The sequence below is a fragment of the Dermacentor silvarum genome, chromosome 3, assembly GCF_013339745.2.
Source record: "Dermacentor silvarum isolate Dsil-2018 chromosome 3, BIME_Dsil_1.4, whole genome shotgun sequence".
In the NCBI taxonomy this organism is placed as follows: Eukaryota; Metazoa; Arthropoda; class Arachnida; order Ixodida; family Ixodidae; genus Dermacentor; species Dermacentor silvarum.
The window spans coordinates 104,549,070-104,610,017 of record NC_051156.1 but is presented as its reverse complement, the minus strand read 5'-3'; the positions used below and the strand labels follow the sequence as shown (position 1 = coordinate 104,610,017).

The window sequence follows — 60,948 nt, the reverse complement described above, 5'->3', positions numbered from 1 at the left end:
ACAATTTGTTTCTCTCTCTCTCTCCCGAGCATAGCGCGCGACGTGCGCACTCTCTCTCGCTCTCATTTTCTCTTCCTCTCTCCCGAGCATAGCGCGCAACGCTCCGCGAGGTGGTAGCTAGGCAACGCAGTGGCCGGCTTAAACAGCTCCGCTGTTAAAGATTTTGTGCAAATGCTGGTCACAAGATTCAATTACACAGTTTGCGCAAAGGTGCTCCGAGCCTGTATTTTTATTACATAAGAAAGCATATCATGTACACTAATAGAAACATTGAACCACCAAACATTTAGGTTTCAGCGCGAGTTTTAGCATACTATATATAGGTTTGTACATTTACGACTAACAAAAATTAATTACGAGAAGCAGAGTACCATAACTGGTAATGTTAAACAACCAGCAGGGCAGACAATAATAATAGCAATGATCGTTATCTATAACCAGCATTCTGTCTTGCCAAAAAATGCTGTCAATGTAATTGTTTTGCAACAATACCGTAAGCATACCGATTGGTGTTTTGAGTGCGAATGTGTGTAGGCAAAGTAAAATTGTGGTCAAACATAGTTTGTTGAGAACAAATACATCAGAGAACAGCTCACTCGCAATATGCATCGGACAACACCAAGAAGTGTACCTAGGTGTGCTGCAACTGTTACCGTGAAATACCAACCACAATTAAACTCGCATCGCCTGTTTGCTGCCTACCTTAAATATTTGTGAGAACAGTATGCTAAAACATGAAATCTAGAAAAAAGGAGTTCACAAGTGATTTGCTATGCAATTCTACGTAATATTTCAGAAAGTCACACAGACATAACATAGCTTCTATATGTAGTAGTTCATTTATTGCCACAAGAAGCAGCCTTCAATAAAAAATTCTTATAGTAGCACTTCTGTTGACCTGAAAACGCCAGCGCCCAGAACACCACTGAAACTTATCGACCGCACCAAAGGCACACATATATTGAAATCATCTCTGTCACTCTCAGACAAGAACAGCTTGCAACTGCTTCGTACATTTTTTTCAATGTCCAGCAATACATCCAAGCTGATCCAAGATGTACTCCACATAACAGCAGCTAGGAAAACAGGTCTTTGGTTCATGGTTCAGCAATGTATAAACAATAAGAAAAGAAAACAAAGTTGAAATAGGAATTTCAGCACCATCCTGATATCATTATCAATCTCACCAGATTTCATTAGTAATTTCAATCAACCGACACAACTCTGTTATGAATCCTCCCTTGTACCTTTCAATAACTTCAAGGTGTAAAATGAAAGCTCCAATATCGAAAGTACCAGCATCGACCCTTGCTCCCTTCAGTGGCTTTCTTCTCGAAGTCCTGGCAGTGATGCTAAGAGCCATGGCATCTACTTTGTAGAATAATGAATAGAAACCAACAAACCAATTGCCTCATTACCTCTTGGTTTTCTTAGCTATCAGACACAGTAACTGGAGTTTTCTAAAGAGTTTCTTCAGGAATGAAGTTTTTGCTGCATGCAAAGAGATTCACACGAGCTGGAGAAGTCGGCTAATGCAAGAACAGCCGATATAGATGAAACAATGAGCCATGGTGAAACAACATGCTTGGCTTATGGCACAATCACAGTCTTTTTCAGAGTTTTAGCCCAACATTGCCATGCAACTATTAACACGTTGTTACCCCAACACCAGAGATATAGACGAGAATTATGCAAGAGCACTTCAACAAAAGCACAAGGAATTATTACTTCAAACAACCAGCTCATCAGCTGGCCTTGAGGTTTTGCAGCTGACATCATTTTCATGAAAGTAGTTTTATTTTCTCCACGAGACGGAATGCGCGACAGGGCATCGTGGTTAAACACAGTGTCACAAGATGTACTAGCACCACTAGCACTGTTGTTTTCCTCTGCATCTCTGCTGTCATTCGATATCTGGAAGGTACTTGTAAGGCCTTTTTTTAGCTGAAATTGTGCGTAAAAAGGTCATACAATTTGTATTGTATGACTCGCAACACAACAAATATATGTCCAAAACCAAGACAGTTGAACGGACCATGGTATAACACTTGGCACACAAGCTACAACAAACAGTTTGAAGCACCTGGTCTGGTGTTTGAATGTATAAAAGCGTTCCATAAAAATAACAAGCACCCGGATGAAGGTGCCCGTAGATGACCTTTGTCTAGGCGTGATGATGCACTGAATCAAAGGGATAAACGTTACGAGCTGGTCATGTACGGATACTTGATGTCAGTCAGTGGAACCTTGGTCTCTTTAATGGTCTGCGCCGAGCTGAACCTGAGCAAGTAGTGAGGACCACCGGCCTTGTCGTTGGTGCCTGCAGAAGGTGTGAATATGACAATAGTAGTTGTTACTTGTTGTATGACGTGACCCTGTTAACACCACTGACACACATTCTCGGGCTACAACAAAGTGGCAGCACTTGTGTTGCATATTTTAATTAGGATTAATTTAATTAGGAACAGTTCCATATTTTAATTAGGATTCATTTGAGAGATCTATGCTAACCATCTAAAACATTCATGTTTACATAATTGAGCAAGACTCGAGTCAGGTACAAATCCAACAAGCTGTCAACAAGCAATATGGCCAACATGCCGGGCAAGATTTATGTGTTGAGGCACTCCCTGGCACTGGTCAGGTAAAGCGCATGGTAACTCAGCGATTTTTAAATATAAATGTCAGATTAAAAATTCCAATTTTTTTTCATTCATGCACATCATTGTATTGGCTGTTCCTGTATATTTTCTGGGTGCCCTTAGTCGAGAGAGAGTATGCATATGCTCTGAAACACACTCAAATGAGTTGCTCTAGCTCATTCAACTGCAAATGTCATTTGATGCAAATGACATCAAATCTTCCCTTTATGACATGGGTATAAGATAACCACAGAAGTGATTTCAAGACAACTGGCTGCTAGTCTACCGATTAGCTTGGTTGGCAGTGCTATTGGCTTGATAAGGCAGTGGTCTTGGGTTCAGCCTCGGGACTAGAGAGAGTCTTCATCTACTGCAAAGCTTTCTTTCCAAGGAACCCACATGCATTTAATTTGTAGCTGCATCTAGGTGGAAACACATACCCCTGATTGCATGAATCTACCTTGGCTTTCCAACAAGCCACAATTTGAACAAAGCAATGACCTGCAAAATAGCGAAAGAGCCATTTGCAAATGAACCTGCTAGTTGGCCACAGTGCTAAGGCTTTACTAGTGTTTGAACTAGATGCTGAAGATCAATATAAAAGCTCCATAGAAAACAATGCCACACATGATCACGTGTGGCATCGTTTGCTGGCCTAGTGCGGCACTTTAGCTTTTAGCATTAGATTTTGCTGTGATGCAGTTCGGGTTAAAAGAAGGGCTTCTTCAAGTTAATCTGTAGCACTTCTGTATGGGTTTGCATCATCCGCGAATGGAAATTACATTCCATTACTGGGATTCCGCTGTATTTTGATATTCGAAAAACCAGACTTTGCACAAAATTTGATGGAACTAAGCATATGTGCTTAAAAAATTCAGATAAATAAGTTGTATGCTCTTTTTGACCTACTGAACACCACAAAAACGCACCTGAGATACGTGCTCCACCAAATGGCTGCTGCCCAACAACAGCCCCAGTTGACTTGTCATTGACATAAAAGTTGCCCCCGGTCATCTTCAGGTACTCGCAAGCTGACTTCAGGAAATTTCTGCATGCAGTCAAACAAAATACAAAGCAGCAGCACTCAGCACACAAATTAAATTAAGAAGCACTACAAGAACACTGACACAAAGTGAAGAACAAACTATAAGAACTGCTGATTAGGCTGGTTGCGTAATGCAAACAAAAACAGCAAGTAAACATATGAGCATCTGTCCAATGTACTGTGGCAACAAAAAAATTAGCACGTGCAATTGGTGATCGGAGCAGCGAAATTGTGTTACACATAGCTTCAGCCGACGATATGCTGACAGCAAGAATGCAAGGCCACTCTCGTTTCTTACATTCCAAGGTTGTTTGGTAGACAGTTGCTGCTTAGGAACGATAGTTGACCAGCATACGACAAAAGAAAAAAAAAAAGATTACAGGGTTTTTAGTTCCTAAAGCCACAATCTGGCTATGCGACACGCTGCAGTGGAAAGCCTTGTGCTGGCTAATTTGGACTACTTGGGTTCAATAACTAGGGGTGCGCAAATACTCCAATATTCGATTTTTTGCATATAGACTGGTAAGGTGCCATGATGCGTGCAGTGTTCCCATGGCGCGCTATCTCTTTCAGTACAAGGTTCGACCAGGTCAACAGGACTGATCGAAATAATTAATCTGACCTGGACAGGGGGAACAAAAGCAGCGTGTATGGAAAGCATGAAAGCATGAACAATGATCAGGACACTTAGCCACCAGAAGCAGCAGCATAGCCAGAAATTTTTTTCTGCGTGCGCACTCACTTGACCGGGGACAGGGAGTGGGGAGGAAGGCTGGGCAGGCCGCATACTAATACAAAAATTTCGGTGGGGAAGAAAGGGGGGGGCACGTACGTGCCCAATGTGCCACTCCCAGGCTACACTATTGACCAGAAGGCACTGAGATCGTATTGGTTACGCACGTTCAGTGTTCATGGGTGCAGATTCGCACAGTTCAGAGCTTTCTGCCTAGTATGCTTAAGCACACAGACGAACTTGGCATGCATACTCACGGTATAGTTTATAGTTGCCGACTGGTCACTCACGAACTCAAACGTAACCTCAACGGCCGTCAATCTAACCCGTACACATGATCTCGTGACCGATCACTGAGGAGCCACCTTTAGGAACATATTATTGACAAGCTTTCATGATGGCTGGCGGCCTGTCATTATATCGTCAGCTGGCGAATTTTTGTCACGGCCACGTCGTCCAGCTTGTCAGGCCTAATCGGGTGTCCGCAATTAATGTTGCGGTTTCATACTGAATCAACACATCTCTATTCACAGCTGTTGCACGACACTCAGAAAGCTGACAAACCGTCTCGCCAACTAAAGCGAGCGTAGGGGCTCAATGTGTCTCTAAAGGGGGCGGGGGAGGGGTGAACCGCCCCTGGTGCAGTGGGATGCAGGTGCAGGGGGATGCAGCTGGGCAGTGAAAAGGGGGGAGGGGTTGAAATGGAAAAGTATTATTCGTCAAAGAAGCGAAAAGGCACTTGGCGCCTTTCACTGAGTGTAACAGAGGCACTATGCACTGACTATAGAGAACAAGAAAGAATGGAAATTTGTGAGAGGGCCCTTAGCAAAGCTTCACGACTTAGGCTGCCTTTGAACGTCACATTAAATATACATTAGAGATGTCGCCTCTGAGCGGCACATAAAATGTTTCGCAGATACACCGGTGCAGCGCTCTTAACTGGCGTAGTAATACTTCCCCACCGGGGCCAACTGCGCTTATGGATAGTTCCAGAGTAGCATAAATTTGGCCTTTAAGAGGAAGCTTTAGCTTGGGCCCAACTCCGACACCGCCTATTCAAATACATGTAAAAAGCAGGAACACGTTTCTGAGATAATCAGTGCCCCGCGCTCCGCACTGGCCTGCCGCATCCAGTCCACGAAAATGATGGCAAATTCGGCAAATTGCATCAGGGCGCCCTGATGAGCCATTTCATCGAATCATGGTCGTATCCGGGCGCCCCAGTGGGCACACGAGTGCATCGGGGCGAACTGCGGCTGGCGGTCTGTAGTTCACGGACCGCCGGCCGACGGCGAGATCTGCCTCTCGCACGGCACAGAGGAGTTCCCTGCGGCACAGCGGCGTGACCACTCGGTGACAGAGGAGTGGTCGCGGCTACGCTCTGGCATCGCCGGCAGCTTCACCGCTGCTAATCACTCGCCACCGATATCGTCGCTAGGCCTTTTTCAGTTCACTTCGAATCTGTAGCAGACGGGGCTTCAGTACGAACCGCCGACGCTCCCAAGCAGCAATGTTTTGTTACCGTCGTTGCCGCTTTACCCTCTCCTCGCAATAATTTCACACGATGAAGAAAACATGCTGATATTTGCGGCGCCACCAGCTGCGATGCGAGCATGGCCGAGCCGCGGTTCGCTGTCCGCCGTCGGTAGCCACGCACTGCAGCTGAGCTTCACTTGTATCGGAACTCTCATTGGTGCTCAACGTTTCACTGTGGACATGGTTTTTAATAAAGTGAACATTACGCATCACTTTACTCTCGCGGACATAATTTTGCCTGGAATAGAAGCTGCATAACCAATGTTCGTGTCGCCGGTTGCGGCGACGCGCCGGTGCAGCGTCGATGCGCCGGTGCAGCGTCGATGAGCTGTTTCTGCAGTACTTTCGGTAGTTTTGAGTAACGGTGGTGTTGAGAGTGATAAACACCACTAACAAATGTTTGGCTTAATAAAGTTCATGTTCAATAAAATTTTAATGCTATTCCCACTGGGCTTCTTTTTTTAATTTTTTGCGGGAAAATTTTGTCGTGGCCATCTTGAATTTTGGTGCCGTTCCGGGATAGCGCCCCCCCTAACTTTGCCGGTAATTTCGACTTGCTCGAAGGGGGGAGCGCTTGCTCGGAATTTTACGGTATTTTACTGAAACTCTATTCTTCTTCACCTAGTCACCTACTATTTCTGGCAACACTTTATTTTCCTTTCAAGTTTCCTTCTCTTGAGGTGCTTCATCCAACTTCACTTTAAAAATTCGGATAGTCTATTCTTGTATATACCGTAAAATCCCAAGTCAGCGTTTGAGAGAAAGGTGACTTCGCGCTGCGCTTGTGAGCTCCACACACCATCAACGACAGCAAAACTTGGCTGAGATGTTCACAGCAGTGTATGCTACATACGGACTATGTTATTTCACTAAGCCCAAGGGGTGGTTCAGGGCCCCTTTAATTATTAATAGTGGTCCATACTATACATGTTGATTCTTGGGTACCTAAGTTACTGATAGCTAGCAACATTCTTGCTAATTAACGTCTGAGCATGCGCAGCACTCCATTCTTTTGAACAAAATTTGCAACCATAAAGCTTCGTGTGAAATTTTCTGATATTCGACACGACATTTGTTTTTTTTTTTTTGGCTTGGCTTGATTCAAAATTCTACTTGAAGTCTATTCGTTATTCGCACACCCCTATCAATAATGCCTCATAACATGACCATGCGAAGGAGCAGGGTTCTCAGTGGTGGCAAGAATGACTTCTGTTATGCCAAGAGCAAGAAATCCGCATCGTATGGCAGGGAAAGGTGTCTGCTGCGTAATGCAGACAGAAGTCCAAAGTGCTTCGTAGGGTCTGTGCTATACTTTTAACACATAGAACATTCTTTCTGTTACACAAATAAAACCAATTTCTCGCAGAAGAAACAAACGTGTATAGAAAGCGTGCGAAAAAAAATGTGCAAGTCACTTAAAAACATTTTTTATCTTTTCATAGAAGGAGGCATCGCTGGCCAGCTCCGACACTGAAAACCAGGCGAGCCTGGTGGACAGGGCGCGGCAGATGGCCAGAGGCCATAATGTCCTGGACTGAAGACACTGCCCCTCTAGGGTAAAGACGTCGCCTGCACGTTTGATAAATAAAGTTTATTGCTACTATTTTCTCCTGTCATGAGGAAGTAAACTTTAGCCCATGATGCCTCCAGTGTGAGTCATCTTCGTTTGTGTAGGTGGCACACCTCGGTGGTAGAGAAGCAGAGACAATACTTTCTCTTTTTATCTTTCCTATCAAGTCATTTGCTTCTTGCCACTGGCTTCGTTTATATTTTTTCACCTCAGCACTTGTTTATGGATAAGCTGCAGGGCATGGCATCAGCTAATCATTTTAATGCGAGTTCAAGGGGACAGGCACAGTGTTCTCTAAGAGCAGTATTGTTTGCTGCAGCATCAGCGGAATAACTGAGAGGTTGGATCTTCAACTGCCAGTCTAGCTCCAGAGTTCGATTACTTGTTGGGTGCTGCGACTTTTTATTGCAATTAGCATTGTTAGGAAATTACGTAACTGCATTTTCTTGCGACTGTCTAACCATTTTTGTGGGCTGATCCCTTACAGCACAGTCTAACAACGATAAAATCCGCAAAGTAGTGTGGCATCACCGTGCGGTGGTATCGATGGTACCATGTGGTACTGCACGGCACCGTGGTAACAGAAGTGTTCTCACATTCTTCTCTCATGGCAGCTTACTATTCAGCACCAACTAGTTGCTGCGCCTCTAGTCGCAAACGCTGCACATGGTCCTTAATAAAGAAATGACGCTCGAAGTACTCGTTGGCTTCCACGTACAGGTAAGGCACAATGGTAAGGGAAGTGCCACCCACAACGCATAGTGAAACATAGTACTATTAACAACCTCCTCCCAAAGCATGCTAAAAGCATTCTTGGATAGAAACGAGGTTGGTTCTTCATAAATCTTTTCTTTATAAAAGTCTGCAAAAGCACTCTGGGGCTCCAGTGATGGGCAGTGGCGACACCAACAGACATCAAAACGACAAGGGGAGTGAGCCCATAAAGAGCTATCACCGTAAAGCGCAAAACAAACGATAGCAGCATCACTCACTCGTCCCTGGCAAAGACAGATGCTGTGAGGCCAAAGGGGGCAGTGTCCCGCGCCATGGTGAGACACCTGTCGACCTCGTTGTCTGGGTAGACGTAGGCTGTGTAGACTGGCCCAAAGATCTCCTCCTTCATGATCCTGTCCTCGGGGTCGGAGGTCTCCAGGATAGTCGGTTGCACAAAGAAGCCCTGGCTGTAAAAAGCAGGAGAAACATGTAGCACACTTCATATGCTGTGCACAGCACCATCTGGTACCAGCTCTACCGAAAGATTTCTTTAAAACTACCTTCGATGCCGTCGGAAATACCCCACACGATGTAACACATCCTTTGTTCTGGCCCTATATTTGACCCTACACTAAATTTAAGCTCTTGAGCCTAATTTTATAAACGCACTAAGCCTTCCAAAATACTTTCTAGGCAGAACTATCTCTGGACAGTGCTTTGCAACTTCCAGAGTAAAACAACATTTCAAAACAGTCTGGTGAGAGACACTTTAAACGGGGCACAGGCAAACAGCATGGTTGTAACATCTAGAGTACATCGGCAAGTATTGCGAGATCTCAGTAAGGGCTGACCTTTCTTGAGCCCAAGAGGCACGGCGAAGGGCTGATGAATAATCATTTTTTTCAGTGAATAATATCAATTTCAATCACTAATCAATGATGAATAAATTGTTGTTTTGCCACTGAAAAACAAGCCTAAAGGAGTTGAAAAACACCAAAATTGTTCTGTCCACGAAAAGAACAGATTTTCCTGTTAAGCACCACTAGAAATTATTGTTGGCATCCCTGCTTGCACGTGCTGTGGTGTCTCAGTGCCTATGACATTCTGCTGCCGAGTTCAAGGTTGTGGTGGCCGGAAATTGAACCCACAACTCTGTTTTGACAGGGGGCAACATGCAAAAATGCTTGTGTGTTTAGATTTAGGTACATGTTAAACAACCCCGGATGGCCAGAATTATTTGGGAGGCCTCCACTACAATGTCTCTCATAGCTTCAGTGTTGCCGTGGGCTGTTAAACCCCATCCACATATCAATCGATCATTTCTGACCATGATGCAATGGCACACTTTCGCACCGAAGAATCGAGGGCCGCAATGCGGGAGGTGGAGGAGATGAATTATGCGTGAATCATGCAGATCAATTGATGGGGCCCATACATCCTGAGGCCACATATGCATCACAGATAAAATTTTAGCTTAAATAACGCAAACTGGAATCTCAGAACTAGAACACAGTTGCATTACACTCCCACTGAAGTGTGGCTGCAGGAGCTGGGATATGAACCTTTGAACTCGCGCAGTCGCAGGGTGCCATAGCTGCTACAGAGGTACTGCGCTGCAAAGCTTTGCAGCAAGAAGGTTTCAATATTATATAGTCGAACTTCGATATAATGAAATTTGTGATATAATGAAGTTTTTCGCTGCAAGTACATCACAAATTTAATTAATTCATTGGAACTAAGATTGGGAAATAAAAATAGTTTGTTACATCGCAAATTTCATTAAATCGAGGTTCGTTATATCGAGGTTTGACTGAATTATAGTAAGTACAGTCAGACGCCGGAGCTTCCAAATTGTTTGTTATACAGGCCACTTGATAAAGATTGTGCACCATTAGAGCAGGCTAAGCACGTTCAACAAGAGAAAACGTTCATTTATCATGAATTCAAGGAGGACTTGGTAAAATAAGTCCAACATTTTTTGTGCACACTTTGTGTAATGGAATATGTGACTGCAGCTGAACTTATTGGCACACAGGTTCACGGCATGCTTTGCGACGAAACAGAGAAGGGAACAAAGGTAAGGATGGAGATCATTGAATGATGCTATCAAATCCCTCGTGGTCAGAATTTCTGGGTCGTTTCACAGCTCTTCAATGGTGCCTTCGTTGACATTGCCCTAGATGGCTTTGATGACGCCGTCAGTGATCAGTTACGCTTACATTATCAAGTCGTCATCAACTGTGACTTATTCATCTGATGTCACACCCGCTGGTCTGGTACAACAAACAATATGAGTTGAGCGATTGCTAGAGCAGAGCAACAGGGCTATAACACTTGCTATATGACAACTGCAAAATCGTCAAGTGTGGCTTTAACGCTGCCTCGTATGCTGTATGACATGGCGTTGATTGCAAAGTAACAAATCAGCCACCGGGGAACGCCTAAAGTCCTTCGTTGTAGTTGTCTATAGAGGCGTTCACAATAGATATACGATATATGAATTCGGTCTAGACGTAATTAATCCTTCATTATACAGGTCATTTTGTTGTAGAGAAATTCGACTGTATAGTGATATTTCATTATTATAGTAAATACAGTAAAGAAAAAAAATTACATTGTCGCTGCCGTTGACAACTAGTGGTGTGCGAATATTTGAAACATCGACTATTCTATTCAAATCGGTTAGTATTCGATTCAAAAGACACACACTATTCGAACCCTCGAAAGTGCTGTTGTCAGTTCTTTCATATTCCACTTCACTGCAGTACAGATGTGTTATGCAGCGAAGCATACAAAATGCATTGCAATGAAGCATAGTTGGCGTGCAGTGAAGCATATCAAAAGTAAGAAGGGGCACTGTCACGGGGTCCCTGCTGGTGCTTATGGCTACCCAACACTACCTGCTTAAGTACCCACACTGTGCTGCCTCTTAATGAATCTGGATCATACCAGCCGTCAGGTGGTAACCTTTGGGTTTGCTACTAATCTGGCTAAGGGCCTAAAAACAATGTTTCCAGACAACAAATTTGACCAAGTAGCAAGCTTAGCAATGTTTATTAGACCCTCATTCTAAGTAGTTGAGTACCACGAGGATGCTTCAATGGCAAACTGCATTAAAAACCTGGCCTTAGAAGAAGCAAGGAAAAGTTCAGCACCAAGGAACCCAGATATGCCCTCAACAACAAAAGCTTCAGAAGACGCTCCTTCTAAGTCAGCACTGTGGGAAGACTGAGAAGCTCATCAACCAGCAGCAACTTCCACTAGCTTGTGGCAGCGATTTTCACTGCCACAAGCACAGGTTGAAAGATATGTGCATGATGAAATTATGGGCAAAAATAAGATCCATTTGAGTGGTGGTGCAAGTATAGCGCCAACTTTTGGCTTAGCTTCCAAAGAGATACTTGCCGTTACCATATGCTAGTGTGTCCAGTGACCAGCGCTTTTTGGTGTCTGAAGGACATGCATGCAGGAGGGTGCCACCGATCCCCAAACATGTCGAGCAGCTATTCTTCTTTTATTACAACATTAAACAACTGCAGTTAGAATACAGCCAAGCAAAGGCATTGTACTGGAGAATTTTGTTCACTACAAAGCATGATTTTTCTGTTAGTTACTTGCTGTGCAATAATTAAAGTTGCTTTCCTTTTTTTTTTTCACACCTCTGGTTCGTGAAAAAAAAAATTCTATTTTTGCAAATCCAATAGTAGTATTTTATATTAAAAAATATTCAATTCGATTTGCACTTGATTTTCATTACTCGAAGTTGCTTTGGAATTTAGAATTTGATATGAGCACACCTCTTTTTTATATCTCAGTAGGTGATAAATAGAGCAGCCATTTAGATAATCACCAGGGTTGTTTGTCACTCGCCGCTGCCTATTTCTTTTTATTATATGCCTGAAAGGAACATATGTGTAAGAAGAATATCAATTACACATGTAGGCAGTGTTCAGACCTTTAATATGCTAAAGATATTTGAACAACACTACCCGTTACAGGCTACCCCTTACAGGCTACCCCTACAGGCTACCCCTACAGGCTACCCCTACAGGCTACCCCTACAGGCTACCCCTGTTAAAAGATGTGTAGGTTTAGCCCTCGAGTTGTTCTACGAGCATGCAGTTACACAAGGACAACAGAAAGAAGGCAAGAAGACCACTGCTGTCCGTGTGTAACGTCATGGTGGCCGAACCAGTCAATATGCACCAACTATATACTGCGTAGCCCTCAAGTGGGAAAGGTGACAAACTGCCAGAAGTGCACCCACTCTCCCTGAAACTATATTTAAAGGCGTCTTTAACTCATGAGTACATATTTCACCGATTAGAACTACGAACAGCTGCGAGCATAAGTTTAAGGACCACAGATGCGAATAAAAAAATCAGAGCCCCTTTCGTAAAGAAAGATGGTCGAACCCGAAGTTTTCTCCCATGCAAACTGAATCAAAGTCAATGTACAAAGCCAACGACCACGCAACAAACCCAAGAAATGCTGAGCGACCCGATGCGATGCATATGTGATTTGATTGCTTGTTTAAGATTGTATTTTCTGAACGTTGAAGTTGAATGAAGACACATTTCGTTAAGTTACATAGCCTTTATGTCTTATGATCACGTAGCCATTGATTACATGCACATACTCACACTTTCACGAACTGCATGCTGTTGCCGACACATGGGATCGGCCTCATGGGCACAACCACGCTCGCGCTTAGTTTCGGGAATGGCAGCCTCTCCTGCTGTGCGCTGCTGCACCCATGGCCTACTCATGGTGACAGCCGCGAATGCATTGCGTGACACGCATATAATGTGATGCAGCTGTATACAGTTCATCTGGGTAGAATGGCATTGCAGTTCCCATTGTTCTGATCGGTACACAACTGCGAATGTAAACTGTAGTGCTCTACGATTGCGTAAGTTGGCTTTCCTGCAGTGCGTTTTCGGCTCTCACGGAAGAATCAGTGAGACATAGAAAGCTTCGCTTCAAAAAATTTGTTTGTCGCATCCTAGCGCTACGGCCTAGTTGCACCTGTTTAAGCAATGCAATCCATTGAGACTATTCCGGGTTGCACATCTATTCGAATAAACATGGTACTTCACCTACCCCTCTCCAGCACAGCAGCCAACCAGAACTACTGTACTTCCGGTTCACCTCTCTGTGTTGCTCTCTCTTTTTCCAGCTAATGTTGGCTTCAAAAATGAAAAGGGTCTCAAATGGAGCCATTCAAGAATATCTCATCAAGAACCTTCAATTAACCGACCTTATGTACGCTTCTAAGTTACCTGCATTTAATTTATTATATCTGCAGAAAGAAGTTTCATTATAGAGTTTAAATTCCCCTAAACTATATTGTGTATTATGAGGGACACTGCAAAGGAAAGCTTCGGATTATTTTCAACCTCCTGGGGTTCTTTACTGTGCAACCAAGGCATGGTACACAAGAGAGAGAAAACATTTATTTAGACCATCGAGGTCGTTGATCTTGAGGACGAGTGGGTGGTGTCCTCATTGCAGGACTCCACTGGCCATGGCTGCTCGACGTACTCGCTGGACGAGAGCTTCTTGTCCCGCCAGGGTATCGCCGGTCAGCTGTACCTCCCACCGCTCAAATGACGTGTTAGGCGTCTTTAAATGTTCATGTTTGCCCCCGCACCCCCACGACACCAGCACAAGCATTTTCGCATTCTGTCCCCATCGGAATGTGGCAGCGGCGGCCGAGAATCAAAACCACGACCTTGTGCTCAACAGCACAATGTCATTGCCACCATGGAGATTATACATTACAAGGCAAATCTGCAAGTCTGTTACGAGGAAAACCGACTAGACATAACAACTGATGTTCATGTTAAAGAAACCCATGCTCGAATTAATGCATGCCCTAATGCACCCCTAAAATGCGTCTAAGTAAAAAGTAAGAAAGAAGGGAAGGCAGCTACGAACCTATCATCGGCACCACCACCAGCGAGCACCTTGAGGTTGGGGCTGTTCTTGGCATGTTGTAGGTAGCCACTGATCTTGGAAAAGGCTGCCCTGTCGATGACTGCCGACGTGAAGGTGTCAAATTCCAGCGGAGAGCCCAATTTCAGGCTCTTCTGGGCCTCCACCAATTGCTCCTTGAGCTGCGAAGGTACAATCTGCTTACTCCAACAATCCTGGAACTAGTTTAACCATGTAAGTACGCCTTCCAGTCTTAGCAGAACTTTGCGAAAGCATAAAATTTTGCAATTTCGAAAATATAATGCAGCTCTCAAACCCTGCAGAAATCGGTGTAAGCAAAGCTTTCCTTTCCCCTCTGCCATGAAAGCGTGATGACATCACTTGCGCCAACCAATCAGTACCATACTGCACCTTCCACTTACTCTATGTCGTCATAGCTTGCAGCAATAACTACCAAATGGGACGCGTTACTAGCTCTTCTCAAGCCTGCCTCCTCTCGGCACAAACCTCCTACCACTCCTTAGCGCCAAGAGCCTCCTATCCACAGTCCAACTGCCACCACCGCTATGAACCACAGCATTTAAGTCTTTCCGTACTGCGCCCATTGGGCATCATTAGCCCGCTATCGATACTTTGAAACGCCGCTTTCGAGACCTTCCGTGCCACTCACGGACATATTGCGCTATCGCACACTAAGGAGGAGAACTATATTTTAGTTTTCTAAGCAGTTCGCTTTTTCCCGCAAGGCAGTGATTTTTGAACATGCTCCAAAGTTTCGCGATTGTCAAAGTAGAAAGCAAAAATGGCCGCCCACTATCGATGGTTTGAAATGCCGCTTTCGAGACCTTCCGCGCCGCTCACAGACACACGGCACCATAGGACGTGAAGGAGGGGAAACTATTTTTTGTTCTCTAAGCAGTTCGCTTTTTTCCTGTGAGGCGGTGATTTTTGAAAGCGCTCCGAAGTTTTGCAATCGTCAAAGCAGAATGCAAAAATGTTCGGCTCAAAAAGCGGCGCGCATGCTTCGAGAGATCGCAGATATTGCGATTCCGCTGCCTCTGTGGCTGATCTTATCGATCCATCGAATAGCAGCGAGTCGGAGGACGCTGACTTTTCGTCGGACTGAGTCTGAAAGCAACGACGACGCAAACCAGCCTGGAACATCGGCGACCGCAGCCCGGCACACCCAACTGTAGTGCTTGCAGTTAAATTTTTGTAGCGGAATACCTTTTCTAAGAAAAATGGGCACTATCTTTTCGGAGATAGTGCTTATCAGACGGCAATACATTTTGTACATCTCATAATTCTCGTTACATTTTTTTTCTTAGTAGTACAAGCGTGTCTCTACAAACTTTGCTTAATTTTATCCCACATTCTTGATTCTTGCAATTTATACCTTTTTATGACAAACGTTGATAAAACTTTTATGCGTGAAAAGTACATTCATTCTGCTTGCTGTTTATGTATTAAATTAAATATTAAGTACAGTAGTTCCTTCAGAAAAAAAAAATCTGCCATAGCCTACAAAAAACACCTATTTTCCCCATGGTAGGGAAAGAGTTAAATCTATCAGATGCCACAAAGAAATCTTCATTTTAACCATTTAAAAATACAATCGATTGTAAATAACTTTTGTGGGTCAACAGACTTTGAATCAGTGACATTCAAGAGTAAAATGCAAAGCAACAGTACACAAGCACCTATCTGTGTTCCCCAGTTCTTAATAAGTGCCGGTGTCCTGCAAATCAAACTAGTCCACACATGCTGCCAAGCTGCAACTTGCCTTGGGCCACAGGCTGCTGGGGACGTATAACCTCTCCACAGCAGAGCACTTCTGGCCGCTGTACTCGAAGCCAGACCGTGTCGTCTGCGCCACCACGGTGGGGAGGTCGGCCGAAGGGTGCACGAAGTGGAAGTTCTTGCCACCACACTCTGAAACGACACCGTAGGCACAGACTGTGATGCATGCAAGAAAAAGAGTGCACAGTCTCGACAACTCCTAGGCAAGAACCACTGTCGTTGAAACAAGGCAAGAGTCAAATGCACGGGGGAATTGAGCGAAAGCAGGGGACTATAAGTTAAGCTGAAAGAAGCCAGTCGTCAATGACACTAAAGGCATATGCACAAGAAAATCAGAAAGTGGCAATGGAAGTGGCCGTCAAACTAGGGTACTTTCCCGTTTGGCGCCCAGATAGCTTGAAAGTAAACAATTAAGATTAAATTCTGGGATCTTACGTGCCAAAACCACAATCCGATTATCAGGCACTCCGTAGTGGGGAACTCGGAACTTATTTTGACCACCTGGGGTTTTGTAACTTGTACCCAAAGCGCAGTACACAAGCATACTTGCATTGCGCCCACATTGAAATGCGGGAACTGCTGCCGGGACCGAACCGGTGACCTCTAGCTTAGCAGCAAAACGCCATAGCCGATAAGCTACCACAGTGGGTGAAAGAAGACATTGCGAGCCTGCATGGTTTAGTTGAGACTAGAGGTTTTAGGCTTTGGCACATCAAAAGTTGGGGGCACAAAAAGCTGGGCATACAAGAGAATGCGATAAGGTACACAAAAGAATGCAAGCAAGGTCGGGGCTCTGGGTACTCAAAGACGCAATTTCTAAAGCTCCCCCTATTGACGGTGCCTCATCACACTTGGCGCATTTAGTCAACGCATCGAGGCTCCTGCTTCATTTAACAAAGATGGTGCAGCCTTTGCCTCTCAACATGTTCCACTGCGTAGCAAAAGGAAGTAATACCGTATTTACTCGCATACTGAATGCACTCGTGTATTCAATGCACCACCCCATTTTTTGAATCAAAGTTAGTTTTTTTTTTTTCTTGCATAATGATCGCACTTTGAACTTGCCACCATAAAAGTCATCTGCTCAGTTGAACAGCGAGTGCCATCTATCAAGCACCACAAAAGCTTTGCTGTGAGTGGCATGGCCTTCGAGATATCACACGCTGCCAATCTCGAAGGCCACTTTCAAATGTTTCCTAGTGCTACCTAGCGTTGCCTGCAGAAAACCAGTATTCCTCCATGTATAGGTTTACTTACTTGATGCCTCCGTGTTTTGTTTGGATGCCTCCACGTGATGTTCGCATGTGTGTATAGTGATTGGACTGCCTGCATTTATCGCGTGCCGCAATGGAGCGATATGCAAGCTATACCATCGGACTTAAGCTCGAAGCTGTCGAATATGCTTTGGAAAATGGCAACCGCGCATCAAGAATGCACTTCGGTGCCAAAGTACGCATCCGCTACTACAGACAGCAACACTAAAAGCTTTTTAAGTACTGAACACAAGGTAGGATCTGGCGTCCAATCTAACGTGCGTTGCTGCATGCTCCAGCATTTACTGGCATGCAGCATGCGACGATTCAGGTCACATAGCACGAGTATCCAAACAAACGAGCGGCGCATAATACCAGTGTCACGCAGCCATTTTCGAAAGAAATGGAGCCCAATCGGGATCGAAATTCTCAACCGCGATCAGCTCCCTCCCACAGCTTGCGCAACTACCTGCATCGGTCATTCCACTATCACAGCTCGGTCGACGTCCGTTATGTTGACAGGGGATGAAGATTCACTGCATGCATTGATAGTACTTTCGTATAACTGTAGCGACAGCAGGGCAAGGTCGCAGGTGCGCAGTGATGCATTGACAAACTTCGGCTGTATTCTCAATCACCTTTCGAAAATACTTTCAGTTTCGCAGCACCGAATGCGTTGGCGGAAAACAGCGATCCTGGCTCTGCGATAAGACAGCGTGCTTCGCCATGAGCCAAGAATGCCATCACTCGAACACACCGATGTGTCCGGCGCTGGTCACCCGTCATGACATTTAAGACACATATCCCCCAAAATTATCATCCGGGAATGTGACACACCTTTCTTAGCCACTTGTGGAATAAGTCATTTTCTGCCGAATCCGATATTTCAGATTCTAGCTCATAGTTATAGAGTAAACATTGATGGGGTTAATTAAAATGCAAGGACACAAACTCACCTCCTACTAGCCTTGGAAAGTTTGTGTAGATGTCCAAGTTCTGGGACACCTGTTTCCATATCGTTCGGAATGTCCTGTAAGCATAAAATCGAGAAAGAGAGCAACATGCTTGCAACATATGCACATACACATCTGATGAAAACAGAATGCAAAAACTGTGCTATCAAGACATAGCTATTTTCATTTTGCGGCAGTCCCTGCTTTTCCTAAAATGTGCGGAAGAAAAAGCCTTTTGCAAATGAAAATACAAAGGAAAAAATATTATGCAGCTTTCACACACTGTGGGAATTAATGTTGTGCAAGGCATTTTTGAATGTAGCTGGCTAGCCACAAAGCATTACCAGATAGACCAACACGTTTGTGTAAGGTGAACACTCGTGACTGCGACGAGAGCATGCTACCAGCACAATTCTGTGGAGCGTACTCCAGTGCTACCTGAACGAATCCTGTACCAACACTGAAAGGCTTGTCCACAAATCAAAAATGTGTGAAACTTGCAATCTGCTGTACATGCACACAGGTGCAGTATACTTTTGCACATTTGCTTCACAAACCCTCAACTCTTACAGACAGCACACAACGGTGCATGAGTGCCAACATTGCAGGCACTGTGTTTTGATCAGGTATGGTGGATGAGATGTACGTCAGCAGACAAGCTTATCTCTTCGCTTGCACAAGTTTGCCATGGCTTAGTCATTACCGAGTTATAGGAACCAATTATTCATCTAGAAGTCTATCATCATTTTCAGTGTGCCAATATATGACTTTCTGGCCCACCGAAGGTCCCGCTGCTGCTCCTCAGTTTGAATCACTCGCACCAATACGGATGAGTTATCGTACTTCCCTAGTGACCTCCCTCTCTGCCACTTGCCGTGAATCGGCCAGAGCCGACTCCCATTTTCCATCTTTGTCATTTTTTACACCTACAAAAGCTCTGTTCTCGCCATGAATAGCGAATTCATTGTCACAGACGCCTCATCTTTCAATCTAGCTCGACTTAGTATTTTCCTTAATTAATCCTTCAGGAGTGTTGGGCTTTAAACAACAAGAATGTTCGTTTGATCCCAGGCCTGCTTGAACATAGGTCATCGGATCATACCTTAAGCAAAATGTGACGAACAAATGAGCAAACACAACTGGCCTGTTTCCCGACTCTTAGCTATAATTCACACCAAAGTTCTTACGCGACACTGCCTGTGAAGTTCACACAGGCAAGGTGCGGCGATGCTGACGTGACATCTCCGAAGGCACGCCCCTCAGAGGGCAGGAAGTTGATGATTCCAGGTGGAAAGCCAGCCTCCTCAAAGATCTTGAAGATGAAGTAGTTTGAGAGGATGGCCGCGTCTGAAGGCTTCCATAGCACCACGTTGCCCTTAAGATCAGAAAAAGAAACAATGCATGAATGAGATTACTATACAATGTACTAGTGGCAGGTACAGACACAGATGAGAAAAGACAGAATTCTGACATGCACACTGGAAAGGAACAATGTGAACAGATAAGGTATGAGAGGTAAATGAAAGTTTTGTTTCTTGTAGACAATTCTCGCTTCTGAAGGATTTGTTGCTTCAGCTTCACCTTTCTTTTGTATCCATCTTTACAATTCATTCAGTGGCTACGAAGAGCTGAAGTTAAAAACTACTCTATCTTACTATCTAAGCCCCATGTCCCGCCTTAAAGGTAGCAACACAAATGTACACAAGCTCTGTCTGTGAATGAGGAAAGGGCAATGAGCTTAGAGAAAATTGGTGTTTGTGAGATGTGCTGCGCACAGCAGAGTAGCAAAAACTTTCTTTTTTCTTCCCATTACCCTCGTACTGCCTCTTGTATTACATTCAGGTTTACGCAGTACATTTTGTCTGTTCGTCGCATCCCAAAACAACGAGCAACCCGCAAGTAGTTGCGGGACATCAAAGCTAGCAGCTAGAACTGCGACATTATCAAATGTGGATGGCACTGTACGAAGTGTTTAATGCAGGCACAGCATCAACAGAGTGCGCAGCAATGACTTTGAGCCCCCTGTATACAAAACAAAGCATTATCTTTGACCACACTATTGTACGCAACATTGAGATCCGGTGCCGAAGTAAATGGTAAAAATACAGTATGGCCCACTCTTAAAGGGAACACCGAGTTAGTATTCAAACCGGGCATAATTATAACGTAATGGGACACTTCGACTGAAGCCGTTCTCACCCAGCACGAGCACAGTCATGACTGCGTCATAGTGTACACTAGCCACCTGTCCTAGAGAGCAATTACTTGATTACCGAGCATGAATGTCTTGTTTTTGTATGGATGTTCTCCCGAATTTTCGTCGTACCTCTTTCACCATCCGTTCTCGATAGTCACTGACTACCACGCGTTCTGCTAGCTTTCCTTGCCGAAAGATCCCACAGGCCACCTTGGACGCCAGGCCATGCGTTAACAGGAGCACTCGTTTTCGGTTGTGCACCAGTCCGGACAACTCCATCAGGATGCGAATCGCCTGTCCAGTTAAATCGCCAATCCACTTGACCTGAGCAAGCTCGACAGCGATGCCTATGTCTGTCAATCTCGGACTTTGTTTCAGCGACAAACAGTGCCACGATCCAGTGTTATACCCCATAATAGACTGCCTCAGCTCCAGAGTCGTTGAAAAGAACTCCAAATTAGTGTTTTGGGCGTGGTTATAGCCAAGCCGTGACAAGAGGCCAATAATTTTTAATCATTATAAGTATACCTAATGCATCACATCAAGCACTTTTTAGAGCGCAGCTCTTAATAGCCCGTTCCTGCGGCGAGCGTCGGCGGCCTAACCGAGCGAACGAGCACGACAGCGAATGATGAAAGAGAAAAGCGTAGTGCCGACGAGCACTATGAGATAGCACTAGAGTAGTGCCCTTCGTCTGTTCACTTTATCTTTCTTCAGTCACTGCATTTCACCGGCTAACAAATGTTAAAACTTATCCCTCTACTCACGACGTGCATGCATGTATCAGAAGTTTCTCGAATTTTGTGGCTGTTGTCACAAAAACTTTTTGTAACCCGATTGTATGCGCGACGCGAATTGTTTAGTCCTTTCTGGAAGCCACGCGGGTACCAGCGATTACTCGGGAATTTTCGACGAGTCATGTATAAAAGCCGACAAGCTTGACCCACAGATCAGATTTTTGACGATCGCCGACTCTGCTCTCCGCTATCGTTGTGCTTGAGTGTTGTTTGTTTTGCAATGCTTCACTCTGTCTGCACCATGCTACATGAGACAGATTGCCTGAACCAGCCAATAGATCGCGAAATGAAAACACATATAAAGCTGCGATCAAATTTCGCATTAGGAAGTATCATAATCGTTGGTTGGTGAATTTTTTCCCATTGAATTTAGTTATAGTGCCACGAGACTGAAGAAGACAGCAGCATTATGTAAGTACTAACAAAGTGAAGGTGAGTCCGCACCATCTTGGCTGCTGTTATACTTGTGTCGCTTACCACGAAAACATTTGTAAATACTTATACGTTTTTGAGTCACATCTGTGGTGGAGTTGTGGGGTAGATACCATGGCGATATAAGGTTCTACTGTACAAAGTAAACAACAGTAAGGCTATGAACTTGACTACCTACAAACTAGGACTACCTACAAAAAAGTACAACAGTGTGATGAGTAAGAGGCCTGCAGCGAAAGAAAAGAAGAGGAGGACGATGTGAACCGAGCGTTCCAAATGGCACGAGACCTCGAGGCGCGTGAACCGGGCCGTAATCGAGGGAGAAACGGAACTGTTCGGGCATTATCGACATGGCTCTGGGCCAAGAAGGTCGCATCGTCAGCTACGCTCTGGCGACAGGAGACTTGGAGGTTCGGCCGAGTCCATGACGCGGGCAGTCCGAGGTGCAGCCGTCGACCTCGGAGACGTTCGAGCGAGGCTACTTGGACCAGCTGCAGCATCACACGGCGGGCCGGACACTCCAGAGAGGATTCCCTTTCTTTGGCAGACCAGCGCGTTCGGTAATCCCCGGAACGCCACGTCGGTAATTGAGAAAGGAGTTAAACGAAAGCAGTGGCCGAGAACATCGTTAGGCCTAGTCCGTCGGGCCCCTCTACCACGTCAGCATCAGCAACCGGGTTACGTTACGGGTTATGGGCTTCTACCAAGTTGAACTTCAAGTTGACGGACCGACTGCAAGGCAGCAACGACTATGCGATAGTCGGCGAGAGCAACGACATTGAGAAAGGCCCAACGAGATTCTCGCCGGGAAAATGCGAGCAACAGTGACAAACTGAGTAAGAGAGATCCACTCTAGTAGCGAGACAGCAGCAGGTTAGGGTCGCCCGACTTTCGTGTAAGAAACGCCAAGAACTAACGCAGGCAGGTTTAAGATCATGTTCAGTGTTTGTTAATGATTAGGTTGTATATTTGTTAGCATTTATTTGTTGAGTGTGTGCTAATTTGATTGAGTTTTTATTTTAAGGTTTTGGGTTTTGTGCGAGATTAAAATCTGCTTGCTGTGTTGCCATGCGTCTCTCAACCTCATCTCCTTTAACACCCGCACGCCCCCGAGATCGGTAACAAAACAAAAAACATGACAAACAGTTTATTCCAATGGAGCAATGAGCATCCACATATCTGTGGCCCATATTTCACCAAGAATTGACCGACAGCTAAACACATCGCATAACGGGGCATTGTCGTTTGAACAGCCATACTCCACCATAGTGCACTTTTGGCTTCTTTTGCCATACACTTTCACACATTCTTTTTGGGCCTTCCGGGTAAAACAATTGCATTACTGCTTTCCTGGGAGGGAGTCATTTTTGGTGCACTATCCCTTTCCCAATGCAGAAGCAAACTCACAATGCTTTCACATTCGACTGGGCTTGGCATGCTTTATTGAGTCATGATAAAACCCAGTGCTTCTACTGCCTCAACAACTTCATCGACTCGACACTTGCAATGCAAAGATTATATATTTATTGTGTATTGATTCCCATTGGTGAAAATCTGTTGTTAAAGGGAAACAGAGCAGGTAACTATAATAACAAGTCTTGCCAAGCACAAGAATGTGGGTTCGATCCAGGTTGCCAAGGCCGCATTCCAATAGGGGCAGAATGAGAAAACGCTCGTGTACTGTGCTTTGGGCACATGTTAAAGAACACCGGGTGGTCAAAATTAGTACAGAGTCCTCCACTACGTCGTCTCTCATAACCTACTGTCCAGTTTCAAGATGTTAACCCCCCAATTCAATTTAACACCACGCGCAAGCCACAACAAAAAAAAAACAATAAATAAAAAAAATTCCCTCTTACCATTAACGTTGGTGCTGATGCCAGGTTTCCTCCAATGGCTGAGAAGTTGAAAGGAGAAATAGCTGTGGTAAAACCCTGAAAATAAAACAGCACAGAGCGCTATTTTACTAAGCTCCCAATAGTATACGCAGTTATAGGCATACCTTACAGCTACGTCACCAAAAATGCTCATTAGCACCAGAGTTTAAAAATCTGCACGATGCCTTTGCACTTCACCTGCACCTCGTCAGACTTTGGCTGTAGTGTTCATTAATGCCTTCTTGCATTTAACAATTAATGGTGAATTTGGAAAATTGCACCAATGCACCATTTCATCCGATCACCATTGCAGCATGTTACCCTGGTGCGATTTCTCGAATTCGCTGTAAATAAAGGAAGCCGACGTGGTTGCAGTGTACGAGCATACACCAAGGTTTATTCCTTGCAATGCTGGGAAAGTGAGCAAGGAAAGTTCACGATAACACTAGCATGCTGTTCAGCAATTAATTTGCAATCAATTACAAAAGGCAGAGCAACCTCTGCCCTTTAAGAACAGGCCGTTTATGCCTGTAACTAAGGTCGGCTACTTAAAGGGGCTACACGATAGATCATTAAGCTGAGCAGCATTAGTATGCTACGCTTCCACAATAGCAAAATGGCCATTCTGGTTGTAAGAAGAGGGTTGGTAAGCAAGAAAAAAAAATGCAAGGACAAGACGGCCAGCAAATGCCACCTAGAGTGTACTACACCAGTCCGCCATGACATCAGATTTTTACAAGCATCTACTCAATTCTAGTCTAATGTTTATCAATAAAGGACTAGACTGCATTCTAAAGGAATCAAAGGCTCAACATATGAAGCTTCGACAACTTTTCTTGTGGCAAAATGGCCCACATAGTACGAGAAACTACTCCTGAAATCTATGACATTACACTGACAAACTGACGCTTGTGCACATCTAATCGATGTGCACATTTGTACATTTATAGGGCTACTTAAGTGACGTTAAGCAGTATGCCTTCAGCTTTCAGCACAGAAATGAAAGGGATTTGGTGTGTTCACGGAAAGCTACTAATAACCGCCATTTTTATCTCTGGCATTCATAGACGTTACAAATGAAGTTGGGGATTTGAAGATATACAGGAAAGGGCAAGAACATACAACAGCACTATATCATACACTCTCTACTGTGCCTGAGAGAGCAATATTTGACTGAAATGTTTGCAATAATGTGACCTGAAACAATGAAGGTTTATTCGAAACAACTGGAAAAAATTATTCAGGGCCTCTTCAATTTATCAATATGTATTTTTTAGCATTCTCTACACTTACTTGGTCACTTCAAATACAAAAATTGCGTAAGCACCATTGAGGATAGTTGTCAAAGTAAGCAAAGCTTCTACTGTTTTGAAACATACTGTGCTTGTCTATGTTATTTTCTTGTCTAGTTCGGCATTTTCACATTGCAAGGCTGTTGCAAGGTTGCAAATCTATACCTACCAACCCCACACCGATTAAAATACTACACGAGATGCCAAAAGATACTAAAATTGTATTAAAAAAATACTAAAATACGGTTTTATAGCTGAGAAACTTTTGGTTAAGTCAAATGCACAACAAACACTCACAACAGTGGCACAACAAACCCATTACACCTTGGATGTTGAGGGCTGTGCTAGCTATACAGCCAAAAGGCATTCAGCTATAATAGTATCAATATCCGCTAAACGGCTGCAGAACCCTCCAAGCTTCTCGTTCGAGTCCACTAGTTTCGCCGAGTCCTTGTGTTTTTCCATGCCCAAATGCAATAGAAAGCCCCAGTGTGCAAGATGTTGACATTGCAGTAGCACAAACTACAGAATGTGTACCTTTCGCCTTTGCGAGACTTCTTGATGAATGGAAAGTCAGCCGAATATCTGGGGATAAATACTTGAAAGTACTTAACTATAGTGTTGACAGGGGCCAGTTGGCACATTTCGACATTGTAACAGTGCAAACGATGGGACAAATAGGAAGGCACACAAATGATGAGGCGCTGACCTTCAAATAAAGTTTACTTCACGGTGCGCGCAGAATATAAATGCAAAAAACGAAACGGAATCATGAAGTCAGTGCAAGAGAGTTCGTATAAATTGCCACCACCCAGCCGCACACATGGACATCCATCTAAATATCAAGCAGATTAATTGACAGTGGGCCACTCTGCTCCCTTATCCACCATCCTGTAAGCTTCAAAGATTTTGAGCGGTTAAAATTTTCAAAGTAATTCTTCTCCAACATCGCTTAAGCTGCTTGCATGGGATCATGTGCCACAGCTTCGGCAACAACGCAAGAGATACAGGAACAATAGGATTAGCAAAGGCGAGTATCTCCGTTTCAGCAAATGATCAATGTCTTTGGATTTGGATACAAGCCAACACATTCAGTGTTGCCAACATGGCACTGCAAATAGGCGAGATGCAGCAGTTATAGGGACTCTGTGAAGTAACACTTATTGCATTTGCGAGTTTTGAAAACAGAACATGGAAAATCGTAAAAGTATAGGTGTCAATACGGTACTCGTAAGAATGTACGGAAAATCAGGCACTTAACAATAAACTCGTAAAACTTGGTAGGTATGTACATCACAACCCAGCACAGGCATGACAACGAAACGCATGACTGCGTGTGGGTCATAAACGTTTCTCTCACTTATAAGGGTTCTCTCCCAGAAAGAGGGCGGGAGAAATGCTGCACACAGCTACAGTTTGCCACCCACCCTTCTCAGGGGCAGACAGGCATTATAAAATGGATGTCCAGATATATTATTGATTAGTTGTTTCCATCTACACGATGTCATCACCTACATAAGCACGTAATTGCAGATAGATACAGTAAAAGCTCGTTAATTCGAATTTCGCGGGGACGCCCAATGAGTTCGAATTAAACCGAAATTCGAACTAACGAAATTCATTGAAAAAACAGCAGGAATTGAGACCGGGTTGTTGGAAAATCACTCAAAATATTTACTTGCGAAAATAATGCGTGATCACTGTCTGTTTCTCTTCTTCGAATGCGATCGCCATAGCCTTGTTTTCCAACGCGCGAACGTGGCAGAAAGCATCCTCTGCGTCTTCCTCGAAGCTGAAGAATAGACGCGCGACACGCATAGCCTCCATTAGTTCCAAAGCTGAGGGCCGCGTGGGTGCATCATCCTCTTCGTCATCCGCACCTACAACGACGACGGGCGCTTCTCCACCAGTCACCTGCGCGATGATATCATCGTCGGTGATTGTGCCGCAGACCGCTGCACAGCGATCTGCATCGACGTAGTCGTCGAAGGTCACGTCCTCCAGCGCATCCCGCAATCCGGCAGGAATGACCACGGCCTCGCAAGTTGTGCCCTCATTGGTCACACAAAAGCCACTGTGGCGGAAGCAATTGGCAACAGTTGTTGCCGTGACCTGATCCCAGGCCCGCACCAACATATGCAAGGCCGTGAGCAGCGGCACCGAACGACTTCGTAGCTCTGCCGTACACGAGGCCTAGCGACTGAATGTGCGGCACACAAAGGACACGGAGACTACGCAGACACGTCCGTCACGAACCACCACACGATGCGAAGAGTGAGCGCAATGACGACAGTGACGCCGCTGTGCTCGCGCCATCTATCGTTGAGCCTTGAAAGCTTGCGGCGGCAGTTTAAAATACCACCACGCAGCAGCGCGCAGTTCGAATTATCGATAGAGGAGCCGATGCGCGCGTGAACTAACGAGTTGGTTAACCCATAGACGCCTATATATTGTGGCCGGACCATGACCATCAGTTCGAATTAACCTGAAAGTTCGAATTAATGAGGTGCGAATTAACGAGCTTTCACTGTACCTGAACATTTACTGTGTTACTCACAGTAAAAAGACACTGTAAACTTTCTTACCTCAAGCCCACGCTGCCGGTAGTGGTTCACTGTGACTTTGGGATCAGTGGAGATGGGCTGGTACTTTGTGAGCTCCTAGGATGCATGAACCGACAAAAGTCAATAAAAATGACCACAGTGGAAATTGCAGAATTGAAGTCTGGACACAAAGAATACAGGTTCCTTCAAAAGAAATTCAACTGAAGCAAACAAGCCTTAGATCTCGTTATTGAAGATTCAAAAACACACCCCTAGCCTAAGCTTGCAAACATCGCAGCAGACATGTTGACTGAACAGACATGTTGTGAACAGTGAAATTGTGATGTAAACAAACAGGCACAGAGGAAGCACAAGCAAAGTATGATTTCATAGCCAAACTGCCAATTCACAAAATGCTGCAATTGGAACAATAGTGACAAAACTTATATTATCGACCAATATGTCTGTAGAGCATCCTGAACTCACTATGTTAAACGAGATGCTGTCCGGCTCCCAATACTTATCCATACTGTGGTTGTCAAACTCACTTTGGCAAAGTAGGCATTGAACCTCAGGAAATCGGCAAGTTCAGCTGCTGAGTCGATCTCTGCCTGGAAGACAGTCTTGCCCTGAAAGACAAAGGAAAGCCCAGAGAGGACGATGATGCTCTCAGCAATATATAGAGCCACTGTTCAGAAAACCTGCACTTACAGAAAGCCTAACCCCAAGTACTGTTACAGAGGCAACTGCTAGCACTCCACTAGGGCCCACCACTGTAGACCAGTGGCAATAGCATTGCACCGCTGAGCTCGTGGTCACAGGTGATCACGGCCACAGTTCGACGGGGCAAAATGCAAAAATGCTAATGTATTGTTTCTGTCAAAGAACCCTAGGTGGTTTAAATTAATCAAGAGTCTCCCACTGCCTCATAATCAGATCGTTGTTTAAGCATGCAAGCCCAATTTTTTTTAACCACTCCTGTAGCAAAGGTTATTGCGAGGTCATCCTTCATCAAAGTGCTCTAAAACAACTCCTTACAGACAGGGACCCGCAATTCCAATCTTAAGTGATCATCAACATTCTTGGTTGTTGCGCAACCCGGCACAAGCTTACCACAGCTTACCACCCCCCGGCTACTAACGAGCTAACAGAATGCTTGAATCACACGCTCACAGACATGTTGTCAATGTATATTTCTTCTGGCACCATGATGTCACTGGATTCTTGCCTATCTATTTGTTGTTCAGCCACGGTCCTGCTTTACCTGTGGACACCCTGCTGCCTTCCGCTGCACTTGCCACCAGTGATTATGCCCATGATGCCATTGCCCGAGCCGGTCACACCAGTCAGTAATGCTTGCCAATATCTGTCAAACCAGCTATCCGGTTTAACTGGAGAGAAGTAAATCCGGTCTCGAAAACCAGTTATCCAGATTTAAAGAAACCGATATTCCGGAAATCCGGTTTAAATAAATAACCAATTAGCCGGATATAACAATATTCGGACAAAAATATTTGGTGGTTAAAAAATGAAACGTAAGGAGGCTAACCAGAGCAAATATCGGGTTTGCACGAGCAGTTGCAAAAATAACTACAACTATAGGAATACAAGAGAGAAAGAAAGGTAATTGCGGCACAAGTACAGAAGAACAAATATCTGGCTATCCGAATACTACTATTAACCGAATAACCAACCGAATAACTGATCACTCTGGTTATCCGGTTTTCAAATTTTAATAACTGGTGAATCGTACAACCGGATAACCAGTTTTTCTGCAAAACTGGTTTGATGTTGCTGCACCACCAGTCAGGTTGCCCGCCAGTGATTAGCTACATTGTAAGAACACCAGAAGGCACTATACGGCAGGCATCGCTGCCTCAACCGGTTTCGGCCACGTTCCTCCGTCTTCCTCTAGAATCCAACGCATCGGATCAAGCTCTCAGAACAGCTACTGTCGACTTACACTGGCCCTTACTGTGTCCTTCACCAAGTCAACGACCTTGCACACGAAATCACATCTTTCACCCCCACAACATTATCTGCTCGCCACCCGCATAGTAACATTGTGTACCATGCGTGCACAAATTAGCCGCACTCATCCTTCCTCCCGCTTCTCTCATCCTTGAACAGAACCAAGTGGGTGCTCCTGCCGCCAGAGGATTGTGTAATGCAGGGGTTCTCAAGTACGTTCATCCCAGGGAACCCTGCTAAGCTCCATAAAGTGCCCGAATTAACCGAATGTCGAATTATCAGGGGCATCAAGAAAACAATAAACAAATGCTTCACTACGTCAACACGCTTTTATTTACTCAATGAATCATCAAATCTTGTTTCTATTTAGCACAAGACCAGTGCGGAAGCTGAAATTCTCGTCACCTTATGACTGATTAGCGCTAGCAGCGGCGAAGGCCTCGCGACATCCTTTGCGGCGCGCATCTTCATCTGAGATGCGCTTTGCACCAACGGGCGCACATCCCAATTATTTTTTCGTCACTCAGCTGCTCACCAACAAATTGGCCATCCATCGCGATGTAGCCGGCACTCTTCATCTTCAACAGCTTTGCACTAAGTCTTCCCACAACCACTGCGGACGAAACCACGGCCGCTATCGACGCTATCATGGATGGCAACCTTACGGTTCAGAAGGTAGGCGGCTGACGAACACACAAAATTAGTCAAAACGAAACTACCATTCACTGCAAGAAGTGCGGATGACACTGCGGTCGCTATCGACACTGCCATGAGAGTCGACTACGCAATTGTGAAGGCACGCAGCCGACGCGCGCACCGAGTGAAAACGAAACTACTATTTGACGCAACCGCTGCGGACGAAACTGCGGTGGTTATCGACGCGATCATAGATGGCGACTACACACTTATGGAGCACGCGGCTAGCCGCCAACGCAGTGTTGCGCACGGCGATAAACGCAAGAATAAAGGCTTTAAAGGCACAATTAGGCACGAAGCGCTTTGGCATTGATGTCAGTCACGTGCCGCGTACGATTGCCGCTGAGGACCACGGCGATGCAGACTGCACCACTTCGTTTCGGTTGGACGCTACGCCGTTCTTGCTCTTCTGCGGTGCGCATTTGCGGTGCCCCGTGCATTTTTTTTTTCCTTTTTTATTCCTCCAAAGTATATGTCAGTGCGCACGCTATCGGCACCTACCCTATCTACAAATAGGAGAAAGGCGCATGGTGGTAAGCTACGGCCTCAGAGATTCAAGTGCGAAAGCTTGGCACGCTGCCCATTCTCAGAGGTTGAGTGGGCATTCTCAGAGGTTGAGTATTGCGCAGTTTGCGCGTTGCTGTTACGTGCTGTGATGTGCTTTTTGACACTCGAGCATGGGTAATGAAGGTTCTTTGGATCGAGCGCATCTCGTGTTTGCCGTTTTAGCCACTTGTCGAGCGCGGGACCAGGGAAAATTTATCAACGGTTCGCGGAACCCCGGGCAGGGGCCTGTGGAACCCATAGGTTTCGCGGAACCCACTTTGAGAATCCATGGTGTAATGGGACAGTCAGTCAGCTATGCCCACAAGGACACGACAAAATGAATACTATGAAGGCGCACCTAGGCTCGGGCGCGGATTCGTCATATTGAGTATGCCTGTAAATACTCATTAATATATTTAACCTCTTTCCTTCCTAGTCACACTACAATTTGTTGGCCTTCACGAAGCAGTCATGAAGTGGTTGTGCAAGTTAGAAAAATAGAGCTGCTTGCTGCATATTATTTTGAGACTGTCCTGCCCCATATTTGTCATGCTTGACCCCTGCAGGCAAGCTACCAATCTCATAATACAATAGGAACCCAACGTGCACCACAGGGGACTGAAACATAAATAAAATTCAATGTTTTACCCTCTTCTGGGATATACAAACCTTCACCAATACCCGTAGTATCATCTCATTTTTTTTTAAACCTGCACATTTTTTTATCCGACATTCTTATGCAACTTTAGTCAAAGTGGCCCGTCATTCTTCTTCTTTTTTTAGAGAAAAGAGAATAAAAAATGCATGTTCATTATCATCATCACCACTAGACTAAATTCCAAAACACACTGCCCCAGGGTCATAAATGTCGAAGTTTGCTGGGAATACACAATGTACATTCACAATGTACATTCTTCACATTGTTTAGAATATGAAAGGTATTATTGACCACACCAAAACAATATCAACAACCTTCAACTGATACCAATCAAGTGACACTCTGAGAACAGAAAATGTCCTGCAACAGCATCCTGATACAGCTAAGGGCAAAGTAAAGCTATGTTTTGAGAAAAAAAAAAGCCTTACTCTGAAGAAGATTCCAAGTGTACCATTATCTAAATTCTAGGCTACACGTCCTATGTTTTAGTACTTGCACTGATGTGTTTTGATGCCAAGCCAAATACACATGCTAAACGTTCCAACCAATAATACATACTATTAATGTACTAGTACAATGTACAGTAACATCACCTTGCACCTAATTCATTAGAAAAGTGATGGATGGGGCTACTTGGTGGCGAGTGTGTTGCCAATGGTACAATAATGAACCTGAAGAAGGAACACAAATCCATATTCATCAATCAGAGCTTCATTCTCGCACAACCTCCTCGCATCCGGAACCAACGCCTGCTTCAATTTCAAAAGTTAACAGAGCAAAATCTCAATGAAGCGAAGTTCACGGCGACTCAAAAGGTCATTTGATATTCCCATGATCTATAACAATATATGCACAATCGCAACATTAAAATGAAGTTAAGAGAGTCTTGTTTATTTATGGCGATTGCATTTGGTTGGAGAAATCCTTGATAACTTTGTGTAGATTCAGTCACTCAATGTTGTCTACTAAGAATACTGCCATGTGTAAAACTTTGCGCTCATTCCTTCGCATACAATGCCAACACCTTCGTCTGCATGTCACAGCAAGCACTTTTCAAATGTGTCGGCCTCCAAGATTTCACATACCGACTTCGAAACTGTATGCCACAGCCACATACTTCCCCGAGTGAGACAAATTTCAAGGCAACTCAGAAATTTGTGACATCCACTGCAGCTTGGAAGAGTATCAAAGTTATTTCGAAAAAACTTATGGGACCTAATACAGAATGTCAGGCATTTTTCAAAATTCATATTACCCTATAATTTGAATTAACCATGATCATATCATCAAGATACGACTGTACACTTAGCAGATCCGCCAACGTTAAAATTGGTAGGATACTACAGTTGGATTCAAAGAACACTAAAAGTTTCTGAAAATACTACAAACTGTCTTATTACTCAAGATGTTGGCTGTTTAGTAGAGATTTTGCAAGCTTAGTTCTGCAGGGATGCTGCAAGCTGTCAATTTGTTCTACAATGGCATCAAGAATGATCTGCACCACAAGAACAGAAATGTTTCTGAAGGTAATCAAATATTCACATAACACCGGCCGATACTTCAGTTGTCATTATACATTGGTTCGACAAGTATGCGGCCCTGCTTCATGCAAGTATGAATAACAGTGGGTCTGAAATATAAGGCTCTGAAAAATTGCTCAGCGACTGTATTTGTACTATTCCTTTTGCCCTAAACTGAACGCGAATGAAAAATCATAAAATTGTTGATGCCATTATGACAATAATAAAATATCGCTACTTGTCGCTGGGCTAGTAGGTTCATACTTTTCACAGTGTACTAATGGGACTCGAAATAAAGTGAAGCAAGACCAAGACAGGAATGACGCTCTTTCCTGTCCAAGTCTCACTGTGTTAGTCTTCTATGGAATAACACGAAGTAAGACCAGGACAAGAAATACACCCTTTCCTGTCCTGGTCTTATTTCACTTTGTCTTGTGCCCCATTACACCATCATAAGTATGAAAACTGTAAAACTGTAAAAGTTGGCAAGTATGACTTAGTGATGTGAGTTCCTGAAATGCTTTTTCGCACTGGGCCAAACTCTCACTGTGCATAACCACCACCAAGGACCCGTGCTGAAAGCAACAGAGTGAATCAGACACCAGCACTCACCTGTCCGAGCATGGTAGCAGCGTTGAGCTTGTAGCGGTACTTGCTGCTAACAAGGTCAGCCGCGCGGAGGAACAGCTTGACTTTGTCATTGAGCGGCTTGGCCTCCCACTCCTCCCGGACCTTGAGGCTGACATTAATTGCATCTTGGATTGTCTCCTGCAAAGAGGTGATATGCGGACAAATTCTACTTCAGCATGAAGCCAGATGAGTGCGGCACCATATACTACAAACCAGTTATTCACCTTGTTGCCACTGGTTCTCAAAAAAATCAATACCACTTTGTGCGAGATTATTAGTACATTGCGGGAGACAAAAACGGCTGTGGAGCAAGTTTAAAATGCCATGTGATATAATGCAGCAATCCAGAATAAAAATTGAAAATAAATAAAAAAATAAACACCACGCGATGCTACACATTTATCTGTGTGTTTAGGCAAACTAAAGCACTTTTTGCCTAAGCAAAGTGAAGAAATGGTGTCTTTGTCCACATACATGGAGCTGCTGCTGTGCATATGTATTCGTGCTATTGGATCAAACTATGGGCTTTCAGTTTTGCAATAGACTACTTAGCAGTAACAACCGACTGTAAGAGGTACTGTGTCATTAAGGTTTTGTTGGGTATAAAGAAGGTAAAAATTATCCCACCAGTAACAAAAATTCGCACAAGTGGATCATGACAGAAATGCTGGTGCAGACATTTGTGAAAATTATCATTTATATAGCCATAATCAGGCCTAAATGCAAACACCACTGATTTTAGAATACAGACTACGCGTGAATATGCAAGTGATTATCACTGGAGAAGAAAGCATGCATTGCAAAGAAAATTTCAAAATAAGCCACTTCATTTACGATTGTGTTAAATTTAATGGTGGCTATACACTGCCGTCATTATTGCTATTATTTAGGATTCTCAAACATTGACAAAAAGAACACTCACCTTAGATGCCCAGTAGTACTTGGCCACCTTTTTCGAATGATCAAAAGGCTGCAAGAAAATAAAATAAGCATTTAAGGTTTCAGTTTCACTACGACACACTGCATCAGCTACAAGAGCATGTTGGTGTTGAGAAAGAAGGCTTGGCAGATAGAGGCATGCTGTAAGCACCCAGGGATGCTGAATTCTAACTGTGCTTACAACAGTCCAATATACCCTAACATTACAGGAGTCAACATCAGCATAACAAGCATGCTGTCTTTCACTAAAATGTAGCACAAAGAATCTTCTGTGTCAGAGAAGCGAAACTCTAAGCTCTTCTTGATGTAATGTTCATCTGCCCTGATCAATCTGGAGCTTAATTTTTGGTGTGCTACACTTGTGATCTGTGCCACTGAACGGATGAATGGCCACTGTTTGCTTGCCGCTAGCAATATCCACACAGGCGCAGCAGTGCTGGTGCATGAACACCTTGCAAAGCTGCTTCTTAAATGATGCGTGCACGACTCTTCATTGCCATGAGCGACTGTTCAAACTATCTGCTGGCATAAAAGTTTGCAGGGCAACGCGACACTGACGAAGCAGTTGTCTAAGGCTTATTTTATGCCATGAAGATTTGAGTGGCAAAAGAATGTTCAGAATATACTTGTAGCTAAATTATCTATACCTAGATGTAGCTATTAGCACTCTTGTCCTCGGCGCATACCTGCTTCAATGTCATGCAGTCCAGTTTCGGCTTCAATGTGGTTTCTCCTGCTAATCTAAAATTAGTCCCGCATTTCTACACAAAGTGGACTATCTCACACATGACACGAGGCACAGAGAAGGCTAAAACAACCAGTGCTCTCATGTTAAGAAAAAAAAACAAAAATTCCTAGAGCTGCCATTCCATAGACCTTTTATGGAATACCGGGTCACCGGAGACGTGGACGGAGGCAACAATAGAGCTTTAGCTGATCATTTACGTCCCGCTCCATTCAGACTGGTGTATTCTACAAATCTGCACATAGTCGCTCTACGGAAACATTAGTGCATGTGCCCACAACGCTTATGCCTGCACATGAAGCAGAACGCTGCCCTCGCTCCGCTGAAGTTCATGGAGTGAAGCGTGGCATGTGATTGCTTGGTTATTTTGCAGCCAACCTAACTGCACGTCTCTTGCGGCTCTTGGAGGTGCACTTATCAAAAATGCAAATACATTTTTCTGCAGGCAGTGCCCGAGTGCATGAAATGTGAACAGAGCGTGTAAGCGATGCTCAGCCAAAATTGTTTGATGCTGGTGGCGACATTTTGCGATGCTTTGCCCAATAACTCGTTCAATGTTTGTGTTACAGGACTGTTCGCACTGAAGAAAAATAGTGAACGTAAACGATTATGTTACTACTGACGCTATACAGAAGCAGTTAAGTAGAATGTGGTGGTTCAGTCACTGCAACGATAGCTCTGCATCATTAATGGCTAAACTATGCATTGCAAGATGGTGTCTCCAACGTGGCCTCCTTCTATCTATGCCTGCAGTAACTTGGTGCAGTAGAATTGCATTATTTCAACTCCGGTTAGTTCCAACTTTTTCGTTAGTTTGATCCCGGAGATCCCAGGCCAGTGCCCATATATTTCTACGAGCCAAACACTTATGTTATTTCGATCTTGAAATGGGCCCTCGCCAGAGAATTCAAACTTGCCTGGTCAGCAATACCGCTAAATGAAGCATGGGTGTGTTTGGACATTTTATGGCTTCTCTTCTTAATTCGTACTGAAAGATAATTCGATCAATTCCATTGGTCCTATCAAGGTCAAATTACTGAAAATCGACTGTATTCTTTGAAGGGCAATAAGTATACGGACAAGCTAGAACTCTCCAATGTTTGAATTGAGCAAGGCAGCAGTGTCAACACAGTGGTTGAACGCACCGCAGTGTGGTAACGTGCTTCCGAGGTCCTGATCTCCTTGCCACCAACGACAATGGGCACTTCAGTGCATGTGTCCTTGAGCTCGTTGAGAGCGTCTTGCAGTGCCTGTCGCTCCTTGCTTCCTGGCAGATAGGACAGCATGGGCTCATTGGCCACAGTGAATTCGTCTACATGCTGGGAAAATGTCAGCGAGCGCACCCTGCACACAAACAAAAAACGTTCCCACTCATCAAGGAAAGGGCAATAATGCAGACACAGGACAGGCAGAGGCAACAACACTATGTGCCTCCCTAATACATTACAATAAGTGCTCTCAAAACAATGACTGAACACTGAATATGGGAAATCAGTTTTGCAGAAATCTGCAAGGTGGGCGGAATTTTCATGAAAGGCAAAACTATCATCCACCCAACAGTAGCAGGAAGCCACACACAAAAAAAAGAAACCAATAGCTTTTTTCAGAAAGAAAAGCTTCGTAGCTGAAAAGAAACTCGTCTTGGTCTAGGGATCAAACCTGGGACCAATGCTTTTCTGGGATGGTCGGCTCTACCATTGGATCTAACCAGGAAGCAACTGATTGCAGACCTGCATCAGAGACCTGCATCAGAGGTAGAGTAACTGCCCCAGAAAGGTGCTGGTTTCAGGTTCGAGACCCGTTACAGGAAAATTTTTTCAACAAGTGCAAACTTTTCTTTCTGATAGATTTGCATGGGTTTGCTCTGTAGCTTCATGTTGCTCTTGAGTCGGTGACAATTTCTCCCTTTCCAGATTCAAAGCTGAACAACCGAGACAGATGACCAAAAATACCAAGAAAGAAAGAGAAATAAATGTATGGAGTTTGAACAGAATCACTCTTGATTGGCTACTTTGCAATGAAGACTGGGAAAGAATGATAAGAACAGAAACAAACAATTCTGATTGTTTGAAGGGGCTTACCAACCCAAAGCGACACAGAGTCTAGAAGAGATGCTATAGTGGAAGGCTCTGGAGTTCCTTAACGATTTAATGATTTGTACACAGGCATTTATGCATTCCAGGCCCTTTGGAATGCATCCACGGTAGAAGGAAGCCAATCTCGTGACTTTTGTGTTCAGGAGCAGAACGTGATAGCTACTGAGCCACCGTGCCATGCAAGCCAAACAGTGAAATGCATGCAAACGTGCAGATGAACATTAACTAATTAAGTGACTTTCCACATACATGGGTTCTATGGCCTACAAGCCAACATCCATCCCGATTTACTACACAAGTCTTGCCCTTTTGGCTGATGTAAAATTTATTGCACCTTTCACCTTTAACTTGCTTGTCTTTTACAATACATTTATACAACACACTCATTGTTCGCAGCTTAATGCTACTCCTCCCCCTTGTTCACCTTACTGGCCTTTCTCCACGGTAGGGTAGTAACTCTACCAAAAACAACATGCACTAATTGGATGTAATGCCTGTTATGCCAAACAAGATGGCAAGCTTGATTCTTGGTCACAACCACACTTCAGTTCAGGGTTCACTAATATTGATTGACTGACAGATTTATTATGTTATTGGATAATGTTTGGAGCAAATACAGTATGTCGCCGGCTTCTCCAGAGCGTTAAATTATTGTAAAAACAAAGGCCAACGAAGGGTAAAACAAGTACTTGCAAAGATTTTGGCATGCATAGGCCAAAGTGAATAATTCCGCAATTATCCATTGCAGATTAGATCTTGTAGCAACAGTACTGCCTGAAGATGTTTAGCGTTACATAACACATACTAAAGTTATCTTAAAGAGGCTTGCAGAAAAAAAAAAGTAGAGATGGTTTAGAAATGTGAGGTAGCTGACAGCAACTGTTTTTGCTTTTGGTGACTATAACAAGAGTGCAATTTTCTCATAGGGCTTAATATCACTAAGATAATAACCGAGAGCAAAGAGATTGTACACTGTTGAGGTGAAGGAGAAACCACTAACAATGCAATTTTTTTTTCCAGTCTCTCAAACATGCTGTGCAAGAAAAATTTACTACTTAATCAGTGATGAAATATGTCAACTCCAAGCCAAAAATTTCAACAGGAGATAACAAAAAAACATTTTAGCCTTCAATATCGAGTTCCACTCAAGTGACTCAACCTTCTACAAGCACAGCTCTTGACTGCTTTGCAAGCAAGAAACATGATGTAGTCACCATGCGCAGCTTAGCAGTTGCACAGCTGCAAATATGCCCCATACGTCATATGACTGCTGGGTCAGATGGTTAGAACATTACATAGTGCTAAGTAGCTAACGCAGAATTTCAAACAATGATCATCCTGACTGATGGCATGTCATGAAACACTTACATTTGCTTTATGTGAAAACAATCTGTTTAGCACAGCTCAGTACGGCTTTTGTAAAGGACGCAGTACTCCAAGTCTACTCGATGACTTCAATGATCTGATATGCAGTAAAACTGATAAGAATAGCATAGTGCTTAGCCTCTTCGCAGTGGCGCATCGACGGGGGGGGGGGGGGGATTCGGGGGTTGTAACCCCCCCCCCTTTTCTTTCCTTATGCATTTGAGTACTGAAACTAAGATGTAAGACGCGCAATCGTCTGCATACTCGCAAAAAGCGCATTTTTTTGACAATTTCCCGTGAAGAATTCGAAATTAGTGCTGTTTAGATGGTATTGGCAAACTTTCAACCCCTCATCCCTGGCAGAGATCCTCGGTGCGCTACTGCCTCTTTGTCAACCTAAAGAAGGCATTTGACACAATTGATCACAAGATATTAATAATATACAAACTTCAATGCATTGATTTTAGAGGCCCTTACATAGCCTTTTTTGGCAACCATTTTCGTGACACAGTACAGTGCATAAAAATCGGTAGTGAATATAGCGAATCACTACATATTAGTAACGGAGTACAGCTGCAGCAAAAATAGATTAGCACAAGTGGCCGATGACTAGAGCAGGGAAATTGCAGTATGCGGCGCTCTTGTTCCCATACACACTGGTATCTACAACATGCCTGCTCATCCACCCCAGTGGAACAGGAAACCGTTCTTGAGAACTTGACTGCTATCTACAGATTTCTAACCGCAACCTCTATTGCCACCCGAGCCCTGTTCTAGCTCTTGTTCTCTGCGTACGCCCACACTTTGCTTGCACATGTTATTCGTTACATAAGCGAAGTGTTGTTTTTTTTCCTCAGATTCAGTGTACGCCCAGTCACGCACACAAGCCACACTGCTTATGCAGACTAAATATGTATATGATGCACATTTTGATGTTGAATAAAATCTATTCGTATTCCTCAAAATATATTCCTATTTCATATGGTTTATGTACAGTGTTTGACCCGATGGAATCTCAGTTTCTGCAGCTCGCCGCCCATGACTAAAACACAATCGGCACTTGGTTTTTTACACTTTGCATCATCCAGGATGACAAAGCAGCTGCAAATAGTAGCGTGAATTCGGAAAGTCGAAAACCCATGCACACAGGAAACATAAGTGTGGGATGTATTTGCCAAATTATCATGAAGTAATTACTTAGTTGCAACTCGAAGCAATATAGCATCAGAAACTCGAATATCGGCAGAAAGCTGACCGTTTGTGCAATGCGATGACGGAATGCAAGTCACGAACGGTGTACAGACTCATCTACTTCCCAGTGAACACAGCGAGGCAACTAAACGCAGGTATTTACGACAGACTAACAATTATGTGCGTCAAGCAATGCCACATGGTCGTTAACGTGCAGCGCAGCGTGTGCTTCCGTAAGACAAAAGTTCGTATGACTGTTCAACTTCACTCGAACAACTACGTTACTTTTCTTACACGGACGGGCGGCGATCTAGATAAGTAACGTGTCATTTAGGGGATCATTCGTACTCATCACGGGAAGCCGACGTGTTCGATAAGATAGTATAGCCACCACGCCTCCATAACATTCAAATACAAGAGTGCAAGAAAAGCGCGGCAATATGACAGCTGTCCGTGACGCGCAGAGGCATGTGCGATTAGATATACTGCCGGCATTGCGCAATCAACGGAGCACTCGACGCATTCTACAACGATATTGCCACATACTAGATGCGATCACGCGGTTGGACGGCGCGGCGCCGGCCGAGCCTTCCTTCACGCCACAGCGCGACTACACAAGGCAGACGTCACCCGATACAGAAACTAATCAACTAGCATGACCCAGCGGGCGTTAACACGAAATTCCACGAACAACTCCTTGCGAAACCCGCTTGAGAAACTGCACGCATAGGCTTAAATACTTGGCCGAAACACGCTGGCGCTACCCCCGGCGTCGGCTCACCTCGACGCACACGCCAGTTGCAGCCGCTTGTGGGTTTTCGTCAGCCGGTGGAGCCGGCATCGTTGGAGAACGGAGGATGCCATCGTTAAATGAACGGATAGAAGAGTGCCAGCGCTGAAGCCACGGAAGCACTCCAAGGCACGACCACGGCAGCAGCTGTAGCACAACTGCACGACGAGTGACGGCACGAATTCGTCTGCTTTTGGAGCAAGCTTCGTTTCTGCTCACGGTTATCATGCGCTAATGAAAGTAGTTCCGCAACCGGATAAATTTTGTGTCACAAGTAACGTATATATTTCAATAGTACCTCGACATTACGAGATATCTAATCATTGACATTCGTTATTGTGGCAACAGTTTTACTTGCGCCGAAAAAACTTACTTGAACTTTTCCATGCCAAGGTCATTCTCCGCCGTGTTGCTTCGCCTCCGTGACGAACTATCGTTTCTACTGCGGTGCGGCGATCGGGAGATGTTGCGAGACTTGTGAAACATTGGCCGCGTATATTTCGTAGAACCATTATAGCTTTATTCTTTACCTCAGTTTTACAGTATATACACCTCAATGTGATTTGGCACAATCCTATTTTGTGCGTGTGCACGGGGGACTTCCGTATCGTCTGCTGTGATTGCGTACACGCGCCTGATTCGCTGACGGAAATCATCAGTTAACTTTACAGGAAACTATGAAACCTGCTGAAGGAAATATAGAAGTTGATATTCCTTATCTGTTACTAAATCCGTTGTCTGTCTATCTAACTGCCAGCTGGCGAGCATTCCACGCGTATTCGAAATTCCTACGCAGCGCGCGGGAACATACAAAACACCTGCGTCTCGTTTAGCGTGCAGCTAACCGCTCGTACACTGCTGCGTTCACGGCACCGAAGCTCGCAAGTCGTATGACAAATGCTACGGACAATGCGATAGCCTGTAGCCTAAAACATAGTTGCTAGGCTGGATTCACCTAATGAATTTGACCCTACGATTAAACTAATACCCAGCAACATGGACGATTTAATTGGTATTTGTTCACTGTGCCAGACACGCGAAACACCTGAAACACAACAATCAGACTTAAAGCAGCAATCGTTAACTATTTAACATTAAGCATTGAAGTAGGAAGCATTAAATCTTTCTACTTAAAGCTAATTAAAGCAGCACACTGCTATAATAGAATTGCCACATATCTCAACGTACCCCTTATATTGCTACCCAAATTCTCCTTTTATAATCTACCCAAATTCTACTCGAACACTTGCGCAGGTTGAAGTGTTCGAGTTATAATTTATTTGAGATAGTTTATATTACTACGCGTTCTGTTTTGGAACCACCAAACTCCCGCGAATTCACTCGACGTAATCTTTAAAAAGAAAGGCATTTTAACTGCCATAAAAGTTTTGCAGAAATGGCATTGAGGCAGTTATAGAGGTACGCTCGCTTTTTTTATATTTATTGAAATGAAAATAAAAGAAACAGATTTATAGTCACTTCAGTTTTCGCGAAAACGCAGCTGTAACGGCAGTTGTACAACTCGGATTGCGTTTTGTTGCGGCGCGCAATCACCAAGGTTTTGTTGTTGTTGTTTTTCCTTCCAAGTGGGCAATGATTTCAATATTATCGTCTGCTGTGATTTGGTGATATGTTGTTCACTCGTTTCGTTACTGTGCTTGCCATGTGCGTGGTGCCTCTTAATCATTTACAAGCGGGTTACCGCTGACGTCACTTATAAGCTCTTCAGTTGTCCGGACGTTTAATTGTGAACCGTGTGACACGCCTGTATAAGTTAAGGCTATTACTTCATACAGCATAACTTTAGGAGAAAAATTTGTTGCATCCGATACATATGGCATGCCGTCGAATAAATGTATAAAGGTGCTGGCGGAACAATGAATTAAGTGGCTCTGCCTGCATTTACAAGAAGGCGCTTAACTTAGCAAGCACAATTCGCCGTGTGCGGCGAATTGTATGAAAAAAAAAAAAAGCCATTCCTGTACCTGCATGTAAGTACTTGTTCCTGTACATTACCTGTACGAAAAAACAAAAAATCGCTGTGCATGCGGTACATATAACAAACTACACACATATCACGATTAACAAAAATCGAGTGCCTCGGTTTCGCTTCGTCTCTCGTTCTTATATATATATATGTTATAGTGGACGCGGAATAGTCGCCCGTCTGCATCTATTTTCCATGGAAAGTTCCTCGCTCGCGAAACAGGGTAGCCCCCTCACTCGAACACCGCCCTCCGAAACAGTGTCCGCAGGTGCGCTTTGCAGAAAGGGTGCAACGTGCCCTCTCGCTCACTACCCCCCCCCCCCCCCCCCCGCTGCAATTTCTCCACCACAAAACCAGTAAAGGCAGTTCCCCCCCCCCCCCCCCTTTTTTTTTTTTCTTGCTTGCATTGTTATGGGGTTTCACTCTCGCAATGCGGCGCCTGTGGCGGGCCAGTCAACAACTTACTTCATGCCCTTCCAAAATACAGATCGCGGGAACGCTTTGAGTCTTCAAAACAGAAAATGTCAGTCTCTTTCTTTTTCTTTTTTTTTTGGTATCATTTCTTTTTTGTTATCACACAGGTATAACCTCGTTTATTGAATCCCGTTCATCGAGGAAATGCGGACAAGGGAATTTCGAAAATGAAGCTCTATCGATCTCTCCAAAGCCTTACAAAATGAAAGAGAGTGCCCTAGCCGGAAGCATATAAACTAACTGGCAAGACAGCTGAAGAAAGACTGACGTTGGACAATAGTTTGTCTCGCATTCCAACTAAATTAACGCTCGTTCGTGTCCTGTTTTCGTGTTTATGTCTGCATCAGTACTTTGTTGAATGCATAGAGGAACTTGAGGTAAGCTGTTTGACCTTCCCTAGGCAGACTAAATGGCGCCGAAAATAGCTGACAATGAAATCAAGGAAATGTATTCGAATAGCGAAATTTCTAATCGAATCGAGTTAGAATATTCGAGAGAAACGACAACCTAACATCAAATAGAATATCAAATATTTTCTCATTACTGACGCAACATGAAATATGCGTGTTTGCGCGTAGTCCGTTTGGCAATACAAGTCAGGTCTTTGTACTCACAGGGGGTTACAGCGAACACTTTCAAAATTTTTTAAAGGTTACCTGTGGCAGATAGCACAATTCTAGTTCATGAGCTGGTTTGAGAGGGGCTAGTTCATGAGAGGGCGACTTGCAAGAAAACTGAAATTCATAGTCGACTAGTTACCAGAAATTTACTAATTAAGTTTTTAACTAATTACGTTATGGCCTATATTGCAATTTACAAATTCTAGCCGTGGAGTTCACAAGGCGGATCCACTTAGAACGAATTCTCAGGATGACACCCGTTTCAAAATAATAATTCCCGAACTTTGCGGAGAAATGCATTGGCGTTCCAGTTAGTTCTGTGCTCGAAGGCATAAAACGACGTTTCGTCAAGAAACTAACTGGAACGCCAATGCATTTCTCCACAAAGTTCGGGAATTAATATCTCGAAACTGGTGTCATCCTGAGAATTCGTTCCAAGTGGATCCGCCTTGCGAACTCCACGGCTAGAATCAATTGGTAATATGTGTCATAACGTAATTAGTGAATTTTTTAACTAGTAGATTATGCATTTCAAGTTTTGTGCAAGTAATGACCGCCTCTTTGGGTAGATCAGCCCATGAACTAGAATTGTGCTATCTGCCACAGGCAACAATTAAACATTTTTGAAAGTGTTCGCTGAAACGCCCTGTGTATTGTAGGATTCGGGGGTCGTGGTCTCGGAGTCTGGCGTCAACTGAGGGTCGCTCTCTAGCCTACACCACCGGTGCGTCACGTAACGGGTAGATGGCCTACGCTACCGGGGCGTCACACGGAGGCTTAGCAGACCCGCGCCGTCGTCCGAGCTGACTTGACGAGGGTTGCTTCGTTCGTGAAAAGTACGAGGTCGAGAGGTATGGTAAACGGAAGAGGGGGTTTATTTACACAGGATAGGCAAACTTTTGTACAGAACAAGGGGATCATCATCGTACTGGTCGGAGTACAGAGCGCAGTACATCGTAGCATATGTCAGCGCTACTACTACATCTCAGCAGACTACATTGTTCTGGGAGAGCACTATCTACATTTCAGAGGAGAGCACTATTTGCATGTCAGAGCAGATATGAGAGCACACTAGATGAGCCGAAAGAGTCCGCCTAAATGCACCTTGTCCTCCCAAGATCCCTAGGCCAGGGAAACCTGCTGTCACACCTTTCTCCAACCGGAGCGTCCGAAGTCTTCGAAGGCTCTGCCTTGAGGACGAAGGTGCGCATAAACACTCTGGCGCCTTTGTTACCTGAACGCACTTGGAAAAGTAGCCTCGGGCGCACACGGCTCACTGTCACAGAGGACGGAGGGAGGCCAGTAGACAGGGGATGTCACGCTCGACCCAATCTGGCACGTCTTGGTTCCGGGGATGGCCCAGCCATGCATTAGCGGGCTCGTCTGTCGAACGGCCTTGGCGGTTAGCAGCGACCATAACGAAACGGCGTCGCGAACTCACTTTCCCAGGCATTCCTTGGTCCCATGCAGCGTCGTGGTCGGCGGCCGGGTGACATCCAGCAACCGCGTATTCGTTGAAACGTGTCTCGCCATGGTGTCGGCACTGGTCGTTCCCGTGGGACGTATTTTCAGCTTCACGAAGCGATTCGTCACAGGTTTTCAGAAGTGGCTCGAAGTTTGCCTCCCCCCGCTGGCCGATCGTAGCAGTATACATGGGCACATGCATGTCATACCGTTCACAATTAAAACGTCCGGACAACCGAGGGGCTTCTAAATGATAAGCTGCTTTCAGTTATCTGCGGCACCGTGGCAATCACAGTAATGAAACAAAGGAACAGCACGTCAGTGTTGTGTTCGCTGCAGGAGACGAGTGCGACACTACATCACCGCGCGTTTGTTTAGAGGAATGCAAACATGACGAGTGTATACAAATAATGAATGAGAACGCACATTCGTAGATATAGGCTGCCTAAAAGTGGGTCATTCTTATTTAATGACTCGAAATCATTGAGCAGAAGTTACCTGCCCCGTGCGTTCTCGTAGGAAATGGTGCCCAGGCTGCGCATACAACCGCGCGCCTATCCTGCATCAGAATCATTCGGAACTGTCCAGCGTTCTGCCTAACCTCGAGACTCCAATGCGTGTTTTTGTCCCTTCTTGCATTCGAAAGAAACGAACATTCGACAACTTACTTGAAGCTTATTCGTACTTAAAAAGCACAGCCCTTCAGCAGAAACTTTGGGCCGTGAATGGAAGCATCAGTTTCGAGATCTACGGCCTGGAAATGGGCCACAATTTTAGCGCGAAATTCAAGAAAGAAGTTCGTTGTTGATTTTTTCTATTATGATATTCCGCGCACATCCTTTACACACAACAAAAATTCTCGAGCGTGTAATTTATAGGCCGAAAGTGATATACCGTTTCATTGTACCATTTTCATCAAATTGTTTCCCTAATTATCATGCCGAAAAAAAAGAACGTTTCGCTACTTTAAGAATCAGTCGCTAAGATTTTCCACCGAAAAACGCGCTGTATTTCGGTGGATCTACATTTATACTTATTTCCTGAGTCTGGCATTTTCTAATAAACTCTGGAAAAAAAAAAGAGGGGGGGGGGGCGGAATTATGGGAGGAGCCTTTTTAGGGTCGGCTATCGCAAAGTCCCAAACACTACTCTGGAAAGACAGAAAACGGGAAGAAATTCCCGAATGAAAAAATAATATAAGACAAGCACTGCGCACACTATAACTCAAGTCACAAGCACACAACCAGTGCCCATCCCGGGCGCAAAAAAACACCGCAAGCATGCCTGTATTCTTAGTTATTATAGGTATCTCCGTGCTTGATGCTAAACGCAAAGGAGGAGTAGTCGCCATTCCTTCCTTATGCATTGCCTTTCGTATGTCTAACTAAAAAAAAAAAGTCTGTAGTCATCGGCACTATCCGGCGACAACTTTATTCTAATATTTATTTTCACTACCAAATAGAAAAAGAAATCAAGAAACAAAAGAAAAAGCAAAACTGGCACCGTAACATCAACCAGTAATACATCGCACTCGTGTGTCCTAATTTACCCAGGCTTAATTTGTTACGGGAAGTTCACGGCACCGAGTTATATTGCGGACTTAAGTCATCTGGCGATTCCTCGGGCAGCACATTCAGCACATCCTCGCAGAGAACTTCCCAGCCCCAAAGCACCGCACGACAACATGATACTAACGCTGACGACTCAAGACAAATGGACCTTTATAAATAAAGTTTGTGTCTCTCTCCAGACCATTTTAGAGATGTCGCTAATCGGCCAGTTTTTTCTCGTGTCACACTTTCCGAAAGTATCTGTTACACGACCAATTATCGAACCACTGAAAGTCAGTTAAAATCTATCCAGGCGTTAAAGAAAAATTCGCCACCCTCGCAAAAAAGTTTAGCGTCCCATGTTTTTTGCCCATATTTTTACGAGAAGTAACCAAGCATACGCATTTGCACCACGTAATCGAGTTCTAAACCCCGATCGACTTTTCTTTTTTCTCGGGTAAACAGCCATTGCTATGGAGGAACAAGAAACACTTGAACTTTATCGGTCAAACTTGCTATACGCAAAGTAAAGGTTCCATTCCACGCGCGTGCATATATATTAAGCAGCAGGAGCTTGATGTGGGCCAGTTGGTGTAACATACTTGAAGAAGAAACAGCGCAAAAGAGACGAAGACGAAAAGAAGACAGGTACAACAGACGTTTTTTTTTAAATATTTTTTGTCATTTATGAGGCCATCGTCGTCATCATCATCATCATCAACAACAACAACAACAGACGGGCGCTCGTCCGCTGTACCTTTCTTCTTTTCGTCCTCGTCTCCTTTGCGCTGTTTGTTCTTCTAGCATACGTGTATTAGGCGAATCAGCTCCAGTGACATCAAAAGCTAGGCCACTCTGCTCGCTTCAAGTACCCTCTTCAGCGCGTTTGCAAAGACGAGTGCGTATGCACGAACCTGCTAAACCTTATCGCTCTTTCCTTTTTTTTCTTCCTTTTTTTTCTAAGTTTCGCGCGTTGCTGCCATTATTCGCGACGTGCCAGAAGCAAAACACAATGGTGTGGGCGTGCGGAGAGCGTCTATGTTCGCTGCGAGACGGCGTGTAGCGGTGCGGTCGGGAGGGGGGCGTCTTCTTTTCTAATCTCGGTGTAAACAAGTGTCTAGTGTGGTCGTCCCCTGCTATCGTCTGTCCCGCGTTCCTGCGGCCTGTGCTTGGCCTGTGCTTGATCGACAAATCGCGCCGAAAGCACTCGGCGCGGGGCATATGGTATTGTGGACAACTCGATCGAGAGCGTTGCTAGTGTTGCTGCAATGGCTGCCGTTTCTGCTAGTTCCTCGTTTGGTTCGTGAATGTCGGGGTCGCGTCTGAATGGCGACACGAAGAAGAGCGATAATGGAACTCCTTAACGGAACACTAAAGCAAAACGCTAAATCAGTTTAGACGGATGAAGCGTTCTTTGAAAACTCTGTCGTCGTTAATTTCGAAATAATAGCTTGATTACTAAAAGAGGTAATGAAGGTGAAAGTTTCGGTCTTCGAATTTCGCGCCGAAACCCCGACGATGGTACGTCACGTTGACGGCACGGATTTCGAAGTATATTTTTCGTATTGAGGCCACGTCCGCTCTGCAAATGTTCCTGAAACTCACCACGCTCAATCTTTGGCTCCTTTAGAACACAATGTTGTCTATCTCGATCGCTAAAGAATTAAGTAGACCCCAGAAGACGCTGTCAAAATCTGTGGCGTCACAGCGAGCTGGTGCGGGAACTTCAAGGAGGCGTCGCCACCAGTCTTTTGTTATTGAGCTTTTTTTTTCTGGCTTACCAAGCGTCTTATCGTGGCAAGAGCGGTACTTTTGATATTGTAGAAAGGTAAGTTACTGATACAGATGAAATCGTTTTTCTCTTTACTGTCCGTTTAAGAAAAACGGCGTTTTCGGAGGTTTCACAATTTCATTTTTGACGCCGGGCCGCAACGGCCGCGGGATTCGAAAACGCGGCTTCGGCCTTAGCAGCGCCGCGCAACACCAAAGCCTCTACGCCACCACGGCAGGATAAGAATTTTGTGGATAAGGCCAATCCTCTATCCACACATATACTGCATTAACACATTGGAAATATGCAGGAAGAAGAACAAACAACATTTTAATTGGCGGATCCAATATAGACGACGCTCTTGTCGGTATGTAACGCGAAATGCACAGAATCCGGGATTGGTATACGCACCTTACGAAGGAGTGGCTGGTCCAGGACCGCGCAGAAAGAAATCGTTAACAGTGAAAACGCATTCCAAGATATCGCCAACCAATTTATGCGCATCAGCAACCCCATCAAACATACACTGTATGAATAGTAATTAGGAAACAAAATCGCTACAGGTCGCTCGATAGTCCCAACCGCCCCTTAAGATGAATTAGCCGGCTTGCAGGGGCACAAAGAGTAAGCAGTGTATAATAGAGTGGCGTTCAAGTGGAGACTAACTAATCTTGATCATTGCCTATGGAAACATTCCTTAGTTGTATGACCGTGGTTGCTATGCCATATAACGGGGTACCTTGAAGTGCAGCTGCTTACTGCAGTCGAGGACTCCGGGCTGCTTAGTCTGTGTATTTTTTTTAAGCGAACCTTTCTTTGTCTAAGCTCCGGGACTTGGCGATGAAATAAATAGTCCCGCCGAGCCCACGGGAGTTTAGGCAAAGGAACCTTCGCTTTCTTGATTTCTTTGCTGAAGCTTCCTACGCCATATATATATATATATATATATATATATATATGTGTGTGTGTGTGTGTGTGTGTGTGTGTGTGTGTGTGTGTGTGTGTGTGTGTGTGTGTGTGTGTGTGTGTGTGTGTGTGTGTGCGTGTGCGTATGTGCGTGTGTGCGTGTGTGCGAAAGTTAAATGTGCGATAAACATGCGACGAATGCAATTGGTACTAGCACACGGGTTTAATAACCCTTGTGTGTTGACCGACAAAGTATTTTCACGCAAGCGCACCTCTGTTATGTATAAAAAATAAAAATTACCACATAAACCGGAATCTCCGCATACGATACGTTGACTTGTATGTATCTCTAGCGCACGCCGACTTCTTAATGGAAAAGCGCGTTATATTTGGTCGATTTTTGCACTCTCCAAAAAAATCTTTGAGAGTGCAAAAACGCTCGTGTACATGGGATTTAGGCGCACGTTAAAAAAATTCAGAGCCCTTCCATTACTGTGAAGATGGAGAGGAGGAGGAGTAGATTTTAATGAAGAGAAGGGAGGAGAGGTCGGCCTGGAGAGCGTGTCTCTAGCCTGGGACTCCTCACTGGGGTAAGGGGAAGTGGGAGATACAGGGAGAGGTAGGTGGCAGGTGATTCGTACAATGAGCCACTATTTACACACGTTGTCCAATACGTGGTTGTGCACTTTTCACACACTACACGAAGCCAGCGAAGCAGTGACTATGGTGGGTCTGCTGTAGTGAATATTGCCCCCCACGATGAGAAGGGGCGTATCGTCGTTGGGGATCACCCAAATGAACATGTCTATCATGAACGTTCCGGTTGGGAAACTCGCGTTGAAACCTGGCCGTCGCACCGGGGAATTTGGCGCTAGCGTTGCCGAGGCGTGCACCACCGTTGTCGGGTTCCTGGGGGGCAAGACGACGCTGACGTTTGGCCTCAACATCGCGCTCCCTCAACTCGGGGTCCGCGGCTCTTCGCTGACGTTTCGCCTGGGCTTCGGAAGCCCTCACGCTAGAATCGGCAAGTCAATGACGGGCCCTTTCCTGAGCGCGTTCGCGGCGGCATTGCTCAAACGCGTTCGCACACGTCGTTATTTGCTCCGGAATGGACCCCGTTAAGCAATAGCTCATATCCCCGTAAACGCGGCCTCCCCATTACGACGACAAATAGAAGTGAAATTCTACGCTGGAAGGATTAGCGCCAACGCAGCCAGCTGTGGAAGCAAACGACGACGACGACGAACGCGTGAGCAGCGGCACGAGCGCGTGCTGAGCACGAGTACGAGCGCAAATTTCCCTCTCTCCCAGCTCACGCTCTCCCTGCTCGACGATGCTGCGCACGATAACGAGACCAACCGATAGCCAGCCTTTAACAGCTCCGCTGTAAAAAAAAAAAAAAAATCACAGCATATCCACGGGGTGAATGATGATGAGTGGGCGAAGCTCCGGAGGGAATCATCGGATCTCCCGCTTAAGGGGACGCTAGCACAAACGCGTTAGGAACGTGCAGTACTCTCTAGTAAGGGGGAGCGGCCACAGCGTCTTACGCAGCCATTTACACATGCCGGAACGTGCACCGCGTTTGCCGACACCATCACATGACTGCCGAGAGAGTATACCCCCCCGTATTCATAAACGCTCCTCGACTTGAACTTGACTTGGGCAGCGCCTTGGGCAGCGCGTTCGAAACACGTTGAAGGTAAGGCGGAGAGGCCACAGCGTCTTACACCAGCTTCTTACACGGGCCGTAACGCGCTAGCACAAACGCGTTAGAAACGCGCTAGAAACGCGGCCTTTCGTTAATGTTGGGTATTTATTGCCATCGTGGTGCGTGTGTCTATGTGCGCTTCGTGGCGTAGAGGGCTAACGCCGCGCGCTCGGAAGCGAGGGGTCCCTGGTTCGATTCCGCGCTATGGACACCACTTCGGAATTTTTTTTCTCCCTTTTTCTCAGACTGGTTACACACTACTACTACTACGACGGGGACGGAACGGGTGCCGCTATAACCCCTTCAGTCACGAATTATGATAGACTTTCGATAAATGTATGAAATTTACAAATATTTATGCCAAGGTAATGCATGCTCCATTGAAAGCAAATCTAGGTATAGTGGAAGGACGCCTTGTGCATATTATGATGACTCATTATAATTATAGAGTTATCGAATATCTGCTTAGTGATCAGTCAGTTATACTACGTTTCTTCATAAAATAAATTTAGTAAACCACTCGAATTACATACACAATTTAATTATTCGCTGCAAGCATTACTAGAAAGGAAAAAAAAAAGTTATTTCACAGCTGCTACCAAACCGCTTCACGTCGAACAGCCCGTCAAACACGGTAGTGCCTTCACCAAAGCGGTCGTCTATAGTGACACATTGCACTCAGAAATAAGTTGGGGGTGCAATAGGTAAACGGAATTTTCAAGTTACTATAAGCTTAATGTTCGCGATCTATTCCTTGACACCACTGCAGAGAAATTGCGAAAATAAGTCGCGTACACAAATGTGTACGCCGTGACTGAAGGGGATAAGGAGCTTCGCTCCTAAAAAAAAAAAACACCGCATATCCACGGGGTGAATGATGATGAGTGGGCGAAGCTCCGGAGGGAATCATCGGTAAACCGCGAATCTTCCGTGTAATTCACCCAGTCTCGCCGCACTAAATCGAACGATTGACTTCCACCAATGACACGCGCCATATGTGACGTCATTCCTATTTTATAACAGCGCCCTTCATTATAATTGCACCATCTCCCGCTTAAGGGGACGCTAGCACAAACGCATTAGAAACGTGCAGTACTCTCTAGTAAGGGGGAGAGGCCAGAGCGTCTTACGCAGCCGTTTACACATGCCGGAACGTGCACCGCGTTTGCCGACGCCATCACATGACTGCTGAGAGCGTATAACCGCCGTATTCATAAACGCTCCTCGACTTGAACTTGACTTGCCACCGCCTTCAACGCGTTTCGAACGCGCTGCCCAAGGCGGTGGCAAGTCAAGTTCAAGTCGAGGAGCGTTTATGAATACGGCGGTAAGGCGGAGAGGCCACAGCGTCTTACACCAGCTTCTTACACGGGCCGTAACGCGCTATAGCACAAACGCGTTAGAAACGCGCAGTCTTTCGTTAATGTTGAGTATTTATTGTCATCGTGGTGCGTGTGTCCATGTGCGCTTCGTGGCGTAGTGGTTAGCGCCGCGCGTTCAGAAGCGAGGGGTCCCTGGTTCTATTCCGCGCTACAGACACAACTTTCGGAATTTTTTTTTTTTTTCAAAAAAGTAGACGTGGCTACCTACTACTACTACTACTACTACTACTACTACAGAGGAGGGACAGACCCACACCCTAAGGAGCTTCGCCCCTAAAAAAAGGAGGACGCTTAAGCTTCGCCTTGAGTAGAGCGCGATAGCATTATCGGGACCCATTCGCATCGCATCATTCGCATACGGCAAGTAGACTTCATTCACTGCAACACTGAACGTGGGAAAGCCAGCTTACAAAGACCAAGCTTGCACCAATCCCCGTAAAGTCGGCTTTACTTTTAAACTGAAATGCATTGCTGGAAAGCCGTTTTTTCAGGGGCAATATAAGTGGTCTTATATTAAAATGTGAATGCCGTAGCACCTTTTTTAGTATTTTATGAATTGTTTGCTATTGCCCCGACGCACGCAGGTCTGGTAGAAATTCTGGAAAAGTGGTTTGCGTTTGAGGTTCCTCGCAGCAGAATTAGGTTTCTCGTACATTCAAATTGGATTCGCCGTCGGATTCGCCGTCGATTGGTTAACAATTCGACGGCGAATCCGACGCCGAATGGTGAAATCGTACTTTACCATTTTTCTGACGGATTTCACAGTGAGAAATTAAATTTTTGTTCACTAACACCTTGCACCACGTGGAGGGCCTGCGTGGTCGATGTGGTTAGATGATTTTCTCCGCCACCCGCGATCACACGCTGGTTGCCGACGCCGGATTTTCTGTGACACGGGGCCCTAAACGCTATCGCTTCGGTGCACGGTCAAAATCAATCCGGAGACCCCACCATTATGGCGTTTCTCATAGCATGTGCGTTCTTTGCGACGCTAAAACGCGTAATTTGGTTTGATATTGCTATTGATATGGACCGTAACGGGGGATTGTCACGTGACGCACATTGAAAATAAAGACAACTAGTAAATCGACATGACGATGGCAGGGTTCCAACTGGAGTCCTGTGGCAGGCCATGTCACCGAGTGAACACGTGCCTCCTTTTATGTCAGGTATGGGTACTAAAAGCAATGTCTCGCCATGTTTAGCGATAGTTAGGGCCGCACACTTCTGGAAGAAGTGTGCCTGCCTTTGGAAGAAGCCTGCCTTTTCAAAAGGGGCCGGCAAGGTCTTTGAACAGTGAGACAACGCGTCACCTCTTCTCCAGCTTTATGCTAAAGCTTTCTGCTGGACATCGCGATGATCATGATGATGATGATGATCTCTACAAATGGTACATACCCACTGTGGGGGATCGACCAAGAATTGGGTGGTTTGGAGAAAATGAATCAAAAAGAACGTTAAGAAAAAATACAGAAAGGAAGATGAATTCTGCTCGGTGTTCTAATTAATTATTATAATTGACTGTTTTAGGAATGCAGCCGGACTCGTCTCATATTCCTTCTCACTTTTCACGCTGCTCCGTGGAGCAGCCGACGCTGCTTGCAACGAGCTTTTCAACACTTATTCATAAAGAAGAAGCCAACGCATTTTCATCTGACAATAGTGGCATGATTACTTATAGGCGCTAATGACTGGAGGGGAAGACCACTGCGGCAATAAATGGGAAGAAGAGGGCTACGGCAGAAGAACACTGGCAGGGGGCACAATTTCAAGGATGGCTTATTGAAACGACAGAAAGAGCCCGAGGGAAATACTTGAATTTCGGTGTGTCTGTAGATTTGTGCCCTACGTCCAAAACTCTGATAGCAGTATCTCTCTTTGGAGACAGAAGTATACAGCACGATCCATGATTCAGTCCATGGCTCATCGAAGGTCTAGCTATGTTTCTATGAAATCTTCCACGTATTGCTGCTAAATTCAAAAGACTGCGGGGTTTTAATGTGGATATTGTCAAATTCCATCATACTGTCGAATTCACCGTCTTGTCGGTAACGGTGGAATTTGACGATGCCCAGAATAACACCCTACACTCAGTCACGTGGTTTTGGGGAGAGGGGAAACGTAGTGATTGCCAAGTTTCTGCATAGGTGGTGTCGGATAGGTGGCGCTGCGGGAGAGTAGCTGAGGAATAGGAAGGCTACTCCCGTGGGATGGAGTTTTGTGTTTGGAACTTCGGATGGCCGCCTATCTAGAACGACTCCACTATCTGTCCGCCCAGTGGAGGCTGAACGCTTCACACCGGTAAGACAGGTACTTTAATGAGGCCAATGTGTTACGTGCTTGCACATACACATCCGCTTTTGCTGCCCTGCTCACCAATAATCTATTCATCGCTCTTTTAAAGCGGAGTTTCCATTACCTTGTGCCCGCACTTTGCGTATGCCGCCTTGCCGAGTCGACAACAACTTGGCTGGGTAAGTGAAGCAGTAGAAGAGGCAAGAATTTTCAGGAAGTCGGCGACGCAAGCAACACAGTGTGGATGAAGAATTGAAGTGAACAAAATGGGACCAAAACGTGCATTAAGTGTGGAACAAGAAGAAGAAGTTGATGAAGGAGAAATCTTTAATTATATATATATGGTGACTCTAATCCGAGTAGTCTTCACCTTAGGAGAACACGGAAATCCGGCAGAAGCGTCGAGCGGCGCAAGAACGTCTTCGTCGCGCTGTGAAGCGTGGAACAGAACGTAAACGTTTGCTGTATCTCGTAAACGCGAAGCGGAACAACGACGCTTGGCGGCCATGAGCAGCGAGGAGAGTGGTGAACATATTACACCTGTAAAGGCGAGGGCCTTCAGCAGGCTTCGTCGTAGAGGACGGACAAGGCCTTGGGACCAGAGAGACTGCGCGTCCGTTCGTCTTGCAGCTTTATTATCGATCTCGCGCGCAGTCTACGTTGCGCGCGCACCTCTTACATTTCTCTTCATTCTCTTCGAGCACTGCCTCGTTGAGCCGACGACGCTGCTTGAGACGAGTTAGTGTCCCTGTTCCCCATAGCGGGGAGAATATACGGGCACGCTAAAGCAAGCGCTTCAACGACACTCAAAAGCGTGAAGCTGGACTCGTAAAGCGACCACCGAGAGTGCGGCACGTGACGATCAAAACATAGTTTGAAGAGCAAGGGATCGAGAATTCGAGACGTTGAACGTTTATCGTTGTTCTTCGCGCATGTCGACGCACGCACGCGCCGCTTCTCACCCTTGTGCCAAGTAATTATCAACAAGATCAGGCTCGACAAATGCGATGCGCGATGAGGTCAGCGTATTACATACAGGCGTTCCTTAGTGCCGACAAAACATTGTGAAAACAAAAAAGAAAAATCAAATACATGTTATTCCAACGTAGAGGGAGCATTTTTTCACGCTTATTAGATACACAGGTCAAGGCAACCAAATTACATCAAATAAACAAATACCCATACAAATCGGAAAGCTCAAATGGAAGATGGATGGATGTAAAACTTTAGTGAAATCCTGAGTTACGCGACTCAGCGCGCAGCGGGCCGCTCCCACGTTGGGACAGTCAGGCCATGCCCGACCGCCGCATCGTGGGCCCTCTGGACAGTCCATAGTTGCGCCCCGGCATCGGGGCTCTTGATAGCAGAGAGCCACTTGTCCTCATTTATTTGTTCGGTGCCTCGCAACGAGGGTCAAGGCCAGAGCATATGGTCTAGGCTAGCGAAGTCATTGCGGTGCCTGCAAGAACTGCTGGCATAAGTGTCGGGATAAATGGAAGATGGCATTTTCTTCAAAACATTTTTTTACTTAACCGAGACAAATTTGTCAGGCAGATCATTAAAGATTTTTGGCACATAGATACATCGTCATGCCTCACCATACCCAGTTAATGAACGAGTAACCTTGAAACGCTTGTCACGTCACCTCAGAAGTCGCGGGGCTACATATTTCTCTCTGAATATGCTCATTCCAAAAATTACGAAGAACCGCAGTTTGCTTGAATAACGACTGAAATGAGGGAAAATCCAATGCTGAAAAGAAATTGTCATCTAACACCTGGCCACAGCCATACGCAACACTTTTCAGTATATTTTTTTAAATGTCACAGTTTCGCCCTAAGGGCGAAGCAATGAATGCGATAGCAACACAGCAATGTCATACGAAGTAAGGTGAGCGGCTTTGGTAGCAATATGAATTGTAGTAAACATGAGCTGATTAAGTAAGCAGGTGTGCTTCGGCGTAAGTAGACCGACATGAAGAGAGACTCGATGACCACGAGAAGGCGCGTGTGAAACGGTGGTGTTGATGAGAAGCGCTGCCCGTGGGCAGCGCGTGCGAAGGGACACACCTGTAGCGCTGCACTGCCGATCCGGGCAGCATTACATGTGTAGCGTGCGTTGGAAAATGTGGCCCGACTATTACTAACTGTGGTGTGAGCGCGCACAAACAAACATGAATAGATCACACTGAATGACTGCAGACAACGACTGTCAAAACGCTGGCAGCAAGCGCATATACGCCGCAGCGGGCGAAGGTACGTGCGGTCTATCGCTTCAACGGAAACTGAGCGGCGAATGCACAGTGCATAAAGGTCAGAGCCGTGTGGAGATAAGAGACGGTGCGAGCGAGCGACGAGCGCGGTTGTTGGCAGAGTAGAAATACGCCCCCCCCCCCCCCCCCCCCCACTCCCTCCGGCGCTGGCTTCCTGCTTCCTTGCTTGCGCGTGGGAGATGAGTGCGTTCGCTCTCCGTGATAGCGCGCGTCCCCGCACGCTTTCGCTCGGGCATACGGCGCGCGGCGAAGATTTTATCTATAGGGAACCTCACGGCGACGGCGAAGCCGACGGCAGAAATCTGGTTGAAGTGTCCATATAATTGCTATCACAATAAAATTAACTTTCGATCAATTTGCGTTTGCCATCGCAATGCGCAGAAAGCGAATACGGTGATTCCGCATCGTAATATGTTGTACGCGAGAGGCCATGTACTACGGTTTTCTTTACATATAATGGCGTGAAACCTTTTATATTAAAAAAATGTCCAGTTTCGCCCTAAGGGCGAAGCAATGAATGCGATAGCACCACAGCAATGTCATACGATGTAAGGTGAGCGGCTTTGGTAGCAATATAAATTGTAGTAAACATGAGCTGATTAAGTAAGCAGGTGTGCTGCGGCGTAAGTAGACCGACATGAAGAGAGACTCGATGACCACGAGAAGGCGCGTGTGAAACGGTGGTGTTGATGAGAAGCGCTTCCCGTGGGCAGCGCGTGCGAAGGGACACACATGTAGCGCTGCACTGCCGATCCGGGCAGCATTACATGTGTAGCGTGCGTTGGAAAATGTGGCCTGACTATTACTAACTGAATGAACAAGCGTGGTGTGAGCGCGCACAAACAAACATGAATAGATCACACTGAATGACTGCACACAACGACTGTCAAAACGCTGGCAGCAAGCCCATACGCTGCAGCGGGCGAAGGTACGTGCGGTTTATCGCTTCAACAGAAACTGAGCGGCGAATGCACAGTGCATAAAGGTCAGAGCCGTGTGGAGATAAGAGACGGTGCGGTCGAGCGACGAGCGCGGTTGTTGGCAGAGTAGAAGTGCACCCCCCCCCCCCCCCCCCCCCCCCCGCTCCCTCCGGCGCTGGCTTCCCGCTTCCTTGCTTGCGCGTGGGAGCGATAAGAGACTGTGCGGACGAGCGACGAGCGCGGTTGTTGGCAGAGAAGTGCCCCCCCCCCTGCTCCCTCCGGCGCTGGCTTTCCGCTTTCTTGCTTGCGCGTGGGAGCTTGAGTGCGTTCGCTCTCCGTGATAGCGCGCGTCCCCACGAGCTTCCGCTGGGGCATACGGCGCGCGGCGAAGATTTTATCTATACGGAACCTCACGGCGACGGCGACGCCGACGGCAGAAATCCGGTTGAAGTGTCCATATAATTGCTATCGCAATAAAAGCAAACAATAAGCGACACTTCTATGTTTCGCATCGCTTCGAGCGAAACGAATCCGTTGTCTCGATTTGGGCAAGGGAATTTATTATTCAACCAGACTCATCATAGTTCAGTGCGGGAGGTTGTAGTACCACATTGCTCTTTTCCCACGAACGCAACGCTATATATACGTTCATCTGGTAAGTAAGGTGCCGTTCCCTTGTTTCATTGAGGCTCATTCACACTATAGGCCGACACGACACCGACTTCGGTCTGCCGACTGTTGGTGACAGCAGTTTACAGGACGGAAAACACTATGGCCAATGGTTTTTATAAAGGAAGGAAATCACTGTCGCCAATAGTCGGCAGGCCAAAATTGGTGTCGTGTTGGCATAGTGTGAACTGGCCTCTACTGTCACTGTCATGGTGCCCGAGACAACGAAAAGCAGTTGTTTCTCATTGATAAGATCCTCGCTTGACCGGATCTCTAGTTGGGAACAACATGGCATGCATGTACCAATATAAGTAAAGTAAATAAACATCAATCTTTTAAAAGAAAGTCCAAACAAACCTTATATTCAGCATGAAATGGTTTTAGCTCCCGTTGTCGGCGACCTTCAAGTGACCTTGAGCCAAAAGCCAGAGCCGTTATGCGGGCACTCAAACGAGAATATCCGGGCATCGTTGCGAGAACAAAACGAGATCATGCGGGCAACCAGTCAAAACGTAAGAAAATGCGGTCTCTGGCCCCCAACCCTCTGTACAGGACCGCATTACATATACGCTAGTTACTGCCCAAACAAGTTTTAAACAAATATTGCTTCCGATTTCTTCCTAATGTTTGTTCGCAATATCACTCAGGCTGTAACTTCTAGTATACGCTGAAGTTTAATTTGTCATTTCCAAAAGCGACGTTCAAAAGGCAGATACAGTGAACCATACACTTAATGATTGTCATTTTTGGCGTTGAGATAGGGTTGCCTGTGCTCTTTTGAACGCCAGCGGTCCGTGAGTCGTGAGCGATCCGCGACAAGAAGAAAAAAAGTAGTGACAGACGCTGAGCGCGCTGCACTGTTGGAAGAAGAAAAGCTGTTGAAGGCGGCGACACCACAGGCAACAAAAGACGCCGTATGGTAGCCATTTCATGGTTACATCTACTCTCGATTACGGGAGAGCCAGCTATTTTTTTACTTTGTTTATAAATGAGAATATATTCTATATGGGATTCGATACTCGAAGGTCGCTTTACTCGAATATTCGTATTGAATTCGATTCTGAGGTATCACTATTCGAACGCCCCTACTTAAATACCTAAACATGTGTTGTACTACTTCATATGTATACACATCTCACGAGCATTCTTTCCTCGGCAAGCATGGTGATGATGATGATAAGCCTTCAAGATATGGCACGTACGCACAGTGGACGATGGTCCAATCGGGGGGTTTGAACGCAGCACTAATATTTATAGGAACGGAAGAAATACACAGATAAAGAATTTGAAAAGTTTCTGAAGAAACTCGAAGAAGATGAATAGATGATAGCAAGTTAAAAAAATAAAATAATAATTGACGCGCCATCTCGGGCCTACGAAAGCGAATATCCAGCGAAGCTGTGAAAACCCCCACTACCACTGCTGAGTCGTGTCGCTTCGGTGTCGTGTCGGTGTCGTGTCGGTGTCGTGTCGGTGTCGCACTGTCGGTGTCGTGTCGGCCTATAGTGTGAATGAGCCTCAATGAAACAAGGGAACAGCACCTTACTTACCAGATGAACGTATATCATGTGCAATGCTTCATTGCTTTAGAGTAATGGTAATTTAGAGTAATGGCAGTAATGGTAATTTTGACAGCATGTCGCCGCCCATAGCGGGGCTGCAACAACATTGAATTCAGTTGCTAGGCTGGTTCTATTATACACGAAAGGCTAGGGACGTCACTGCTCACGTCGCAAGCTGCCGTCGCCGCGGCAGCTTGCGCAACAGTAACCCTTACCGGGAAACGTATGCGGGGAGCGCTACGTACTTCGCATTGTTATCAAGAGCACACTTATCATCAATTATGTGGCTCGGATGATTGTTTTGTGCTTGTTCTTTATTGAAACGTATGCTGTTCTGTATATGTTGTATGAGTGATTACAAAGAACGTACGCACTGTTCGCTTCACTTTGCTAACTGCTTGAAGCCTCTGCCTTTCGGGGGTACGAGCCACTGCTCCTGGCGCTGCACTGCTACCGGAATCGGCCCACATTTTTGCTGACGGACGCGGACACGAAAAATGCCGACCAACTAGAGGCTAACAGCTTCACTGTAAATGTACGGCAGAACTCATTTCACGATGACTGTCAATAGTAATGCGATTAGCATTCGAGCAATGTAGCGACGCACGGTATTTCTGACGTCACGTTTATTAACCCCGTGTCGCAGAACATCCGGCGTCGGTGTCGGCGGCGTTGTCCGCCAGAAAAAAAAATCATCCTGAACGACAACCACGCCGGCCCTCCGCGTGGCGCACCGGCGTTACTGAAATAATTGAATTTCTCGAAGTAAAATCCCAGACAACACCAAATGTCCTAGGGACATCCCAAAGAAGTACTTAAGTCCCACGTCCAAAAAAGGAAGTCATATGGATGTCCCATGGACATCAGCTAACGGATGTCCACTAAACATCCCAGAAT

The 60,948-nt window shown here is 45.3% G+C and overlaps 1 protein-coding gene across 1 annotated transcript; it reads right to left on the bottom strand.

Annotated features, from left to right (window-relative positions):
• Positions 1-211: 211 nt before the first annotated feature.
• On the bottom strand, positions 212-40,662 carry LOC119445652 (delta-1-pyrroline-5-carboxylate dehydrogenase, mitochondrial-like). The gene is made up of 14 exons (XM_037709927.2): positions 40,460-40,662; positions 36,172-36,370; positions 34,265-34,312; positions 33,325-33,480; positions 27,870-27,950; positions 27,364-27,438; positions 23,469-23,543; positions 19,371-19,558; positions 18,187-18,260; positions 15,961-16,109; positions 14,181-14,359; positions 8,519-8,707; positions 3,572-3,690; positions 212-2,320 (listed from the first exon to the last, which is right to left on the bottom strand). The coding sequence occupies exons 1-14, from the start codon at positions 40,540-40,542 to the stop codon at positions 2,202-2,204; spliced, it is 1,734 nt and encodes a 577-aa protein (XP_037565855.1). The 5' UTR covers positions 40,543-40,662; the 3' UTR covers positions 212-2,201.
• Positions 40,663-60,948: the final 20,286 nt, after the last annotated feature.

Excerpts from the sequence above, each read along its gene's own strand:
- LOC119445652 (XM_037709927.2), bottom strand. The coding sequence starts at position 40,542 with ATGGCATCCTCCGTTCTCCAACGATGCCGGCTCCACCGGCTGACGAAA. Across the intron at positions 36,371-40,459 it reads CAACTGGCGTGTGCGTCGAG|GGTGCGCTCGCTGACATTTT; the intron begins GTGAGCCGACGC and ends GTTTGTGTGCAG. Across the intron at positions 27,951-33,324 it reads CTGCTACCATGCTCGGACAG|GGCAAGACTGTCTTCCAGGC; the intron begins GTGAGTGCTGGT and ends TTTGTCTTTCAG.